At 38.9% G+C, this 53,019-nt stretch overlaps 3 protein-coding genes across 4 annotated transcripts; 2 read left to right on the top strand and 1 right to left on the bottom strand.

The window, feature by feature from the left end:
- Positions 1–12,009: 12,009 nt before the first annotated feature.
- cxcl13 (chemokine (C-X-C motif) ligand 13) lies at positions 12,010–14,979 on the top strand. Of its 2 annotated transcripts, XR_003832774.1 has the most exons (5): positions 12,010–12,125; positions 12,791–12,908; positions 13,681–13,761; positions 14,373–14,433; positions 14,552–14,979. XR_003832774.1 is itself a non-coding variant. In XM_029439289.1 (4 exons), exons 1-4 carry the CDS (start codon positions 12,059–12,061, stop codon positions 14,571–14,573), a joined length of 288 nt encoding a protein of 95 aa, XP_029295149.1. In that variant the 5' UTR covers positions 12,010–12,058; the 3' UTR covers positions 14,574–14,979. The 2 variants fall into 2 exon arrangements, 1 of the variants encoding a protein (XP_029295149.1); XM_029439289.1 differs by lacking the exon at positions 14,373–14,433.
- Positions 14,980–17,508: 2,529 nt separating this feature from the next.
- On the bottom strand, positions 17,509–35,377 carry cnot6l (CCR4-NOT transcription complex, subunit 6-like). Its single transcript, XM_029439288.1, has 12 exons — positions 35,234–35,377; positions 32,007–32,128; positions 31,120–31,306; positions 29,818–29,903; positions 29,541–29,630; positions 29,305–29,373; positions 27,814–27,971; positions 26,668–26,822; positions 25,616–25,767; positions 24,172–24,399; positions 22,991–23,193; positions 17,509–20,950 (listed from the first exon to the last, which is right to left on the bottom strand). The coding sequence occupies exons 2-12, from the start codon at positions 32,116–32,118 to the stop codon at positions 20,729–20,731; spliced, it is 1,662 nt and encodes a 553-aa protein (XP_029295148.1). The 5' UTR covers positions 32,119–32,128; positions 35,234–35,377; the 3' UTR covers positions 17,509–20,728.
- A 485-nt stretch (positions 35,378–35,862) lies between these two features.
- On the top strand, positions 35,863–46,773 carry mrpl1 (mitochondrial ribosomal protein L1). The gene is made up of 9 exons (XM_029440863.1): positions 35,863–35,969; positions 36,933–37,041; positions 37,208–37,475; positions 38,801–38,884; positions 39,222–39,293; positions 40,384–40,495; positions 40,676–40,776; positions 41,385–41,466; positions 46,602–46,773. Exons 1-9 carry the CDS (start codon positions 35,939–35,941, stop codon positions 46,703–46,705), a joined length of 963 nt encoding a protein of 320 aa, XP_029296723.1. The 5' UTR covers positions 35,863–35,938; the 3' UTR covers positions 46,706–46,773.
- Positions 46,774–53,019: the final 6,246 nt, after the last annotated feature.

Genomic DNA, 53,019 nt, shown 5'->3' with positions numbered 1-53,019 from the left:
CAAGTACTTGTGGTTGTGCCTGTCTTAGGTTGACCCGAGGTTTAGCAGGGGGATCTTACCCGTCATAGGTTAATCAGTCTCAATCACTTGGAACATATCAATACCAATCCAGCTTAAAGGAGAATCTGCCTGACCTGATCTGTGCAGAATCAATAATCATGGGACTCAGGATTCTCCCCAGCAGCCTCATTTACTCTCCTCAAGGCAAATATGGATCAAAAACAAGATTCTGACCATTTCCTGTCATGCTATGACACACACTGGGTCGTTAAGTTCCTTACAGGACCATATATGTGTGTGTCATGCTAAAACATAACATTAGGTTCAGGGTCTTGCCCAGCGACACATTAATGTGTGGGCAGGGATCAAACTACTGACCCTGAACCACAGCCGCCCCTAAACACTGACACACTGACACACTGTACGTTGGAATCAAGCCTGAAATTTTAAAGAGATGTGAGACTTACACTTATCAAAAATAAAATACAAGGAGTTGCAGCTCTGTTGGTGAACTTCCATGTAAGCATTATCAGATGACATATAATTATAAGATAGATTGTTTGATACAAAGTTATTGATTTGAATATATGATATACACAGATAGACACAATGTAAGAATCTGGTACCTGCAAATGTTTGGCATTTTTGCTTGAAGTGTAAAATGTAATCTTTTATCAGAATAGTTGCCGATTAATGTTCTGTTGATGGAATAGTTTCAGCTGTAACTCCAAAAGGCTCCTTTACATCTTCAAACACAAGATCTCTCCCCTCACAAAGCCCTGATGCATGGTGCATCTCCTGCCAATGACACTGAACTCTTCCCTTTCTCTTCTTCTCTTGCAGTTAAACCTCCTGCTGGATGCTAACTGTGACCAGACTGTGTTGATCTTTGTGTCTATTCTTTCACATGACACCACACGAGTCTCTTATTAAAGCTGCTACAATTCCTTCTGGACTAAGCCTCCTCAGATACTATTGTCACATCTTTTACCCCATTTTTTCCCCAATCTGCTCAACTTCTTCCATGTTAACCCTTTGTTTTCTATTTCTTCACCAGCATTATTAATTAATTCAACAGTTAAATACATAAATACATGTAACGTTTAGCATTTATTTTATTTTTTGTCTGTATATAGGCAAACATTTCTTGGGGGGGATTCACAACCTCAGTTATCTAAAGACCCTCTGTCCCCTCATCTTCCATGAGCTTCTGTGTTAAAGGTTTACAGTATTAGATAACCAGGTATGTAGAGCAGGGCCGATGAAAAAAGCAAAAAACGTTTCAAAAGAAAGTCGAGACAGATAACTCTCCTCTTCTCAAAATATTTTGTCCTGTGGAATGCAAGTGATGAAGTAAAACACTTCTGTAAAAAGTTTGGTAAAAGTAAACCTGATTTAAAAAAAGAAAAAAACCTTTCTAAAAATACAAATGCAGGTGCAGGCTGTGGTTTTGCAACAACTATATGTTCATTATACTGAATTACTACTGTAACACTCTCAATTCATACATTTACTGCACAGGCTCTCGTTTGCTGAGAACTTAAATATTCATCAACATCCCAGCAACAGGAATAAAGATAGATGACACATTAAAAAAGAAATGAACATAAACTGTCTTAGTGAGGTGTTCGGCCACCTCCAGCCTCCAGAACAGCTTCAGTGGTATTTGGCATAGATTCTCCAAATCCACTGAAAAGATGACCTCCATTATTCATTCTTCTTCTTTGGTGTTAGTTACTCATCACATTATTCAGTACCCCTCGTATCCTGTGTACATTAAGTTTCTCCACTAATTTCTTTTCTCTTTAATTTATGTCTGTCAAATTAGTTTGACACAGTTATGGAGAAACGAGTGAAATATAACTTACATGATAAACATTAATGCAATGTGCATATACATATAAATCAGTGCAATGAAACAGTAATTTTATTTTTGCTGTTATTTATTCATATCATCATTATCATGACACAGGATGCAGGATTCTTCATGGTATTCTGGATGTTGTAGTTCTTTCTCAGCACACATCAGCAGCAGCTTGTTTCTCTCTGCAGACCGTCTGGTTGTTGTGACTGATGAGGTCTTTCACTTCGGTGACATCTGTAAACTTGATAAAAACTTTGGAGTGCCTAATTTTCAGACGGTGAGCTCAATTTTGTATTTTCTTTTTTTCTACCTTTTTTTTCTTATATATATTTTTTAATGAATTTCCTTTTTTCTCTCTCTTTTCTTTTCTGTCCTATACTTTTTATTTTACTTCTCATGTTGTTTTGTAGAAAATGGGATGGCTTTGACAGCACCTTACACTGAGGGGACATAACACATTTGTGGGTGCAGTTAAGAGACAAACCAATATTATAAACTGTTGCTGTAGTAGGTGGAGTTTCAACTTCTTTATATACAGTTAGCTAATTTAGTCCAGGTTCACAACCTCGGGGCTGGAACCCTCCAAAGGGTCATAAGATAAATCTGAGTGGTCATAGTATGATTGAAATGAAGAGAAACAAACAAAAAAACAAAGTTTGCATTAATTTCTTGGATATCATTTTCACTTTGTTTGAAAATAATGGATAATTATAATTTTTAAGGGTTATTTAAATAAGACCATTTGTTAGGGGCTTGGAGATGTATTATGTCAATGAGGGTCCTTCTAAAAAGAACAAACGTGTGTCTGTGTGAAAACAGAATTATTAAAATGGGATGCAAATCTAACACGATTGTTACAACCGTGACAAAATGGTATCTGAGCTCAGGATGACACTTTAATTTATATTTAGTTAAAAACCGTGAGGCAGAATGTTTTGATAATTTCACTAAAATCCATCGCACATCATCACACTTATATATCTGTGATTTCTTCCTCTTGCAGAAGAGGGCGCTCTGCACAACATTATTACCTCAGTGCAGAGATGCTCTGTAGATGGCAGCATTCACAGCTCTACTGAGAGCTGAAGGAAACGTAGGAACATTTTGATCTTCAGTTTCTTGAAGACTTAATGCCACAAACATTTCTCTGAGGAAAATCTGCTCCGGGTGCAGAAGTGAAACTCTAAAACCAGGTGTTAAGAGTGTTTTTACAGGCCTGAGAAATGAGTCAGTGTCAGAAGTGAAAGTACAAAATCCTTAGCATCAAAATATAATAAAAACGTACCAAAAGTAAAAAGTACTCATTATGCAGAATTTCTGAATTATATATTATAATATTGGACTATATAATATATATGTAATGCATTAATGCGAACATCACTTTAATGTTTCAGATGGTAAAGCTGGAGTTCATTACTTTACATACTGTAGTTTTAACTTATAATATTATACCATCATTTAGTAGTTGATTTATATTTTATATTAATAATCTGAATCTGCAAAGTAACTAAAACTGTCAAATAAATGTAGTTTGGTGAAAAGTACAATATTCCATCCATCCATCGTCTACCGTTTATCCGAGGTCGGGTCGCGGAGGCAGCAGCTCCAGTAAGGAACCCCAATCTTCCCTTCTCAGGGCCACATCCTCCAGCTCCGACTGGGGGATCCAGAGGCGTTCCCAGGCCAGTGAGGAGATATAATCTCTCCACCGAGTCCTGGGTCTTCCCCGGGGTCTCCTCCCAGCTCGACGTGCCTGGAACACCTCCAGGCGCCCAGGTGGCATCCTTACTAGATGGCCAAACCACCTCAACTGGCTCCTTTCAATGTAAAGGAGCAGCGGCTCTACTCCGAATTGGTCCGTCTCTCACGGCTGACTGTTGAAGGTCACAGACCGATGATACCATAAGGACCACATCATCTGCAAAGAGCAGCGATGAGATCCTCAGGCCACCAAACTGAAACCCCTCTCCTCCACGACTACGCCTCGATATCCTGTCCATGAAAATCACGAACAGGATTGGTGACAAAGCGCAGCCCTCTCTATCATGAGGTCGTTTTTGAACCATTCTTAGTCTGGCCCCTCGCCTGAGACCAATTTGCCTTGGGAGACCCTACCAGGAGCAATAGGCTCCAGACAACACAGCTCTCAGGTTCATAGGGACACACAAACTTCTCCACCACGATAAGATGATGGTTCACAGAGAGTACAATATTACCTTCCAAAAATGTAGTGAATTATAAAATAGCATAAAATAGTAAAAAAGTAAAGAAAAATACCTCAATATTGAACTTAAGAAAAGTACTTAAGTAAATATACTTAGTTACATTCCACCGATTGAAAAAGGTCTGTTCAAAATGTTCAATCAAAACTCTGATGTATTATTGTTATGATTATTAAAAATATTAATAATCAGAATTTAAAGAAGCCACAAAGAAGCTTCTCTATAGAAGCCATACATACAATTATGTGTTTATTTAAATGTGTAAACTTTCAACATTAGATGTTACTTCGCCTTCAGAATGATTCACTACATCCATGGTTCACAGGTTCACAGGTGTTTTCACTTAATGTGACTGATTAGTGTTTCTTATTACAAACTGTGCAGACTGGCGTCATGTTGCCATTTAATCCTTACATTGATTCATCAGGTGGCAGAAGTCAGTGAATATGTGAATTTTATTTTTTATACTTGAGATATATTTGTGGTATCTTAACAAACATGCACAGGTGTTTTTTTGTAACGTTGATAACTGGATGTAACTTAATGTTATTCATGCTAGTAAGGCTAGCATTGATGAGAGATTATAGCTAATATATAGATGTATATACGCAGGCTATATACTGTATATACATTTAAATGTTGGCATTGATTGACAGTTTAGAGAAGCTATATTAGTTATGTGCGTTTTATTTTCAGACACTACGGTAGGCATCTTTACGGCGTCATTCTGCATAGGCTAATGAGTACTTTTACTTCTTGTACTTTAAGTGTACTTTGATTCTAACACTTTTGTACATTTACTTAATTACATTTTGAATGCAGGACTTTTACCTTAACAGCTTTACTTAGTAGTTCAGATTTTACAAACAAAACATATGATGAATTTAAAAAATATAATTCTGTGCTCTAGATTAAACTTCACACTGTACAGCTATTAAATATATATATATTTATATAAACAGATATTTTCCATAAAGTTCTGAATACATTTTTCACATTTGTTTTAATTGTAAATATTATTTGAAATGTATGATTCTTGACTTTTGCAGTTGTTTTTTTTTCTTTTTCTTTTCTCTTACTATGTTTATTGTTATCCATTTTGCAGCAATATACTGAGGATAACAGGTGAAAATGTCATGCCATGAAAACTTCCTTGAGCACATACATACAGTAACTTGTAGTCATTCCATACATCCTCCATATCGTGATTGTGATCTCTGTGCCTGTTTTCTTTGAAAACTTGTGGGCCTGTGAAGCCCTTAGAGATGACATCCTGTGATTTGAGGCTCGCTACAATATCGGTGAAGCCTTTTCAGAGATGTAGAGAAAATGTTGCTGTTTTTTAGCTGCTAACCGCCAAGCTGTCACTGCTGTGCTGCAGCAAAGATCTCACTGGGTCAGGGAATATCAGCTGAACATACTATGGACTGACAAATCACAATCAAAAAAGGTGCATGTTTTCTTTGCACAGACTGTTAGTATCAATAATAATGATCCAATAATATAATAGTTTAAAACTGGCAGTAGCCACTCTGCATTCTCTACTACATTGTGTTGCTAATACATCTGTACTTTTACCTAAGTATACTATTAATTGCAGCACTTTACTTGTAATGGAGTATTTCTATAACGTGCCTTTACTTGTTAACTAAATTATTTGAGTACTTCCTACACACTATGGTTTATTGCAGCAGTCTGCAAATAAAAAACTGCATTTCACACTGTTTGCCATTTTCTATTACTCAACAGACTTGTGGTTGGCACCTTACAATTATATCAACTGTCAATCTTTCCATCTTTGGTCTCTGTAGCATTAACATATGGGAACTTTCCTGTCATGACTCAAGAACACCCGTTACTGGTTAACACCAGCAGGCTTCATTTCACTGTAACTGACAGTTAAAGTAAAATAAGACGTGTGAAAACAACAGTGTGTGGTTGAAAGTTTACTCATAAAAAGACGCAAACTGAGGACATTTGCTTGTAAGATATCAAAAATTGAACATTTTACATGTAATGAAGCTCTCTGTCAACATAAAGATATAGATACAAAAACACTTAAAATACATTAATAGAACAATGAAAAGAGGCATGACCTCTAGTCTATTATTTCCATGGGAGCCACATTGGCAGGAAATACTGTAAAAAGTATTCAATCCTTTACTAACACTGTGAAAATAATGCAGGATAAAAGTCCTGCATTAAAAAGCGAGAAGAAGTACCTTTTGGCAAGATACTGAACCCCAAATTGCTCATCGGTGTGAGAGTGCGTGTGAATGTTTATCGCTCCTGATGCATTTTACTGCTGTAGATGTTCAAGGTTGTGCTAATTTTAACTCCTTTATATCCTGTCTGGTAGTTTAATCTACAGCAATGCATCATATTCTATAAGATCATCACGTTTGTAGCCTCGCTGTCCTGTGAGAAACACGCATCTCTAAAGCAGGGGTGAGGAACCTCCGGCTTCAGGGCCGTATACGGCCCGCGAGACCATTTGATCCGGCCCTCGAGGTAATTCATAAAACGCATGCAAAAGAAATCCACTAGCAAAAAAAACTAGATGGCAATATTTTAAACGGGCGACTGGCCAGGGTCAGGGTCCTTGAACACAACACGAGCGGCACGTGTGATCACGTGGTCAGGTCATGTCAAAAAACTTCACTATTGAACGAGACAGTCATTGACATCAGTGAACGCAGCGTGGCAAGTGTAAAACAGAGAAAACTGGATGCGGAATGTCAGCACTTTCCAGGAGAAATGGACGAACGATTATTTCTTTGTGAAAGTAAAAGGCCAATGTGCCTAGTTTGTGCGGACATACTTGCGGTGATGAAAAATAATCTTGAGCGTCATTACTGCATGAAACATGCCAAACTTGACGAGCTGAAAGGACGAGTGCGTTTGGATAAAGTTAACGCTCTTCGGCGGAGTTTGGCCCAACAAGCAGCTCTCTGCAGAGCGGAACATACAAACATGGAAAGATAGAGAGGTAGACCACCACACCAAGAACAGACTGTTCCACCACTGTGCAGTTATCACTGCCATTCACAATACTCACTTTATATAATTTGTGCAATTATCACTGCCATGTTCAATACTCACTTTATTTTCTATCAACCACTTGGTACTTATACTATTTTTTATTCTATTTAATTATTGTTTACTGCCTTTTTACTTCATATGTTCTTTTGCTGTGACAAGATACATTTCCCCGTTGTGGGACTAATAAAGGATTTCTGGTTTCTGATAAAACAGAAAGATACATGGATAAAAAAGTTGCTTTTTTGCACAGCATAAAAGAAAAGTGAAATGAATGGACTGCGTCTTAAAACTTTTTTCAGAGGTTATGAGTTCAATAATTAATATGGCCCTCGAAGGATGTTGTAAAAAGAAAATGGCCCTTGATAGGAAAAATGTTCCCCACCCCTGTTCTAAAGAGTCAACTTTTCATAAGCTCAGCTTTGTGATGATGCATTTTGGTTTAACAAAAAGTTTATTTAGTTTAAGAAGGAGGAGAATTTACTCATCCCATAAAGGAACTCACCCTTCAGTTTATCACAAACACTCAACATCAACACATCTCAAGATACATGGTTTTCAGTGGACAGGAAGGGGATGAATAATTAATCTGAAGTAACTAAAGCTGTCAGACAAACGTAGTGGATGGTGGAGTAGAAGTATAAAGCTGCATAAAATGGAAAAACTCATATAAAGTACAGTACTTGAGTAAATGTTTTTTATTATCCTACACCAGCCCAGAATTTAATTATCCGTCCAACAGCCCAGGTGTCTGACCACTGGACCACCACCACATTATGTTAGTAACTACGGTTTGTACAAAACAATAACAGAGCATCTTTCCTTACACAACAGAAACCATATGAGCAATTAAGTCGAATTATCTCTCTTGTATGTCTCGTCAAAACTGGTTTTGTGAACTTCCAGAAATGATCGAATAGCTCTGTAATGTATTGTGTTACAATATTCATATTCACATATCAATTCCCATATGATTGCACTGTTGAACCAGGATTGAAAGTACCTGCACTTCTTGTAATTATTGCTGCCTGAAGTGTAATATTTGTGTTTTATCCTGGTTTCTTACTTTCAGCACCATTGAGCCACAGCATTACACATTTCTGGAGATCTTTGTTCACGCTTCAAGTAAAATTACATCATCAGCATAAAGTAGTATAATAAAAATGAAATCATCTACTTTAACCACCAGCTTTCAAGAACCATAGTATTTCAACTGCTGATGAATTATGTACTGCAAGGAGCAAAAACTAAACAGACTAAAATAAATAAATTGCAGAAGATTGTTGCACAATCCTAACTCTGATTAAATCTGACTGAGCTAAGCAGTCGGGTCTCCAGTACACTCTTACTTAGGGCTATTTCTGACCTTTCTATTCTGATGTAAAAAATCAGGAAATGATTTGCTGACAGTATGTTTCTCCGGAAGAAGCTGGTATAGTACCCTCAATATCCTAATAGAGTTTTTTATTTGGCAAGTCATGAGGAAGCAGTTGAGGGAGTTTTGTTTCTTTTTCTCTGCAGGGTCTTGTAGTTTTGCTTCTGCAGCAACACAAAGTTTCGTCTTATCTTGAAAATGAGAAGAAAACAAAACAAAGTCTGCAAGTTTCTTTTTACAAGATTTGTCTTAAAGTGAAAATTAAATAAGTCATGGTGTCAGTTATACAAAAATAAGATAATTGTGTCTTGATTTGCTCCCAGATTACTCTAATGCAAAAGTTGACGTAACTAATTCACAAAAAATAAAGAAATGTTAGCGACCCTACCTCCAAGTTAACTTGCAGCCATGTTTCTGTGGTAGCAATCAATGACAGCTGCTGACCGGTGGCACATAAATACAAAAAAAGTACGAAAACATAGCTCATAATTTGTGGTCCTCTAACAATGTGGAGCAAGAAATGAGGAAGCACAGATTTTATAGAAAGTTTAGAGATTTTAAGAGTTACTCACAACAGTGAGGACTACTGAGTCCTGCTTCATTAAGGCCCTGTCACACATATCCGTATGACAGAAATGTATGCTGGCGCATACAAAATATCGGCAATAGGTTGATATAAATTAAGGGTAAGTTGTGATCGTTTGAAGGACGCAGACGTTACGCCGAACACGCCAGACATACGGCCCTGTCACACAGTCCCGTATGGCAGAAACATGCAGGCGTAAAATGCTGAACGCTAGCTGTACTGTAGAAACACGTTTAATAAGTTACCCCGTCGTCAGGCATAATCTTAACATAGGGTAGGAATAGGGTATCCACTCATTATCAATAAATTGGCTGTAGTGTTCATCGTCAGCCGACATAGCCTATATCTAACGTTCCTCTAACGTAATCACGTAGGTATTTACGTACTATATTTACGTAGGTAAATATTACTACGTATATAATACTACGTATTCCGTATTCACGTATGTCTAACGTCACGTAACGTCTGCATATTTTATGAAGCACACGTCGGGTACGTCCGGTAATTTTGAACATGCTCAAAACATCAGCGTTCAACAACGCAGCCCAGCGTAACACAGTGAGCTCTTAACGAATACTACTTATACCTTACCTTATATCAACGTACACCAGCGTGTTGCCGATATTTTGTATACGCTATATTTTTGTATACGTTATGCATTCGTCTGATACATTTTGTATAAGTAAGTGATACTCTATCAATAGGTTAGACATGCGTATCTGTATATGTTCACTTTTCCGATCCAATCCGATGAAAAGTTGGACGTATTTGGACTCTGACAAATTTTCGTATGCGCCGGCATACGTTTCTGTCCTACGGATATGTGTGACAGGGCCTTTAAGAAGCCACAGCAACTCAGCTCTGCAAGTCTGCACTGTGTTTAGCTTATACCTACCTGAAATGCTTGCATTGTATCAGGCCCTACTGAATTTCCCCACTAAAATATCCTTGTAACTGAAGAGGCAAACATGTTCTGCTGGAGTGAGAAGAGCTAAGCAGTTTGATGTGGTTGTTGATGTTTTTTCGATTTGGAAAATAGTCTTAATTTACTTGTAATTGAATGTATTCAATTTATTTCTACTTAGTTTAGTCCTACTTAACAAGAACAAGGCAGTTTTGTGCAAGTGATGAATTTAGATGACTGTGATTTTTTTTTGGAAAGTGAGTCTTTTGTAAAAATGTACATATTTTGTTGACTTAAGAGAGTTAATGTTCCATGAAATGACTCGACTGAGTTGGTGTGAAGTATCGTTTCTGTGCAAATGTATATATGTGTGAATGACTCTGGGAAATAATTATTTCTTTCTTGCTTGCTTTTTTTCTTTTCTTTTCAGCTACTGTCAGCTCACTGTGTCCACCTGTTAATCGGTCGCACAGAATTGTTGTATGAGGACTTTATATTGTGATCTTCTCTTAAAAGTGATTTTGTTTCAGTCAAAAGTCAGATCTTTTTTTAATAATTTAAATAATTTAATTAAAAGAAAGTAAAAATCAATCGTCATGTCTGTGTACTAATTTTAATCTTTAATCATGGCGCTGATATTTTTTGCTGCTTCATCAGTGCTTTGAATGCGTCAGCTAAGCCAATCAGAAATAGTGTAACACCAGTTTAACCAATCAGAATCAATGTAATAAAACAACACAGCACCTGAACACCCCTTTGATATCTATTTGTAAGCCTGATCAACTTGAACAACTGGAAATCAAACTATTGATTATGCTTATGTATGTAAAATTCAACCTTAAACTAATGTTGTCTTTTGACCCACTAGCGCCGCCTCATGATTGTTCGGGAGTCCCCAACTTGATTACCACAGTATTTACCTTTGATTGAAAATCAAATTTAATCTTAGAATATACATCTTATTTTCATAAACGGGAACTAATTTTGTAAATAAATAAATAATTTACGAGAAAAGGATGTGGTTATCAGTCTGGGACCTCAGAGGCGAATACAGAAGTACCTGTCTGTTCGAGTTTGGTTCCTGGTACTCTCCATTCTTCAGTAACATGTGTTCTCTGTTCCTGATTCTGGGATAATCACAAACTGGTGTAATTAAACATGGCCTGTCCTGGGCCAAACTTCCATTAATCTGCTTTGGACTTGTCTACAATAGTTGCAGATTTGAGAGTTCTCCTATAATATGCTAACACTGTGTTTGGACATAATAGAAAATATCATCTATTTTAAAGTTTGTCTAACGTTTTAAGTGAACAGCTAGAAGTAAAATGCAGGAGCAGTTCAGATCATGTGTGAGCTCTGTGAGCAATTCTAAGATTCAGTCAGAGGGACTAGTTGTTGTAAATCAGGTTGGAGAGTAGGATACTTAGAATATTCTTAAAGACAATCAGACCCTTAAACCCATTTCAGTCTTGTATTAAAATGTAAAACCACCTGCAGATGCAATGCACCCTCTTGTTGCTAAATTGCATTCTGGTTTGTGTATTTGGTTTATTGCATCTGTATAGTGTTCTTGACAAACTGGACAGGATCTAGCATCTTTGTTTGCAAATGTTGCTCTCATCGAGATGTTGCATTAAAATCCATACCTTATTTACATTTCAGTGCTTTTTAAAAAAAAAAAACCTATCTAGGCGTCCTATCTTGACTTGGATGGCAATTAGGCCATCCAAAAATGCATGTCTATTGGAAACTTGGCCTTTTACCTAAACTTCTAGCCACAGGGAATGAAAAATAATTCAATACCTGACTTTATTTCACGGTGATGCATTGTGTAGCTGTAGTGTGGCTGTTAGATCAGTAAAAATAGACCCTCAGAAGGAAACTCAAAGCTCATTCAGCAGAAACCCCACAAGCACAATTTTCACAAGACAGGAAAAGTGCAGGGTGCTACTATGCACACTTCCTTATTTGCTGCTTTATAAAGATAGACTCCAGTCCATTCACCCTCACAGACTCTCACTTCACTCTCACATCCTCATTGGTGCTGAAACATCAAACAACTGCCAAGATGATGACTAAACCACTGCTCCTCCTGGCTGCTCTGATGCTCTGCTGCTGCATCGCCTCTCTGCAAGGTAAGAGATTTTTCTTTCATATTCAAACAATTAATGACATAGTTAGATAGTTTTCTTCTTCGTAACTCTGTAATCCAGTCTATTGGATTGCTTTCTTTCTTTTAACCTTTAATTCCTTTATCTTGTTTTATTTTACCAGATTAGATACTTTTCATTATTTTCACTTATTAGTCAAGTTAATAGATTGATAGATTGAAGTGTTAAAGTCGTTTGACACAGCAACAGAAATATCTTAAATCAAGGTTCACTTTTTCTGGAGCTTTCAACTGCACCTTACGGTTTATCTAAGCCAATGGAGTTTGCTCATGTAAGACCACCTGTTATCACATAAACTGTGTAATTGAGCAAACTCTGTCCTATCAGTGAGATGCAGTTGAAAGCTCCAGAAAGAGCTGCTCGCAAGACAGACCTTGAGTTAAGCTTTTTTGTCAAACAAGACAAGTTTCCAAGCTCAAGAATGAACTTTGACACTCAACATAATTTTGTGTCTTTATTGACATACACATAGCAGCGTTTTTAGTTCGTTGTGATTTTCAGGGGTTTGTCGGGGGGAACATTTGTGTTTAAAATGTCATTTTGAGGCAAAGTCCGACTGTTGTTTACCAACAGACTGAGATTATAATTAAACTTGATAATTAAGCTTTATAAGTGTTACATTTTCACAGCTCTTCCTAAGGAGAGGTGTCTCTGCATACGGAGGACCGATACTCCCATGCCTGGTCGAGTCATTAGGAGAATTGAGGTGATTCCTATTTCAGGATACTGTCGTCGGGCTGAAATCATGTGAGTAGTCAAGATTGATTCAAAGACTGAAGGACTTTTTTGTTACAGCTGCCGTCAGTATTTATGGTTTTATGATTAATAAGTAAAACACACTCCATTATAAGCTTAACATTGACATTTAACTTCTCAAAAAGTACTGTACAAAAGCCAAATATACCAGTGGTGGAAGAAGTACTCAAGAGGTAGCAATAACACAATGTAAACACACTAAGTCCACATTCTACCCACCTAAAGCGAGTAATACCAGCAGAATATACAGTCCTTTAAGTAAGTGAAAGTATTCATCATGCAACATAAAACATACAATATTTCTCTCTGAAATGTATTGAAGCAAAAATATAACATAGCACAAATTTTTCTTTTTAATCTTTGGAGCGTGTCAGGCTCGCTGTTTATGCTGAGAAAAGCTAATCGCCTCTCGGCCTTCAGCTCCAACCTTATCATCTCTTGGGAGGAAAGCATAAAAGCATATTTCGTATTATTGTGCTATTGATATAATTTCCATCTCTGCTCTGGTTTGACATTAGAGCTTGGATTAGCACACAGATATATGCTTGTTAACTAAATGCACTCAGAGCAAAAGTGAAAGTACTGGTTAAAAAGTACAAAGTTACACAAAATGAAAAAAACTTAAGTTATCAACTAGTACTTCAAATTACACATCTACAGCACTGTACCACTTCAGTAAACGTCCTTTATGTTCCACTTCTGTTCTAACTCTGAATCTCTGAGAATGTTTACTTTGAAATGTAACCCCTCTCTTTCTCCGCAGAGTCACCAGGAGGGACGGCTCTAAAGTTTGTGTCAACCCCAAGGCGGACTGGATCAACGTCCTGCTCAGTAATTTGAGAAAGTAATGATTTGCTTTTATTTATTCTTTATCAGTGATTGCATTCTTAACATCAACATAATTATATGCAAAAATAAATAAAAAAGTTGAGTAGATGAGAAAGAAATCTCTCCTTAAGTGTGAGGATTTGTTATCATTGTAAACGAAATATCTTTGCATTTTGGTCTTTGAAGTTTCTCACATTTCATTGACTAAAACAATTAGGCTAATCATTGAAAATAAGCTTACGTTGCAGCCCTAAACTAAATAAGTCATGGTGGTGGTCACGGAGATGTGTCATTACCTTCTAATTTAAAAACAAATCAACTAATTCAGTCTTTTGTCAGCAACTTATGAAAAAAAATTAAACAATACAAGCTACACATCCCCAAATTTCCCTCCAACTCACTGTTGATGTTTTGAAAACTCCAGTATATTTGTTGTTGTTGTGTTGAGCTTTGAAATATCAACAGAGAAATGAAATGATCTTTTATCTCTAAGTCTTTTTTGACATGGAAAGGTTTCTGTTGTCTCGTTCTCTGTCCCTGAAAACAAATACAAACAAAAAAAGTAATTATTTTCGCTGCCCTCTTCCATGGCAATGTGCATTTACTGATATTTCATTGTGTCTAAAGGAAGCGGTAACAAAGGAAGGGCTTCCTCTTGTGTTGGTCATCAGTTATCAATAGGATAATGGTAATAAAAAACTTCACCACAATCGTAAAATACTGTATATATTCTCCACCGGTTAAGTCAGCCATGACACTGTTATTGTTATTCACTCCTGTCTTTTCTTGTCTTGTTTTAATTACAGCAAAGACGTGAACGACGTCTAGACCACTACGTCACCCACCTATTAATCAACTGACTTCTGATTTTTGAAATGGCTTCATTTTAATGTATCAAGCTGTGAGTAGGAGGGCTGAGCTTTAAAAACTAACTTTGTAATTCAAATTTGATATATTGAACACCTTAAGTAGACAGTTTTCTTCTTCTTCCTTTCTGGTGTTTCCCTTTTGGAAAAATGTTATTGTCAAAAGCCACAAGTCTGTTCTGTGAAGTGTTTATTACAAAATAAATACGGAATGCTTTCCTGTAAATGTGACATAATGTGAAACAATGTGAAACAAATGCATCGATGAAATTTGCGATGGTGCTGTAACCTTTGACATGTTTGTGTTTTGTGTTGTATCCATCATCACTTGTTTTCTCATAATAAATAAAATACGCTGACAAGACTCTTCAAAAAAAAAGGATGTTTATTGCCTCAGGAGGTGGAGAGAGCCGGGGCTTTGTGTGGAGAGATGATACAGAGGTGACTGAGGTGTAACGGCTCACATATCAAACACAGCTGTAGCCTTTGTAGAAGTCCGCCATTCCTTTGTGGAAATATCAGAGATTCAATAAGGCAAGACATTATTTCTACACATACTAGAGTGTAGAGACAAAATGAGTAGCTTCTTCGGGTCCACAGGAACCACTGGGGCGCACAAGAGTTCAAGACTAAAACACTCCTTTACCCTAAATATCAGCTTTTGGGACAACACATTTTATTTATCATCCCCACAAAAACTGTTTCAGTGTTTGTTATAATTTGCATTGGATTTTATTGTTTGTCTTTTTCTTTTCAAACACTTTAGAACTTTGGTGAACGTTGTACTCCAGTGATTTAGTATCTCAATTTCAGAAAAGTGTGGCATAAATTATAAGTGCATTATCATAAAAGAGGAAAATGTTATCTTTCAAATGATATGAAAGCAGGACAATTCCAAGTAGAACAGGAGGTCTTCATCCAACAATGATGAAGGGTCGTGTAGTCACTCGTATTTTAAAGTTTTATATATATAGGTCATCCTGTTTTTGATAAACTTGTCATTTCTCTCGTGAAAAGAAACAAAGTCATTTAGTTTCTTACACTGACTTTAAATCTTTTCATGTATCTGTTCATTATTATCTGCAGTGTTTGGGATTCACACTTCACTGGGCCTTCATGACTTTAGAGAACAAAACTTGATTCTTCGCCCACAATGTGCAACTCTAACTTTCACAACAAATGTAAAAAAGACTTCTACAAAGGATAAATCTGTTTCTCCGTCTCCAGCACTTCCACCTACGTTAGACACACTTCCACTTGTCCTCGCAGGCAAACAGTAACTTTCGTTTTTCTAGCAGTTTTGCACCTTCCTGACATTTCATTGTCAGACATGACGAACACTTTGGCTGCCACAATACCAAACCTTCAAAGTTCAGCAGCTCTCCACCACAAAGCTGCAAGTTTTCCTTCCAACCAAACAGTCACTGACTGCTTCCTCTCGTCTCCGGCGGTGGCTGCTTGGATTGAAAACCAATGTGGTGAAGAGCTGCTCGTCTGGAATCTGATAACTGAAACTTATAAGAGGTTTAAGTGTAGTTCTTTAAAATCCTCTTGAGAAATAAAGTAGCACCTTTGTTGGTGACTGCTGGTGGCTGAGGATCCTCACCCCGTTTCACTTCACATGAATAAAACAAATCTGCTGAAGGTTGCCGATAGGGAGCAACTTTAATATACTTTTCTAGGCATGCTCCAAAGAAATAGTTTCTAGAAATAACAGCTTTGCATTTCTTGTTCTCGTCACTCTTGGAATTGACAGAAGGCAATTGCAAGTTTGAGGGAAAGACGGTGAAACTGGTTTTTTTTGTATCTGTCAAATCAAGTGATGGGAGACTTTTACAGCGTTTTGACACTAAAGTTGCTGCCTTTTCTTTTTGTGGTCCAAATCTAATGGCCTCATTCCAGCAAATCCACCAGTGTATTAACCTGTGGTCAAAAAGGTACTGAAATATTCATGATACATCATGTATTTTAAAAGTTCAAATTGTGCATATTCTAATTTATTTAGCACATATTTGGCATTTATTATATTTTTTAATTCCTTTTCCACAATCGTTATTAATCATTATTTACAGATTAATACACAGGTGAGAAAAGATTCCAGCAGCAACTTTTTAAGTTCAGGTTTCCCAGTTCGGACGCAGCGTTGTGAACGTCAAATTCATCATGTAACAGCAGATTAAAGACAACAAACCCTTCGTTCAAACGCTAAATGCTTTGTAGATAATTCTCATGCATCTTATTGGCCACCAAGACTAAAAACCTCATGTTAACGATGGCGATGCTGTAAAATCAGCCCAAATGAACAGCGGAAAAACCATGGCCAACAACAGGATGTTTCCATTTAGAAATCGCATGCAATGATGGTCGAGATAATCCTGTGAAACACACAGCAACCTCTTAGTACAGAAAAACCATGGAAACCAAAAAACTAGTGAGAGATATGTGGTAGAAATGATTTTTCCTTGATGTCATGGATACAAAAAAAGCTGTTTGAATAAAAAACAAAGCCATTCTGAGGTGAGCAATGATTCCACAATTTCAATCCCTCATGCTCTCATCCCCAAGAGGGATTGGATGGATGATGGATGAATGGATGATGGCGCTGGGTTAATCTCTGAGCGTCTTGGTCTCATGGGCAGTGCTGCTGTTGGAGAGATTTGTACAAACTAGGCACGTTGTTTGTAGAAAAAGTATGCGAGTTGCGCTCTACAGAGACAAAATTAACAGGGAAAATGCATATATGTAATGATAGTTTGATATTATTGTGGAAAAAGTAAAGGAAGTGGCTGTGGATGATGTGTGTGAAGAGACATGTGAAAGAGGGGAAACCAAAATAAATCTCAGAATGTGAAAAGCTTTGAGGGGATACTGAAGAAATAAAAGCCATCAAGACAAACTGCTTTTAAACCTAGAACATTTATCTTTTTTTCTCAAAAACTTGGTAATACTGAATTGTACAAAGTACCAATTGAAAGACTGCATGTTTGTTGAAGACAGAAAATGCCCGTAGTTCAAAAACAAAGTTGGGCAGAGACCAGTTTCGTCTCTACAAGAGTATCAGAGACAGGTAGAGGTGGTATTCACATACAAGATCTTAGTGCACCGGGCAAAGAAAAAGAAAAATCTCACACCAGGTACATCTTTGATTTGTGAGAAGAAATGTGCCCCTTAATCAGAGAATGGTACATTCTCCTCACGGATGTGAAAGACGCCCCGTCATACAAGGCAATTTAATTTATGTACAGCTGTCGTACAAAATCAGAAAACCCTGTGAGGTGAGTTTAGGAGTGAAGTATAGGCCTCAAAATGCTCACAAAGATAGACTTCAACTCCACCAAAACTGGAGGTGTATCCGTTAGCGTTAGCGTCAAATCATGTGCAAATGAAGCAAAGCTGACACTGACTGCGGCTTAAAGCTGAGGTTACAGGCTGCTGTGTTGTGCTGACACCATTTATCCCAAAATGATGGCTTTCCTTTCAAATACGCAGAGAAAATGCTTCGACTAATTTACCTAATTGAATCTCAACACGTCAGGGTTTACTAGACACTACAGTGTGAAATGTGCCAGATATGTTAAACACTGAGTGCATGCTGCAGGCAGCTATTATAGAGTCCCTCTGCATAAGTAGGGCTGGGTATCAAACCTTAATATTTGCTTTTGTACCAGTCGATAGAGAAATGTCCCGGACTGAAAGCTGCCATCGAATTTTCAACAGATTCTTTAAACAGTGTTCCTGATTTTATGTAATGAAGTTGTACGGCTTTGTTCCAGTTTGTTCCCAACCTTTCCTGCTGGCGACAGCTTAATAAAATGCCACGTCGCCTTGCTGCCACTTGTTGCAGGTTGCATGTCTCAATCAGAGAGATTCTCTTTTTAGATTTTAACTGACACCAACTATGTAGGACGAATCCCAAAAATAAAGACTTCTCTTGTTTGTTACCTTGTCATTCATCTCATGACTCCAGGTCCGGGGCCACTGGTTTACACAACATTAAGCATTTGGAAGTTTCTTAAAATGTTGACATTATGAATCTCAGGTGCTGAGTCAGTATTGATACCCAGTCCTACCCCTGCATTCAGTGATCCTATCATCCCACATTGATACTTGAGCCTCTCTTATAAGCCTGACATCTAAACCAAATGACAATGTTTTATAAAAAATAAATAAAAGTGTTAACACCAAATTTATCTGAATGCTTTTTTGCACCTCAAAAATTTTGATTAATTTAAATTTCCCAAGTTATTATTTCTGGGATGGAGCAAAAGTGCAGCAGCAGTTTCATTAAAAGAAATGCACCATGGCGTGGGATCTCTACAACAACAACACACATGTATGTAAGTACGTACATTACCTGTGCTTTATAAAGGATTTTCAAACCAATAGCTTCCTGTTTGGTTTTGCTCTTATGACACGACTGAGAGGTACTGTTGGATGCATAGCATAGCCCTGAGTTACAACTTACATAAAGGGCTATTAGTTCTAATCATCTGACACAATTATACAAAGTCCACAGGAATCTGGCAACAACCAATCTCATAGTGAGCCTTTGGTAAATACATTCGGCTCCTGGTCTCCAATCACTGGCAGATTCTTCTCAGGAAGATTTTCTTTCTTTCTCTGGAACCAATAAATAAATATTATCTTATTGTGGACAGAGCACAAGTCCCTCATTCTGCGGACTCTTTGGCCAGTCAGCTGAGGGGAAACGGGACCATACTTTTTTAAGACCGTAGGTGTTTAAAAGCACGACTTCCAAAGCTAAAAGTATAAAGAGCATTTTTTGGTTGGGATTGTGTTTAAAATATTAAATTAGCCAAAGAGTAGGGGGATAATTTGATTGCATTGTTTATTAATATTTGGGATTTAATCTCTTATTTTGGCCTGAACTGATTTTATGACTGTGCTGAACGCTCACAAGCTGCATCTTTTAAACTACAGTGAGCATGAATCTGATGAGATTCACACTCTGCAAGTAAAATATTTAGCAATGATCAAAGAGAGGTTCAAGTCCCATTTTATGGAAGAAAAAAATTCATAGATGTGAATGTAGCACTTCAGTAACATTCACGTAGCACCATGAGGCGGCTTTCAGGTTGAGATTTGCTACCTGGTAAGAAGGACGAGTCAGGTGACATCCTTAAAACTGAACCAGGCTGCATAATCCCAAATTATGTGGAAATGGGATGCAGAAAAAGTTTGATTTGACAGACATGAGATACTTTCCATTATTAAGTATCAATCTGAAAGCCCCCAAAACATTCTGTCATTTATTTTATTATTAGTGCTGCTGTTCTGCGATCACAGGCAGCTGGGACATTCCCAAGTGAAACACACCCGTTTAGTGTTACATGACTTTTTAAATGCCAAATCAGTACTTGATAACCTTAAAAGCTGCAGTTATTTTCTCCACATTTGAATTACGTTTGTTTGGCGTTTCTCAGCTGATCAGAATTGAACATCTATGAACCTGTGTTTACAAAGAGGATGTAAACAAATCCTTCACATCCTTGTAAACATTCCTGACTTTCAGTTGTTTGTACTGTTTCTCCTTTCGTTAAAAAACCTGTCAGTTCATTTGGGAGTGATCGCAGGTTCCAGTTTTATAGACTGTGGCTTTAACACAACACACATGTTGTGGTGCAGCATTAATGTTGTTGTGTTTTTACTCTAAAAACATTCACAGATGTGTGAAATGTTGAAATAAACCTAAATTAAATTCAGCTAATCTGCTGACATTTGTTTACTTTATGTTTAAAAAGTTGAAAAAGTAGCATTAGTTAAAGGTTTGTGGTTGTGATCTAAGGCAAAAAAAACAATTGACATTGGGGGTTACCATAGCAACCTCATCCCAAGCCCAACATTTGGTATCAAGCCTTTTCAAGGGGAGAAAATGTAATAAAACAAACATTTACAGTGTGCAAAAACACAAAAAGGAGCAACAAACGGGCAAATACTTCACTCCTTTTGGGTAGGTGTGTCTCAGGGTCGGATGGTGTCTGAGTTTTAACATGATCTGTAATCTGTATAGGGTCCTGTTTACAGCTGGAGGGGGGGGGGGGGGGGACAGTGTTTTGAAGGTGAGGCAGGAAGGGTTGGCCGGGCTCTCAGGCTGCACTACCTGTGGACCGGCAGGTGCAGCCCGTTGAGGGGGTTGAGCGGGTGGGGCGGGGGAGGGTGCAGCTCCAGCTGGGCCAGCAGGGAGAAGTGGTCCGAGGGGATGTGGGGGTGGGGGCAGCCGGTGATGTTGTTGTCAATGAGCCACTGGCTGTCCAGCGGTCCCATCAGGCCCAGGACACTCATGTGGGTCTTTGAGAAGAAGATGTAGTCGATAACCCCCTGCAGACACAAACACAGGATGTGAGAACAACTTCAATATGTTCCTAGTGGGACTGGGACTGAACGCTTTGTCATATTCTGCATCAGATCAGGGATTTCCTTTTAAAAGAAGAAGGAAAAAATGAATTTAATGCCGAGATTTAGATGAGAATATTCACTCTGATGTACACTCAACACGAAGCTAAAGCCAGGAGACTGTTGGCTTAGCACACAGACTGGAAACAAGGGGAAACAGCTAGCCTTGCTCTGTCTGAAGGTAACAGAACCTCCATGTACAGACTGGTAGACAGATTGTGTTACCTTTGGAAAGAGGCTAGTTGTTACCCTCAGTTTCCAGAGGGGAAACAACTAGCTTCCTGTTTTGTGCAAAGCTGGTGGCAGACATGAGAATGGTTTCAATCTTCTCATCTAACTCGCGGAAAAATGTATTTCCCCAAATGTCACAAAGCAACTTTGCCAAAATAAGTGTGGGGTAATCCTGGCATCTGTATCAAAACCTAACTAACACATGACACTAGTAATGTCACTCCTGCAGGGAAACTGCAACTGGGGAAGAATATGTTGGATATAATTATGGTCTGGAGAACATTCCCTGAAACACATTGAGCCCAGCAGCTGGACTTTTCAGTCAAAAAAAAAAACTATTTAAATTTGCAAATGATTAATCATTCTGCAACTGCATATTTATCATCTAAAAGAGATGTGTTTTTAAGAAGTTTGACAACATTTTTTGCGTATAGGAAGGGTTCATGCTTCTCAAAGCTAAAGGCTCGTACACTTGTAATATGACGACGATGCATCTGTAGAACTAACGGCTGCAAAAGGAAAACGAACTACACAAAACAGGTTCGATTGTTCCTTAAGTCCCAAAGATTTGCCAAAAAACATCTTAAGGATCCGTTTGCTTCTTCTTTGTCTCTGTAAGAACCTCTGCGTGTTGCAGGTTTGTGGATGGGGAAGGCCATTGTTACTAATATAAAAACCAAGAGCAAAGAAAAACACGACTGTGTGTCACAACTGCCTGCAGGAGTCATCAGAAACCACAGCAGAGACCCCAAGACATATCAAAACAAATACAGGCATATAAAAAAACACATCTAAAGGAAAAGTGTAGTAAAGTTGTGCTGTGTTGTTTTGTAGCACTTTAAAGAACATTCCTCAGTTGATTGATCAGCACATCTGTCTTTACTGTAAACCAGGAACTGATATTTCCCTTCATCTTTGTCTATATATATATATATATATATATATATATATATATATATATATATATATATATATATATATATATATATATATATATATATATATATATATATATATATATATATATATATATATATATATATATATATATATATAGAGATTAAAACTATTATTTGATTTTGATCCTGACTTCGTGAGTTTCTTTAAGAACAGCTATTGTCAGATTTCACTGTTTATGCTCAACTAGTTTGAAAAAAAAGTTTGTAAATGTTTTCCAGTCAGTATTTAAAAGTGGAAAACAATCCGCCTCAGTGAAAGGGAGGATGAACGTGTTTGGTTGAGACATTTGGCCGGTGTTTCACAGGAGTCGCGGTGCATTTATTTCTGCATGCAGTGTACCCGAGCACTTCTGGAATTTGCAAATATCTCTTTCACATCATACATTTTCTAAATCCTTTGGCACAAAATGATGATGAGGAGGCAACAGTTTCTTCACAATCACATCGGGCCTCCAGACTTCACTTCAAGGCCGTAAATCAGCTTGAAAGAACGATACAAGTGGTTTTACATGTTCAGCACATTATCTTCATTATTGCTGACCATTTTCCCGTTTTACAAATGACTATTTTTTTTTAATTGTTCAAGGTAGGGTTCTGTTGTACTCTCGGCAGTTGTAACTTTCTCGCGTTGAGTGGTTCAATTAAGGTTGTCTGCTAAATAGAGACCCATGGCAGCGTGTGGCGGAACTTGTGCAGCCTGCTTTGGGAAATGATAATCAAATGTATTTAAAGCTTTTAAATGTTATAAAAACAGACAGTGCCAATCGGTTTTTACCTTGAAGTCATATGTGTAGTTGGTGTAAGGCATCAGATTGCTGTCGTAGGCGCTCTTTAGCTGGAAGCTGTGCATGATGCTTCCGTCTGAGTTGCCGTTCTTGCCGTTGCAGTTGAAGTTGGTCAGACAGTCACTGTAGCGTAGCTCCTTGAAGTCCTTGTGGTTCTCAGCCACTCCTCCATTGCTGAGGTACTCCACCACACCTGGATCATACAAAACGTGTCCCACATTAATAATCAATCAAATCAAATATTATTTTTAGAGCGCAATATCACAAACTACAAATTATCCTCAGGGGTCTTCTGTACAGCATACGACACCCTCAGTCCTTACACCAGTGTTCATCTTCAGATAAAAGGCGCCCGATGCAAAATGCACGACTGCGGCATCTACTGGCTGATAAGGGAATCTTAAATCAATGCACATTTATTTATATAGCCCAATATCACAAATGATACATTTGTCTCAGTGTGCTTTACAGACTGTACAGGATACGACACCCTCTGTCCGTAGACCCTCGCATCGCACAAGTGAAAACCTCCTAAAAGAAACCCCATAATTAAAGGGGGGAAAAATGGAAGAAACCTCAGGGAGAGCCACTGAGGAGGGATCCCTCTCCCAGGACGGACAGACTGCAATAGATGTCGTTTGTACAGGATAAACTTAAAAATCAATGCAAAGAAACTATATTATATTATAGTGCTGTACCGGATACAACTGCATTTCTATTGATTCAGTTTGAACCTAGTATTTCTGCAGATATAGATATAGATATATAGCTACACTATTAATAGTAGTACACTGTTAGTAGAATTAGATTCCAGTGGTGGCTGCGTAGGATTGTGTCTGACTCGTTTGATCCAAACATCTGCAATAAATCATGAGTCCTAACCCCGTCGCAAGAGTTCAGAATGAAACTTCTTCTTGACTTTGTGAGACAGAAATAAAAACCAGATCAGACACGGACCAATCTGAGCCTGTCAGCGGCAAAAACAAGCACTTTGAGTGGACGTACATTGACTGTGCACATCTGAAGGATTACATTGCAGCTTGTTCATCGGCTGCCGCGCTCTCACTCTCTACTGGACCAAATTCAGAAGTTGTTTTTCCAATAAGTCACAGACACATAATCATGGGAAAATACTAAAAAAGGAGGTTCCTGAAAAGTGAGAGAGTCCTACCGGAGTCGGGCAGCGAGTTGAGGTCAGCACACAGGACGATGGGGATGGAGGACGGGTCGGAGGTCGGCGAACCGGTCGCCATGGAGCCCGAGGCCCTCTCAGTGATGCTCTTCAGCTCCGACAGGAACATCATGGTTTGGATCAACTTGACGTCCGAGTACTCGGGGTCCCAGTGCATGTGGGCGTTGGCCACCAGGATCAGCTGCCTCTCCTGTGGTGGCTTCATGCCTGAAAACAGAGAAAAATAAAACAGCTGGATTATGCACCAGGTATGCAGTGAATGAAGGAGTGAAAACACATTGGCATTGCATCAGGTGAACTCTCTGCTTTAGGTGAGATGAAAGATCACTAAAGGGGATTATAGAAATGTAAAAACCTCATATATAAGAAAACAACTTTCCAAGTAAGGCTGGTTAAAACCCCAACAACCCCAAATAAAACCGTAACACGGTCTTATTTGGGTTGGTTTGGTTACAGTAAAGCACAAAGCGCTGATGCAACTTTAGAAACTCAGAACGTGCTGAAACGGTAAAAATAAAAGCATTAAAGGGAAGAGAAGGATTTACAGAACGTGAGTGAAAGAGAAACAAATCAAGCACAAACAGGGAAGTTATAATGTACATGTAAGACTATTAAACACACGGAGCAGTACTGTCCTGCAGTCACTCACTCAAAGTTTAATAAATGAACTGATAAATACTGATATATGTTCAACAGAGACATTCTGATCACTTACACATCTACATTCACATACAACTCTTTCATCCTCTATCCCTCCATTCAACGACATCTAATGGATTCTTTGGACTTCTAATCAAAGTCACTGGGGACTCCCCGTGCTATTTTTATTTATTTATAACATATTTTTAAATTGCAGCTTACTGCAATGCACAACCATGGATCCGTGTCCATATTATACAATAATAATAGCACGATGACGAGTCTCAACTGTTTATCTTTAAGCTACATACATGTACAGTAAATATTGACCAGATTGATCATTTACCTGTTCTAAAACTACTGTATTAGTTTATTAACTGTTGATAATTGATTAGTCATCTATCAGCTTCAGGATTTGCTGCTATTTTCTGTATAATATTATTATAAATTGAATATCTTTGGGACGTCACCTTTAGCTCTGTGAACTTGTGACAGGACTTTTCCACTTGCTTCTGACATGTTACATGCCAAACAATTAGATAAAGTCAATATTTGACGGGTTGATTGCTAAACTAAAAAGATAATAATAATACATTTAATTTGTAAAGCGCCTTTCTTAGCTAAAAGCAATCTCAAGGCGTTAAAATAGAAAAGATCATATTTCATTACTGCCGCAGTGGCAAAACCTTGGAGGCCTGAAAAGTGTGCACTTGGATTACAGCACAGCGAAGCAACAGTAACGTTACATCCTGTTTGTGGGTAATGCTCTGAAGATGGTTCCTACCATCGGAGAACATGTCCTTGTTGACCTCGAGCAGAACGGCCACCCCGATGTTGTCTTTGGTCATCACTCTGTTCAGCATGACCTCTGAGCCCTCAGAGTTGGCCATGGCCACCTGGTTGAACTCCACAGTGTGTTTCTGGACCAAAGTAAACCTACAGGAACATCCACAAAGCAGCATCAATATTCATAAATGTCAGATGTAAACATGTCCCTGCTTTATTACAACGCCATTCAAAAGCTTAAAATCAGCTGTTATATTGATGTTTTACTTCTTTCTTCAATAATGACTTTTTTGACGTCAAAACGCCAAATTTATTAATTCAATGTGAAATAGTTTTGGCTCCAAAAGAAGAATTCAATGATTAAAACTTGCACTTAGTCGATGTCCCCACAGTGTTGCGTGACAGAGGAGAATACAGTTCGGATTTGGAATTTGTTTTCCAGTCCAAAAAAGCGCAAGTGAGTCATTGATTACTGAACCACAACAGTGCAGTTGGGCTCTAAATATTTGGTTTGTCCCTCTGCAGTCTACTCAGTGGTTAGATTGAAGCGGTTTAAACTGTGTCAGTATGTGCAGCTGGTATTCTGATCCAGTCCAGCAGTGCTTATTTATATTGGGCCGTTTGAAGAAGAGCTTTGCTAAAGCAAGACGTTACCTGTTAAATGCAGCTTTTTAGAGGCGTTAGTGTGCACTTGACACAAACAGGAACCTGTTCTGGTTTAAATGTGCACACATTCTAATGCTAAGCTTCCAGTTTATTACACCAGTGACGGTGATTTCTTCTATTCTTATTAAACTGCTGCTCAGAGGTGTCTTTGTCTCTTTCTGCCCTTTCAATAGTGCGCCTGGTTGAACCATTGTACGGCGGTTTGTTCTCCATGTGAACGACCATGAAACATATAGAGGAGTCCCTCTCAGACTAACTGTACCCACGCTCTGCTGCAGGTGCACTCCTCTAAATATCACTCAATTAAAACAGAAAACATTCTTGGATATCAAACAACGCAAAAACCTACGAATATATTGAATGAAGTATATTGCGTAAACTCACTTCTCGGTCTTATAGAACACAGCGCAGCCGTCCACGTGTTTCCTCTCCTGTTCAGAAACCAGTTTGGCTCGAGACTTAGGGCAGAAGTAGCCTTCGTAGCCACGCTCCTTTAGCGTTTCAAGAAACATAGCGTAGTACTGCTGTGTCTCCACCTCCTGTAGACACACAGGGCAAGAAAAGTCACCTAACAGAGTCAATGGAACGTATGTGTAAAGTAATAAGCGTCAGCCAAATATAATGGCCCTGGTTACAGGAGGGGGGGGCCCAATTCCCCTGATCCAGATGAGGTGGGTTGGCCCTGAAGATGGATTTCCATAAAGGTGAACAAAGAAGAAGAAGAAGTCTTCTTTGTTGTGGGAAAGACTGACCAACATCAAGTGAGATTGTTTATTCCAAGACTGACAAGATTCATTTCCACTTGTCAGCTTTAAGCTTCAGCTCATGAATAATCCACACAAGGTTCCCGTCAATCATTTCGATGCACAAATCAATAACTTCTCTATAACTTTCCATTTCAAAGAAGGAGGTATACACAAGTATTAAGGATACTTTCCATTTCAATATTGTTTTTCTGAACAGCTAAATAATGTGGTCTTAAATAAATCCAAGCCCAGAAACACTAAGTAATATTGTGAAGTGAAGCAGTCATTCGTGGTCACGATACATCTTTATTATATTTATTATCGTGACACGACACCGGGAGGTGAAATGAGAATGGATTCTTAAAATACTGAGAGCAAAGATTACAGACTACAGATAAGATATGATTGTGGAAAATTACTCCACATAAAATGCAACTGAAGTGTCTGATGCCTCACTTTTCACCTGACTGTGTAGAAAAACCAGTAAACTGCATAAAAAGTAACACCGTTAATCCAGTTATTAATATTTTTTATTAAAAAAAAATTCAAATCCAAAAGTACAATGTTTGCAGCCCAGACCGGCTCTTTGTCAGGTACAGAGGGAATGCATAAACAGAAGTAAGAAATAATAACGGAAGCATTCAACGGCGTCTTTTGAGACGTATAGTTTTGCTGTGTGGGCGGGTCAACAAAGTAATCTGATTACTGTGTGATTTGTTTGGTTTTCTCTGGAAAAGAAAGTGAGCCTTAAATAAAAAGTGTAACCTGGAGGTCCCTCACTTACCTGCAGGCTGATGATGTCAGCGTCACAGCTGGTGATTTCCTCCATGATGCCTTTCTTCCGGTACTCCCAGTTGAGGGCCCAGGACGGACAGTAACCGTACAGCTGTCGCGTGGCGTACTTGTCGCACAGAACATTGTAGCACATGACCATGAACACGGCTGCAGAAAAATACAAAATGATTATTGTTGAGCTCCATGTAGTAGTTTGCTGCCCTACGTATCCGACAGCTGGACATTTTTATGCCTTTATGTTTTCGGGATGTCCGTCCGTCCCATTATCCGGAACGCGATATCACAGGAATGTCTTCAGGGAAGGTCAAAGGTCAAGGTCACTGTGACCTCACAAAACACGCTGTTGGCCATAACTGAAGAATTTATACGCTAATTAAGACAATTCCACACAAATGTCTAATAGGATGAAACGCTGATGATGACATTTTGGACAGACATGGATATAAACTGTAACGTCACTGGTTGACGGAGGAAAACAACCGCAAGGCGGCAATTCTAGTTTATTGTGCAAATGCTGCAGGTCATTACTTTAGGAAAGATATTCACTCATTAACACTTATTGCACTGTTTACTTTGGGTGTGAGTCTTATTCAACACACCTCCGCTTCTCATGACTTGATTCCATTATAAACTATGTAGCTACATTATATTATATTATATTAGGAAGGTATGACACGTTCCAAACGCCAAAGATTTAAGGTTTAATCAAGAAAAGAAGCCACTGCTGTATTTACGAAATCCCAGCTGTGCCTCTCCTTCATCATATCAGCACGTTTCTTGAGTTAAGTGTTCTTTATAAATAAAGAATGAGGTTGTGAGTGAGTTTCATCCTACTTGGCAACTCAAAGAAACTCTACACCCTCCGACACATCACAGCTCCAACAGGGATGTTTCTTTGTTGTGTCAGTGAACTAAACATCACAGCACATTCAGGTTTACTAACCTGACAGAGCAAACACTGTGGAACGAACTTAGTTTTCTGAGCTATTTGAGGGAGGGGTCCCTTATCTTTTAAACTGAAAAATAAGCCGTCGAAATTGCAGTTTAACTAAATTGTTTAACCTTCTCGGATTGTTTTATTTTCCATGACTTTCAAAGGTGTGAAGGCTGAAAACGATCCAGCACTTGAACTACAAGTAAAGGCCAAATGAAAATGTTCATGCACCACAAATGTTTTATGTCTCACTGTTTCTTTATCTTGCTGGTGTTAGTGACCCATTCTGAGATTTAATCAGGAGATTTTATCTGAACACATTGTCCTCGGCCGAAATGTCTTGAAACATAATTATTGGTGATTTTGATATTTATTTTGACAATCCAGCTGATACCGGTGTTCGATAAGTGCTTATTCTTCTTTTTCTTTTACAACTGATCTCATGAAGCCTGATGCAGCTTTAAATGAAAAGGAATATATGCGTCACCTAGACATATGGCATACAGCAGATGTGCATTGCAATGACTTTGACCTTGACGAACGTACCTGAGGGACTCATTTGGTCTCGATCTTTCAGAGTGATCCAAGGTCTTTGGGGGAGCTGCTCTGGGTGCACTGCAAACAGGGCACAAGGGAAATTAGGGATGAGTGCTCACATGACAAACACAAAGGTTATACCTGCTATGATGCACCTGTGTTGCTCAGGTTTATAATAAACTGCAGGTCAAGTATGCATGAGTTCCTATGAGCGGCCATGCGGTGAGGTGAAGCGGTTCATTTACCTGCTAGATTGTCGAGCATGTAGTTCAAAAGCTTTCTGGTTCCGTCCGGCTCCTGGTACAGATTGAGGATGTCTTGGGACAACGGGTTTCCTGCAAAACAATCACATCATAACTATAAACTATATATATAAAAAAGCAAAGCAGGGAGTGTTAAGTAAAGAAATAATGACCAGTGGCTGTCAGAATTCACTTGGTCATTTTAAACGGTCAGAATTTCATTTAGAATCTATAATTGAGTCCAAATAACAATAATGAATAATAAAAAGAAAAGCCTCACCTTTTAGCCCCAAGGTTTGTAACTGGAAAAGCCTGCCAAGTTCATAAGGCAGAACTCTTAAAAGATTGTTGTTTAAAAGCAATTCCCTGCAAGAAAAGGGGACAAACATATCAGTGTTTTGTGCCTCAGTGTTTTCTGTTGTCTAACAATGTGCTACTTCCTCGTCATTGATGTATTTTTACTGGGGTCAAAACATCTACCACGTTGTCATTTGTTGTCCTCCAGTCATAAAGTGTCTTTGCTTGTCATCTTCGTTCTTTTATTTGTTTGTCAGTTTTGGAGGAAGATGCTTTTTTCTGAGCAGAACTACTCCCACCCGCACAGTTCATAATCTTCCTCTTTCTTCTGAGTGTTTGATCGCTGTGTTTTTATCATCATGCTTTTGATCCCTTTTCTTCTATGCTTTGGGATTGTTTGGCACATAATCCCTTTAATGAATCCAAACAATGATTTATTTTGAGAGACAAAACACACACGGTTAAGTGAAGTGAAGGTTTTGCACAAAGATTTGATCCTTTGAGTAAAACTCAAACAAGTGGTCACAGATATTGCTTCGAGTTTCAAATAAAGATTAACGAAGCAGAGAGCCTCATTAATTAAGTCATGATATGTTATATTAGTTACACACATTACATCTGAAGTTCACATCTGGTCCAAACGTTATGATGATACTGTCAGTATTTACCGTTTGAATTGTCTCTTTATTAAAACCAAAACCAAAATGAATGGAGTAATTACAGAATATTGTTGTCTGTCCTAAAACATTAAGAGATCCTTTGCTAATGCACTTCTCATGTAGGTGATGGGGGAGGAACAGTCATTGTGCTGAAGCTGACACAAGGACAGACGAGCAGTCTGAGTTTATCACCTCCAATAACTACCTAATAACTCATTTCCTGCGGGAAACCCTGTTTGCACAGAGATGATAATAATTGACATGATTTCTGCATCAATGTGATGAAGAACTCTGGTTTGTAAAAAGGTATTTAAATCATAGTATTAGAAAAAAAAAACAGAAATCCCCATGTGGTTCATGCATCAAATTTTTTTTTCCTCAATTGAATTTCCAGAAATGTCACTTTTTAACATCATAAACCCAAACTGCAATGTACATTACATAATGTGTACACTGATTTTATCCACATCTTCCAGCCCCATCGCAGAATATTCAGCCATTCCCTACAGCTCTGCCACAAAGCATAATGGTACATTTAAAAAGCCTTTTTTTAATATCCGGGATATCATTTATCTCTTAACGGGGTCTGATGTCATGTCCCAGAAATCCCTAAAGGACCAACCCACCTGAGAGAGACCATGTTGCCCAGTTCGGCCGGCAGGCTGCGGAGCTTATTGGACGACAGGTTCAGGTAGACCAGGCAGGACAGGTTGGCGATGTCGGGCGGGATGCGGTTCAGGTTGTTGTCGTTGATGTGCAGCGCCGTCAGGTGGGTGAGCGTCCATAACGAGCTGCTCAGGCTCCTCACACGTCCTGCGTCAAGACAAACAACCGACTGTCTTTAAAAAATATATATATATTACTTCCAGGTCATAAGAAAACACAGATTTTATATCCGAGCTTTGTGATCAATCGAACAGGGAACAGACTGACGCTTCAAGACTTCTACTGGAAACTAACGATCTCTTTAGTTTCAAGCCCTTTAAATTCTAGACATTTTCATGCAAAAAACAATAACTACATTCAGTTTTTCATTATCTATACTATTATAAATCCCTTAAAGTTTCCTTTTATTTATCAAGATAGTTTTAAATAATTTTCTGTGTATTAATCTGCGACACAAGACATTTGAAATTACTGCTCAGCTTCAGTTTACACGCACATAAACTGTGAAAAACATACAAACATAAAGACACTGAACACGAGTGCGAGTGAGAGAAAAGATGTCAAGAAGCTTCTCACTAAGAGAAGTAACAAAAGCAAACACACAGGGAAAAACACTGGAAACTTATTATATATTCTGAATCATCTTAGTGATTAAAACAAAGATATTAATACATTTTTAACTCTTTGCTTTTCAAGCACTGAGAAAACTGGACTCAATAAGTAAGAGACCAGTATGAGGCGACTTTGTCTTAATGTTCCATATATAAAAAAGGTGTGGTGCAGTTCAGGTGCAGATTTACACCTGAGCATCGAGGCCTCAGGTGGGATATTTTAAAGTTAGACTGACCAGAAATTTCGAGCTCGGCCCAGTAAGACTTCTTCCCATTGGCCGCCTCCTCCGCTGGCATGATGGTGTAACATCTGCGGGGATCTGGAGGATCATATTTTTCCTTTGGCATACCTGTTAATCTGAAAAACAAAGCAAGACATACAGATATTATTAATTAAGAAACCAAGAAACACTCATTAGCTGCCACTGAGGTGCATCTTTCAATAAAGAAAAAGGATTAAATAAATAATGTTATTAATAAAGCTTAAGTAAGTAGGTTGAATTAAGATTTAAAACAATTATATGAAAAAATAAAATTATTTAGTAATAAGTTATATATATATATAAGTAATTGATAAAAGATACAGTAACAGATATTTTCTGGTTGTGTATTAATCTGTATTTTTGTTTTTATTGATTAATTTGCCAATCATTTCCTTGATTATTCTAGCGATTAATGATCGAGTCTGTAAAAAGTCATAACATGGTAATAAAAATGCCCATCACAGTTTCCTAGAACCCAAAGCAACTTCTCTGAATTGTCAGACAACAGTCCAAAAGCCAAAAATATTAAATTTACAGAAATATAAAATAGAATATCAGCAAATCCTCACATTGGAGAAACTGGGATCAGAGAAAGTTTTTGCCTGATAAATTATTCATACAATTAATCAACTCAAGAAATTGTTCAACTAATTGTTTTAGCTCTACAACAAACCAACAAAAAGGTCCTTGTTGCAACATGTTTTTAATATATACGTTATGCGCTGTGTCTCTAGCACTATGAAATAAAATTGTTGTTTGGAGTGTTTCCAGCGAGTGTGTCCTCTCATGCGGATCAGTATATATGTATATCCGACAACAACGAAAACCGATCTGTCGTGACAAAGATATCACGTTTTTTTCTCCACGTCTCAGTGAATACGGCCACCTGCAAAATATTTTCCCAGTCATTTAAATATTCAAAAAAAGTGGCTGGTGGATTCCGAACCTCACAGCAGCCTCAACCAGCGGTTACCGGCACACGGCTGCATGACAACGCCACAAAGCCTCGACTAAATCTGAGCCAAACCACAGAGGAAGCACCTGGACACAGTTATGACATGCTGCAGTGAAAAGTGGCTTCTACATAAATAGCTGAGACACTGATGTCATAGTAGTAGATATGCGTTTGATTATCAGGATGGTGTTCACCATGTGATTAAAGGAATTCATTTTGACTGTCCAAGCTGGTGGAGATCAAGTTCTGTGAGAAGATCAGGAAAATAAACTTCTGATCTACAAGCAAATAAAATAATGTGTCTTTTAGGAAAGCATCTTTTTCACAAATGTGCCGTGATCATAGGACAAAAAAAAGGAAAACATGCACGTAATCACTAAAAAGTGCTACATGACTTGATTCCCATCTGAATCGGCACTGTGGTCGACTTCTCAGACTTCTTCTTGGTTTTAAAGAACTCTAACACTGAAACATTGGTCATTTTACTACCAATTATGATTGATTTGTCTTTTTTGAATTATATCATGTGATGTTATTGTTTGACAAAATTCAGGCAGATAGATAGACCGCTACTTTATTACTCACAAAGGAAATTCAAGTGTCAATATGATACAACATGTTATGATGTTGCACTTCTGGACTAAACTAACACATACTAGGTATTACAGTTTAAGTTTTACATGTGGGAAGAGTTTTGGCTCATGCAATGTTTCAGTGGATTGAGCTTCACTTTGATTATTTCTCATGTGTATATACAGCAATGTTCTCCCAGCTCAACCAGACACAAAAACAATTCAAAGACTTTCAACCTCTATGTCAGAGTTGTTGAACTTTTTGAAGAGTACGGTACAGAAACACACATTTTGGCCTTCAATAGAACTTGAGTCGCTTATATTTGAAAAACGCATGTATATTATAGCCTTTGGAAGGCATGTTTGTATGCTACCTCTCAGCATGTTTACGACAATATAATTTAACATGCATTGCTGTTAATAACACACCTGGTGTCACGGAAGGTAAACCAGAATGTGTGTTTTCCCAAAGCAGGTAAACATAATAAATGTATTAAATCAAAAGAATATATGTTACTAAAACAGGGTATATTTTTTATAATAACTATGTCATGACAGGAGACAAGGTAGCGCCTCAAAGTTTGATCAATGCAATAAATGAAATGGCTTAAAAGTTACATAATTGCATAAATAACAAGGTTTTCGGAAATAAATACCTCGATCTGATTTGTTATCTTATTAACTTCAAAAACCTTTTTCAAACAAAGTTACTCAGTAAAAGATACAGGAATGTCGTCCTTATGCCTTATGTATCACATCTGCTCTATTAACAGAAACCAGCCAGCTTGCAGTAGGAGCTTAAAAGTCATTTAAACTCCGTTGCCGTCAGTCTGCTGCCCGCATGGCTAAGGGGCACATATAATATTGCATTACTTGTTATTTATTATCCACTGACTTCTGTGCAGCATGCATATGAGCAGAAAAAGCTTGCAAAGGGGGAAAAGGGTGCATGATATTATCCACTATGAGGTTATTCTGGGGGTGAACAAGTTTGGAGAAGACTTACATAACTTGTTTACACACTTCTGGGTCACACGTGAGCGGCTACAGGAAGATATACGGCCTGCTGGCAATGGTTTATATCACAATCATACAGAGACAAGTTGCAACGGCAACTTTCCTCACATGCCCGGGTTGATAACAACAGACTCCGAGGGGCTTGTGACAGAAAACCAGATGAATCTATTGCTTTGACAACTGTTATTTATTTTAACAAGTCAGGAGCTTTTGCAAATGGCAAATATGCAGCGATGGCAACTGCACCAACAGCTGAGTATCCAAACATAGCTGTAATGTCAAAAGTGACAAGCACGTAACATGGATGGGGGCCCGTCCACGTGAAGTTCGGCCAACCGCTCACCAGCTGTCACACCTGGCAACGAGGAAAACATGCCCTCTGGTTATTTATAATTAAACATTTCGAAAATGTTAAAACTATTGAAATATCGTCTAAAGAGAGCACGAATAGGTTAACCGTCCCGGTGAGCTCAAAGCACGGCGTTGGATTTGTTTGGCTAGCGGCAGCAGGGCGCACGCCGCCCTGGCTCACGGAGGCGGACTGCGGGGGTAGACGGAGTTGGTACAAAGGGAAGCGGATTTAACTGTGACATTTAATCCAGGACAACCTGTACAAAGTGTCCACAGCATAAACACAAAGTCAGAATTGGTATTACCTTCATTCGGGAGCGGTAGAAGACGATTTATAGAGGGAATTGGTAGAGACATGCAGACACGGCTGTTGAACCCGTTTAGACCCCGAACGTCTCGGAAACAGAAGGAAGAACAACAAACGCGGCTTCCGCTCGTACTCGTCCGCACACGACTTGCACCCCTAATACATCTATGATGCACCACCGGATTTTCTCCCTTGAACAATGTCAAGTTATTAAAAATTGTTTATAAATACATTTTTAACATTAAGAATAAAATTAAACACAATATGCTTTTCATGGTATTGCCAAACTCCATTTAAATTAGTCACATTATATAGAGATACATTTATTGCAGATGATCAATTCATATTTGTTTTTTAAAATATCTAAAAGCCAGTGGAAAATTCGGCATACATTTAATCCAACAATAACATTTTCTTGTTTATTTTCTAAATGTTTCCATAGATTCTGGAAATGGCGAAATGTTCCTATAACTCAAACATTTACTAAAATATGAACATATTGGAACATCAAACATGCCGAATATGAAAGTTGACCCTCGTAATTCTATATAGTAATTTAGCATGTTATGGTAGTTTCTAGTATTAACTAATAGTTAAGGAAACTAGTTTGACAGTTTGTTGAATGAAGTATGGTTTTACTTCCGAAGGTGGAACTGTTCAGTACGTATCGTTGTTTTCACACGGACCAGTGTAATTCCCAGACATGGCATCCTGCACGCGGACAGTGTGGAAAGGTCAGCTGTTTTTGTGTAATTTACTTTATTCTCGCCGACGGTAAACATTCATGTAGTGTATTTCTTAAAATGAGTGTATGCTTATTTTTTTCAGGTTAATTTCTCTGTTTCTCGTTTTGGTTAAAGGGAAAAACACTCATTATAGCCTGTTAGCCTGCTTGCTAACGAGTATAGATCAGTACAAATCGAAGATTTGTAATACAATTTCCTATCACGTATTGAAAAATTCCACACATGATCCAACATTACTTAAGATTGTATCTGAATTATTTAGAGTCATGGTTTAATTCGACATCAATCTAATTAACAAGGCAGCTTTTAAATATTTTAAATTAACCGTTTTTTCAGTGTCCTTGAACCAAAACACATCTTGGTGTGCGGTGACGAGAAAAGTTAGAAAAGATGATATTAGGTCATATTAAAGTGTTGCTTGGTGGATCAAATGTATGCCTAATAAAAAAGTTAACAGGAGTGGTTGAATCAAAGTTTTTCTGAACGCTGTTTCGGTGGAATAACCGAAAACAACCGATGTTATATATGGGCTGTATAACAACAGAGCGAAAAAACAAGGAGTAGTAATAGAGAATCTTTATCTTCCCTATTAGTTGAACTCTAACTTTGCACATACATATTTATTAACATTTATTTTCATCTTTTGAATCGTATCCAAAACACCAACTGATTTAATTGTATGACGCTTACATCTCTTTATTAATGCTTTCCATCAGGTTTGCAAGGCATCCTCTGGTGGATTTAAAAAGAGACTTCCTGATGCACTTGGTTTATGCAGAATTAATAGTATGGTTTATAATATCACAGAAAACATCTCAAACTCTGGTATGCAGTTTCATGTTGTGTGTGACAGAAAGGAAGAACAGCATCTACGTGTGTTAAATCAAGGTCGTCATCTGTATGCCGTATCTGTTAGTTTTCAATCCGTAGCAACTTTTTTCTCTCTTCCAGTTTTAGCAGGATGTCAGAGGCAGCTGCTGAGAGCCGGCGGTCCTGTCTACACAGGCGTTTCTCGGACTGCACCGAGGAATCTACCCGTCAGGACTTTTGCAGCTGTCAAGTAAGTTGACAAACCTTTAGTTTAGTAAAATCAGCTTTCAATATCTTCATCCAGAGAGAATTTTCTATCCACTAGAACCAGTTTGTTGTTCACTGAAGAGATAACAAATGTTTTGCCATGTGTGACCCAAATTTCTCAGTATAACATCTCCCTCTTTGTTTATCAGGCCACAAATGAAAAACAAAAAACAGGAAAAAGAGAAGAAGGTGACGAAAGAAAAGATATTAATCGATGACAAAGACAGACATAAGCCCTTCGGCAAGACGGCGTGGGCGCCTGTGGATGACGTGTACGTTATGAGGTTCTACCCGCGGACGCTCTATGACGCAGCAGACGCCATCGACATGCTGAAGAACTTTCAGACGTTGGACTTCACTCCCCACAAGCAGCCAGTTTACATTGATTTGAAGTTAGACATGAAACTGGGGAAAAAGGTAATGGTTGCACTCTGTTGTTCACATGAATGAGTGAGTGACAGAAAAAAGAGAACTAGAGGGAGATGTTCAAACTCTCTCTTTCACCGCCGCACCGCTTACCAATCACAGTGTGATGTGTGCATGTATGTTGGATAGTCGATTACAGAAAGTTACAAAAAGTGTTGGATGCAGTTCCCCCAACTTTGACTTCAGAAAGGTGACAGGGTTTCTGAAGCTATTCAACCATCCAACAAGCAGCTCTGATGAAGCATAAATCCTCAGACCTCATCTCCATGGATTTGAAAATAGTGACCCTGTCGTCTATCTCGTACTATTTCCCCGAACAGTTCAGATTGGTGTTCACATGCGTAATTCTTTCAAGGTAGAGAGCTTTAGATTGTATTATTGTGCACATGTATGTATTACATGTATTAGTGCTGAGTAAAGACTTTTAATAGCTCACCAGAAAGGAGGATCCTTTCACACTTGCAGGTAGTCAAGTTTTCTTCATAGTAGGTGCAACTTGTGAACATTTTCCTGACTGTAGATTAAAACCAGAGCGTGACTGATGAGGCTAATATCACTCAGTTGGCAGTTTATTAGGTAGACCGAGCTAAAACTAAGGCAGTCCAATGCAACAGTCCTGTTTGTTTTTGTTCCTGACGAAGACCTACAGCGGTCTACACTTGTTGGCTTCTCAATGATTTAACCACAACAATAAAGGCTTTAATATTTCCTTCCTCGTAGATACGTGTTGATTTTGGAGTCGCCGTCCAGACACTCCGTCTGTCCTGCAGTAAATCCTCCCTTTTCTTTTTTTTTAGTGGTGATTCATTGATCATTTTGGAGGATGTAGTTTGTGCTGCTGTTGAGCTGTATTGCATCATACAGTGAGGAGTTTCTCTTATTTAGCATCATAGATATATTTTAACCATCTAGTTTGATCCTCAGAATTGAGCCGGACGTCCCAACAAAGGTTGCTCACCAGACAAGTGTCTGCGAGAGACTCATTCTAGCAGTCAGACTTCCACAAATCTGCATCAGTCTTATGAGTCATCAGCAGTTTTGGTTAATCAGCAACCGTGCGGAACAGAGAAATAAAAAGCTCATGAGTTAGTTTCCACACCGCAGGACTGCAGAGGTGCTGTGCTCCTGACAGTTTACGAGACATATTTACTTTCAGCCTCGCTCTCATCTGTCCGTCTCTGCAGAACTATGCAGAACTAGTGATCCTATGCATGTATGTGGTGGTGGAATAGATTTAATATGTCATTGTCTGAGCTCTATGATTGACATTTAACTTTTAAAATGGTAATAATGAATCTTTCTTTTTCTCCTCACAGAAAACAGTCGACGCCTTCGTCAGCAGGGTGCAATTACCGCACCCCTTCAAGACGGACCTCAACAAAGTTTTAGTTTTTACTTCGGTAAACATTTAATTTTCTTCCCCTTCAGCCTCACCGAATCTTAATTTCATAGCCAGTTGATCGCCTGCTGTTGATGAGTTCCTTTAATGCTGTCTGATCATGATTCCGATGTACAGCAGCACCTTTTTATTTGTCGCCCTGCTTGTCGGGTGTTTTGATCACAGAAACCTACAAGCAGGGTTTGATTAATATTCCTGTCGAGCAGCACAGGTTGTGGGTTGTAGGTTAGATGTTGCATGTTAGCGACCATAATAAATAACACTGGTGGGTTCTGAGAGACTTTGACACACCCAAATCAGATTTGAATGGATAACGCTGGACCTGTGTTCCTCTGCAGGATGCGAATGAAACTAAAGTCGCCCTGGAGAACGGAGCTGTGCTGGCTGGAGGAGTAGAGCTTATACAGCAGGTGAGTTTAACTAAGTAAGAGTAAATAAGTAAGTTTAGTTCAGATCAAATGTATTTTTGATCATCTTTCTTTGGAATTGTATTGTAACGGTGTGTCAAGTTAAAAACAAAGAAAATGAGGGAAGTTATTGTTTTAGACATTTAGGTATTTAATCTGATGCAATGCAGAACAGTGGAGCACAGAACATTAGTTTCATTATTTTAATTTTGTGATGTGTATCGATATTGGAATTTTCTTTTGTGGGGAACAAGTTCTGCAGAGAGTTCACACAAAACTCAGCACATAAACACATCATATGGATACCAAATAGTAAAAGGGTACACAACGATAAACGGTTAAAACGATATTAATATTTCCCTGAGCCGTTTCCAGCGATATGATTTTATTTTATTTTTTACAATGTAGCCCATAACTTGCTGAGTAACCAAGCAACACTTTAACAAAAATGATATCACTAGCAAGCGACAACATAGGTAGAGAAACGTGAGCATAATGGGCTCCAATTTAAAAACATGCAAGCTGGCTACAGTTACAGCGTTACTTCAGATCAAACAGACGTAGGCACAGAAAGATATTTACCAGCAAAGGAGCTGTTTAACAATATGGTGCAATTTTTTAAATACAACACATACGACACAAATAAATGAATAAGGAAACAGTTCACATGGCACATTAAAGTATTAATATTTCACGTGCCAACGAGGCAACAGGACACACTGGGGTCCCCGGCTGTTCATTCCCCTCGTTACGTTACTAATTGGGGAACTAATTCTGATGTATGCATGGTATTGTTTTTTACTTGTATCCGTTATGCCAATATTTTCCAACTCGTTTTTACCGATACAGACGTGTACTCTTATTTCTTCGACCTCATTGCAGAGAACATCAAATTGATGGTAAAGTTCTTCTAAAATGATTAACGTGATCTTTGGTCAGAAAGTCTTAACGGGATGCACATCTTAACTCGCAGGCTGCACGTCAGCTTCAACCTGTGGATCTGAAAAACAACTCTTCGCTTCCTCCATTGTGTGCTGTTCATTTGTCCCTTAAGGATTAAGGTGTGATCTAATCAAATTGAAATTATTTCCAGATCTTAGATGACGAGATTTCGGCAGAGTTCTACATAGCGGTGCCAAAAATACTGCAGCAGCTTTTACCGCTGAAAAGCAAACTGAGGAAGAAGTTTCCAAAGAGCAACAGAGGTAAACTGAGGGTCGGAGCTGCACGGCACCCCGGGGTGTCTCTGCAGATTGAAGCTTAACATGCAGGATGATTGAACTCATGTGTTCAGGATTCTAAACCTGATTTCAAGATAACGACGACAAACTAAATGTCTAAAGTATAAATATGTTCACGGCTTCTCTCTTTCTGCTGTCCCTCAGGCTCAGTCGGCATCCACATTCCCAAGATGTTGGAGTTGTTTAAAACGAGTCATGAGTTCGTGGTGGAGAGCAACTGCTACATCAGGACGCAGATAGCAACAGTAGGTGTCAACAATCTGCTGCAGAGCGTGGCACTGAGTGATTAACTGAGGCTGTGCATCTTTCTGTCAACAGCAGATAAGAGGACGCTCGGTGTCCAGCGAAGAGGCAGTTTACATTTTAAATCTGGCATGTTAACTTTGAGAAAGAGCTCCTGATTAAAGTATAAGTTTGTATTCCGAACAGGAAACTGGAACATAAAATCTTTGCCCCCCGAGCAAGACTGGGGGAAATGTTTGGGTGTATTTAGGCGGGAAATACAATTTTAAATGAGCTGTTTTTGTCCCTGTGTATGTGTGCGTATCTGCATTTAGGCTTCCAACAGGCTACATTTTGAATTGCCAAAGATTATATGACAATTTTGAATTGCATTTAAATTGCATAAATCAGTAAGGGAAATTTATTCATTTTATTCGCTGTGACATTGAAATGCAGAAAACTCATCATTCACCATTTGTGAAAAGGAACATGGCAAGGTCCATTTAGTTGTAAGTAATAGAAAATATAGAGATGAGACGAATAAACATTCCTGCAAAAGGAAGACGAGGAAAAACTCAAATGCATTTTGTCTAGTTTCCATAGTAATATTATTTTCTCTCCTCCTGCACAGCTCGACATGACCAAAGAACAAATCTTAGCTAACCTGCAAACTGTTCTGGTTGAAGTTTGTTCCCGACGACCAGCTAGTGCGGGTATGTTCAACACAACCAACCAATAAATCACAACAGCTTCAACCACTGACATAAAAGGAGTCTCCCTCTCTCTAATGGTTATCACAATGAAGAAGCTTATTGCTGATCGATTTCTTTATTCGGCTGGTTTTTATTCCCCTCCCGGGTTCAGATTATGTTCTCCATCAGAAACATCACAAATGTAACACTGGCAAAACTAATGCAAACTTAATGTTCACTGTAGTGGATCACACAACTCAAGCAAGTTTCAGGAGTCTGCTAATTGACTTTCATAATGTTCAGGATTGAATGGAAACTAACTGCTGTATGTTATTCCACCAGGGTCAGCAACATTGTAAAATGTAAATGATTTGTAGTCATGGGAGACTGAGGGTGCTTTCACACCTGTAGTTCGGTTTGTTTGGTCCCGACCAAAGGAAAAGGAAAAGAATCACACAATCCTGTAGATTCGTTTGCGTTCCACCACATATGAACTGTGCCAGAGTCTGAAGCAGACTAAGAACTCATTTTTCTGCTGTCTCGGTTGTTTGTTCCGCACCAGGGTTTGATTGAGTTTTAGTTTAATAGAACCAAACAGGTCAGGTGTGAGAGCACCCTAAAGCTTGGGGGGGGGGAAACATTGTTATGGTCCTTTAAACACTGAATGGAAATGACCCCAGATTGCCCCGATGATTCCGTCCGTGCTCTTCAGGGCCGGTATAACCTCACTGTATGCATTGGAGTTAATTCATTTGTGATCTTATGCACATTCGCTCTACGTTCTGTTCGATAATAAGATGCAAAGTGTAATCACCCGCTAATGGTCCCTCATTAGAATGAAAGGCTTAAATGATCCACAATATAATGGATTCTGAGCTCGCTGAATAAAATGTCATTAACAGCGTTAGTAAACTGCAGAGCTTTTAGAGTCGCTGATTGAGGACGCTTTAAAACCGGTGGCCCTTTGTGACCTGGAATTTCACATATCAAGGACTCTTTACTTTCCCATTTATCCTGAATCTCTCTCTTGAGGACTCTATAGCCATTCAAGCGTTCGTCTCGTCAGCGGGCCACTGAATAATGGCTTTTTTGCTCAAATCTTCGTCCTGTAGGGGTCCAGATTGTGTTCTGATCACACACGAAATGTACCTGATTTTGTATAAAATGACATTAATAAAACATAAATAGTCCATAGCGGTAATCACAACCATATGTAATCTTCTGTCCAATTAAAGAGCTGCTTGGAAAATCTTATTTCTGTTCCGTTTCGTGCTCTAGGTCACTTTTAATTCACTTTTAAGAACTTCAATACAAACCAAAATACAAAAACCTAGAAAGAACTCCGAGTGCCAAACTCCACCAAGGCTGAACATCTGCCCATTATTTTAAATCTGTATCCACATCTGCCACAAAATACACAGTAAACACATTCAGGAGACACAAAAGCCAGATCTTTTTATAAGTACGTGCAGCAGTTGATGAGTTGGAAAATCTCCCAATGTTAAGAAATCCTTCAGACCTTTCTGGATCCATACCAAAAACAAATCACTAGTTTCTTGTCTCATGACCTAACTCTTTACAAATACTTCCTTTAAGAGAAATGTCGCGTATTTGAGATGTGCTGACTCACCACACAAACAAATCAAAGGTGACCACCAAAAAGTAAAACTTCCTCTGCAGAAGTCATTCAACTTTTCACTTGAGAGCAAAGAAAGCCATCAGCAGCAGGTCTGCGACAGCACAGCTTGTGTTTGAAGTGCTCGAGTGTGCACCGTTACATACTCCTCACCGCTCACCCTGGAAATGTTAATGCTCTGCTGAACCCACCGGGCTGCAGAGAGTGTCCTCTGTGCTACAATAGAGTGGAACGTCTCATTGCATGCGGTGTGTCGAGCAGAGTCACCGGGCTCAGTCAGCGGAGAGTCCTCTTTCAGTTTGTGCCAGAATATACTATGTAGCCGTTCAACTCCCCGACAAGTGTCGCACGAGAACTTTGGACATAATTTAATTTCCTCTGCACCCAGTAGTCGAGGATCAGAAGATGTGTATACTTACTGTTACTTACTGTAGCTGAGGGTTTTTTACATGGGGTTTATGACCATTAATGTATTTTAAAGAGTCATTTGATCAGAAGCTAATGGCTGCAGCTTGTGCATTAACATAAAAGAGCAAACTTCACAGAGAAATGCTGAAAACAAGCACAAAACAGAAAGGGTCGCTGAAATGCTACGTGTGGGTGAGGATGGGGAGGGGGAACCCCAAGGGGATGTTGGGAATTATTCATGACAAAAAGCACAACCATATGCGGATAAATAAAAACCTGAACACAGGAAGTATGAGACAAGAAGGGAAACGATGCTGAAATCAATATTCATAATGTCAATAAAGTAAATACATGGGAGAAATAGTGCAGGGAATTTGTGCATTTTGTTTTGAACTAAAAGAGAGACGGGATGTGTGAGTGAGAGAGAGACGGGACGTGTGAGTGAGAGAGAGAGACGGGACGTGTGAGTGAGTGAGAGAGAGACGGGACGTGTGAGTGAGAGAGAGACTGGACGTGTGAGTGAGAGAGACGGGACGTGTGAGTGAGAGAGAGACTGGACGTGTGAGTGAGAGAGACGGGACGTGTGAGTGGAGAGAGAGAGAGAGACTGGACGTATGAGAGAGAGAGACAGGACGTGTGAGTGAGAGAGACAGGACGTGTGAGAGAGAGAGAGACGGGACGTGTGAGTGAGAGAGACAGGACGTGTGAGTGAGAGAGAGACGGGACGTGTGAGTGAGAGAGAAACGGGACGTGTGAGTGAGAGAGAGACTGGACGTGTGAGAGAGAGAGACGGGACGTGTGAGTGAGAGAGACGGAACGTGTGAGTGAGAGAGACGGGACGTGTGAGTGAGAGAGACGGGACGTGTGAGTGAGTGAGAGACGGGACGTGTGAGTGAGTGAGAGAGAGACGGGACGTGTGAGAGAGAGAGAGACGGGACGTTTGAGTGAGAGAGAGAGATGGGACGTGTGAGTGAGTGAGAGAGAGAGATGGGATGTGTGAGTGAGAGAGAGAGAGAGAGTGAGAGACGGGATGTGTGAGAGAGAGAGAGAGAGACACGGAACATTTGAGTGAGAGAGATTTAAGACTGCTGCAAACTGATGCTCAGCCTGATGTGCAGTAAAAGTCTTCAATTTCCTTATTTCTTTATTTTCAGCTGTGTTATCGAGGGAGACTCTGGCTCTAGATAACGTCTCACATATCTAGTCATGTTGGGAATTATTCATGACAAAAAGCACAACCATATGCGGATAAATAAAAACCTGAACACAGGAAGTATGAGACAAGAAGGGAAACGATGCTGAAATCAATATTCATAATGTCAATAAAGTAAATACATGGGAGAAATAGTGCAGGGAATTTGTGCATTTTGTTTTGAACTAAAAGAGAGACGGGATGTGTGAGTGAGAGAGAGACGGGACGTGTGAGTGAGAGAGAGAGACGGGACGTGTGAGTGAGTGAGAGAGAGAGACGGGACGTGTGAGTGAGAGAGAGACTGGACGTGTGAGTGAGTGAGAGAGACGGGACGTGTGAGTGAGAGAGAGACTGGACGTGTGAGTGAGAGAGACAGGACGTGTGAGAGAGAGAGAGAGACGGGACGTGTGAGTGAGAGAGACAGGACGTGTGAGTGAGAGAGAGACGGGACGTGTGAGTGAGAGAGAAACGGGACGTGTGAGTGAGAGAGAGACTGGACGTGTGAGAGAGAGAGACAGGACGTGTGAGTGAGAGAGACAGGACGTGTGAGAGAGAGAGAGACAGGACGTGTGAGAGAGAGAGAGATGGGACGTGTGAGTGAGAGAGAGAGAGATGGGACGTGTGAGTGAGAGAGAGACAGGACGTGTGAGTGAGAGACGGGACGTGTGAGTGAGAGACGGGACGTGTGAGTGAGAGAGACGGAACGTGTGAGTGAGAGAGACGGGACGTGTGAGTGAGAGAGACGGGACGTGTGAGTGAGTGAGAGACGGGACGTGTGAGTGAGTGAGAGAGAGACGGGACGTGTGAGAGAGAGAGAGACGGGACGTTTGAGTGAGAGAGAGAGAGATGGGACGTGTGAGTGAGTGAGAGAGAGAGAGATGGGATGTGTGAGTGAGAGAGAGAGAGAGAGAGAGACGGGATGTGTGAGAGAGAGAGAGAGAGACACGGAACATTTGAGTGAGAGAGATTTAAGACTGCTGCAAACTGATGCTCAGCCTGATGTGCAATAAAAGTCTTCAATTTCCTTATTTCTTTATTTTCAGCTGTGTTATCGAGGGAGACTCTGGCTCTAGATAACGTCTCACATATCTAGTCTTGCCTCTATAGAACTGCTGCAGATGGGTTTACTAAGACCTAATATTAGAGGTCAGATATTGTTCAGTCTTTTTTATTAATGTAAGAAATCCCCTGCACATATGTTTTGAGTATATAACAATAATTTTCAAATAATATTAATATATTTATTATATTATACATATATTAAACATATATTAATATATCACATTTAGTTTTTCCACAAAGTTCAATTATTTATTGAAAGATCCTGAAAAATCCAGAATCTGCCAAAAAAAGTATTTTCCGAAACGTAACAGCTCGTTAATCACAGCATTCTGCGGGCTGTTGCATCTTTACAGCTCACCACTGCTGTGGACGCAGTTCTTTAGCAGAAGCAGTAAAATCATTTGTTAATAACGTAATTTTAAAATCAATCCGATACATTTTAATCAATAAAATATTGGTTTGATTGGTTTCTCTAGTATATATAGTTGTGTAATAAGCGGGATAATGTTCAGCAAAGAGGGATCCTGCATCTGGGGTAATTTCGCTCACTGTACATTATACCAGACACGTGCACTTGAGGCTTCAAGTTTCCACATCGCAGATTCAAAGTGAGCCCAGAATCATGATTATTATTATTGTTGGCTTTGCAGAACCCAACATCCCTGAATCATAAGTTTTGTACATTTGTGTTTTAATTTCAGTCTCATTCATGTGATTCTAATTGTACAGTTGCTGTATCTTGCACATTATTTTAATTTAGTTTTAGAACTGTGCTTTTTTTCATTACCTCCCTTTCCCCCCACATTAAAACTCTTAATGATGACACAGTTCTTCCTCTCCTCCTCTTCCTCCCCTCAGTACCTTTCATCGAGCGGGCGATCATCGCCAGTCACACCAGTGAATCTCTGTGGTTCAAGAGCGAAGACGTTTTACCAAACCCAGTCAAGGTGTCGGAGGGATGATCTGTTCTCAGAATATATATGTGTGTATATATATTCACTGTATTGAATAAAGTATGTGTTCCATGTGGCTCCTGAGTTCTAATGTGTGAAAGTAAAAGGAGGGGAGAAGGAGAGAAAAGTGACTTTTAATAATAATAATAATAATAATAATCACCCACAGGGATCTGAAGCAGCATAAATCAGTTGATGCTGGTGTTGTTCGAAGGTTTTTAAATCTTTGTGTGCTACCTGGATGCCTAACTTTCCCTCTGGATTAATAAAGTATCTGAATGAATACTTGGAAAAATGTTAAAGGCCCTGTCACACATATCCATATGGCAGAAACGTATGCTGCCGTATATGAAAATTTGTCAAGAGTCCAAATACGTCCAACTTTTCATCGGATCGGATTGGAAAAGTGAACATATACAGATACGCATGTCTAACCTATTGATAGAGTATCACTTACTAATACAAAATGTATCAGACGAATGCCCAACGAATGCATAACTTATACACAAATATTGCGTATACAAAATATCGGCAACACGCTGGTTTACGTTGATATAAGGTAAGGTATAAGTAGTATTCGTTAAGAGCTCACTGTGTTACGCTGGGCTGCGTTGTTGAACGCTGATGTTTTGAGCATTTTCAAAATTACCGGACGTACCCGACGTGTGCTTCATAAGATATGCAGACGTTACGTGACGTTAGACATACGTGAATACGGAATACGTACGTGAATATTTACCTATGTAAATATAGTAGTGATTACCTACGTGACTACGTTAGATGAACGTTAGATATAGGCTACGTCGGCTGACGATGAACACTACAGCCAATGTATTGATAACGAGTGGATACCCTATTCCTACCCTATGTTAACATTATGCCTGACGACGGAGTAACTTATTAAACGTGTTTCTACAGTACAGCTAGCGTTCAGCATGTTAGCCGTTCTCCAGCATCAGCATGACGTGAACCAGATGGCACTTTTCCAGCTCCGTTGGCCAGACGCTCTGATACGTTTTAAATAAGTAAGTGATACGCTATCAATGTTTGACATACGTATAATAATTTGTTATGTATTCGTTATGTATGCGTCAGCTACAACACCGCTGTGGAAAAGTTAAACGTATTTGGACTCTGACACATTTTGAGCTACTTTTCATATACGCAGGCATGTTTCTGCCATACGGGACTGTGTGGATAAAGGGCCTTTACTCATCCAGGACAAGTTTAGTAGCCGTTTGACATCATCATCTCCTTTCTTCTTTTTCAATTCTTTCCATATGCATTTCAATTACACCTTGTTCAGTCAGAAATATCAATAAATATGAACCATTTTTATGTTTTTAAACTAAATCTATCAAAAATATTAACGTGTTTCATTTCACTTGCTAAAAACCTGCTAGTACCTTGTAAATGATTATATGTATACTATGATTCTAAAATGTCCTTGAATATGATGAAGTACAGTCTTTTGGTTTCATGTTATTGTCATAAGCACAACAATTAAGAAAAGCAGTCTTGGCAATGAAAATCTTAGACCTCAGGCTCCCTTCAGTTATTGGAAACATTCAGTGATCTGGAAAGAGATCTAAAAAGAAAAGAAGCTCCATGGTGTAAAATCATGAAGACACTATCATGGGGAGTTTATGCTAAAGTTATTGTTCTTTGGAAAATGAAATCCTAGTGCAGCATAATACAATAATATTTTACTTACTTTACTTTTGATATGAACTGGTGCTTAGACTTAAAGTAACATCTGATTTTCCAACATCAATGTTGCTTCATAATGCTGTTACGGCTGAAATGAAGTAAATACCTGCAGCCTGTTCCAAAGTGATGCACGCACAGCATCAGATGTAGTTCTGTCATCTGAACACCAGGAGGCAGTATCCACACAGCCTGTGCTGCTGACCCATGTAGAAACTTTCTATTTCTTTTTTTTTTTTCCAACACAACATAATTTCTGTCAAATGTTGTATTTGTACTATGTTGTTTATCCTGTACACACGACATCTATTGCACGTCTGTCCGTCCTGGGAGAGGGATCCCTCCTCAGTTGCTCTCCCTGAGGTTTCTTCCATTTTTTCCCCTTTAATTTTGGGGTTTCTTTTAGGAAGTTTTTCCTTGTGCGATGCGAGGGTCTAAGGACAGAGGGTGTCGTAACCTGTACAGTCTGTAAAGCACACTGAGACAAATGTATAATTTGTGATATTGGGCTATACAAATAAATTTGATTTGATTTGATTTGATGCCTGCAACCTGTTGTAGCTAAAATCATCAGAAATATTATGTTACTAAATGTGAAGTTTGATTATCTCTTCTTTGTATATTTTACTCAACAATTCATGAAGGTGTGTAGAAAATGACAATCATCCCATAAAAGTAAACATGGTCTTATAAGCCGGTATTGTAAGCCGCTTTGTCAGCTAAATGAACTGTAATGTAATTTATCATTTATAAACTATATGTGTGCACAGTGGCTCCTGCTGGCCTTTGAAAAATCTTTGACGTTTTTTGGGATTTGAGGAAGACAAACAAAATGACCGAATGACCCTGAAAAGTTCATCGGTGTACCGCGGCCGTCTGAGTCAACACTCACATCTTGACTGAAAACCCAGTGATGGAGATTCATGTTGATATAACAGCAGGTGCAGATAGTGTAATAGCATTTGGCAGATGAAAGAGAGACGAGAGGACGAGGAAATTAAAACTGTGGCAATGTGTTGTTTCCTGTTGACAAGCAGCAGCTTCACAAAGGTTGTTGATGTCAGTTTTAATCTTACAGGCTCGTATTATTTATATACGTTTGCAATCTATCTAAGTTGTCCGTCTGATTTTCCATAGTGTCGTTTTATTCTTGTTATTTCGGACGTCTATTGAATGTCTGTCCGCCCTGAAAGATGTTTACGTCCTCAGTTGCTCTTGCTGAGGTTTCTTACTTTCTACTCTGTTTCCTTAGCCACATAAAAGATTCAAAGATGGAGGCTGTGTGTATTCTAAAGCCCTTTGAGGACAATTTGTGATTGTGGTCTTAATAAATAAAACTGACTTGACTTGATTTGTATTGTGTTTCCAAACTGGCAGCCTGAGACCCAGAAGGGGTCTTAAGAGATTTTGCAGAATTTGACCAATAATGAATCACTTAATTTCCCAAACACTCTCACAGCCAGGGCTCATTAGGGGCCCCGATGCTGTGACCCGCCCCCATCACACTAATTAAATAGCACAGTGAATGATGACAATAGGAAAGGAAAGGTCAACAGTACAGAAGAAGTTTCTTCCCTCTCTGAATATGGATTGACCCCAGCCTTTGCAGCTATTTATCTCTTTGTTATTATTATATGTGTGAAAGTGTCTCTGTGGTCATAACCAGAGAGATATGAGGGGGAACTTACCTCAGTTTGCCCTCCTTATGAAATTTGACCTGAATGTGAGAATAAAGTTAAATCATCAGCGGACTCCACATGAAGTATCAAACAGAGAAAACTGACTGATTTCTGGACACGTTGGCTCGTCAGGATCCCGGACTGGAGGTCAAGGTTTACCCAGACCCGGGTCCTGGTTATAAATAGTTCCAAGGTTGCAGACGACTGCAGCATTAAAGCAGCAGAAAGAAAGAAAACTTTGTTCAAAGGCTAAACTGATTCTGATCCCTGTTTTTGGCAGAGGACAAAAGGGCTGAGTGGAGATCAGATTACTGCCATGTGACACTGAGGAATCTCAGCCCTGCACTCCCTCTGATTAAACATTACACTCTCAAACAGACATCCCATAATACTCTACACTTATTATACAGACTGAATTAAACACCCTGCAGCTACTATGGATATAAAATAAGTCCACCAGAAATCATATTGTAATACTTTATGAATGCAATATGCTATTAATGTTCACTGAAAGCGCTCTGCAAAGTCCTGATAGGATTACTATCGCACACACCTGTGAGTTACATAAGAATACGTGAACTCACCGTTACACAGTATATTGTTTAATGACAACATATGTCTATGGGGATAAAGTATGTTTATAAGTAAATATAGTTTATATTTAAGCATCTTTAATATTTAAAGTGACTTAAAAGAAAATAGAGAATAGAATAAAGAGGAAATTAACCACATCAGACACATCACACAAAGTTAACTTTTTTAATGACTCAACAAGTAAAAGAAAGTTCACATAACACCATAAGTACCACATAATGTCATTGCTCTAATGACATAATATAAATATTATGATGAAACAATAAGTGATAAAATATGTTGAATGTTAAAAAATGTTTAGTCATAATTTGCATTTCCCCATCTGCAAAAATGAGATTTCGGTAAATTAAAAAAGATCCTCATCACCAATTTCCCCCAAACTGCTGAGTAATGTTAGGAAACAGGTCACTACAAAAAGTCTCGATGGTAATTTAAAGTGACTAAAAGTTGCATAATGTCTATAGAGCTATGAGGATGTTCACCTCTCAGATTATTTTAAATTGAATATTTTTTCAGAGGCCTGGAGAAACGACCATATGAGAAGAAAGAATGATTACAAAATAATCCAAATGTTTGTGAAGAATTGAGTTTTCACACGCTGGTAATTATCTTGCGAGCCCTTGAAATGGTCCCCACCACCCCTGCCTTATAATGTGACACCTAAACTGACATAAAGTGCAAAATCATCACCCAAAACCCACAAGGCATTTCAAATCATGTCTATTTGTCACATACACAATCAGTGCAGCGTGCAGTGAAATGCTTTTGTCCCTTTATCTCCACAGAGCAACTAACATAGCAATAGAAAGAAATAGAAAAGAATACCGTAGGAAAACAAATATTTTACAAAAATAAAAAGTAAAACAGTATATCAGTAAGTTATGTAGGAATAGGATAATAATATAATGAGCATCATTATAGGAGATAAAATGCATTTAGGTGAGATAAAGTCACAACACAAGAGACTACTAATAATATAACGGGGGATACAAACACCAAACACTAGGCTGAAGTCACTAAATCATCATTTAGAAAGTGAGTACCACAGACAAGCTACCGGTCCCTAACAGGAATATTATTTAAAATAAAAAACGATGTTAGGGAGTTAAAGAGAGAGAAAACTCCACAGAGACACTGTGGGGAAACATCAGACATTCATTATATTTGTGAACCTCAGATTTGCAGGTGTTATTGGGATTAAAATGATGAATTCTTCAGATCATTTTACATTCATGCCCTCCAATACAAACAACAACAATCTTCCCTTAGTGTTTTAATCCCCAAGGATCAGAGTCCCCCATCATGTGAGATCATGTTATCTGCGAGGTGGGTGGTGGAGGTGGAGGTGGAGGGAGGTGCAGCAGAGGAGAGGTGGGACGTCCTCCTGGAGAGACGAGCGGAGGACGAACAAGAAAATAAGAAGAAGAAGAAAAAGAAGAAGAAGAAGAAGAAGAAGAAGAAGAAGAAGAAGAAGAAACACTAGAAGAAGAAAACACTAGAAGAAAGAAGAAGAAGAAGAAGAGGAAGAAGAAGAAGAAGAAGAAGAGAAGAGAAGAGTGAGAAGACTTCTGCAACCGCAAGAAGTGACTTCAAAACACCGCGCAACCCTCTCTGTCCGACCGCCTCTCCGTCTCTCGTCGTCATGCGTATCGGCTTTTAAAAGCGTCCCGGCTGCTGCTTCTGCTGCCGCTGCTGGGAAGAGGACGGAGCACCTTGCATCTGGTGATTTCTTTTTTTTTTGGCTGAGTTTTGTGCCATCACTTAATTTCCCAAACACTCTCACGCCAGGGCTCATAGGGGCCCCGATGCTGTGACCCGCCCCCATCACACTAATTAAATATCACAGTGAATATGTTTTGAGCATTTTCAAAATTACCGGACGTACCCGACGTGTGCTTCATAAGATATGCAGACGTTACGTGACGTTAGACATACGTGAATACGGAATACGTACGTGAATATTTACCTATGTAAATATAGTAGTGATTACCTACGTGACTACGTTAGATGAACGTTAGATATAGGCTACGTCGGCTGACGATGAACACTACAGCCAATGTATTGATAACGAGTGGATACCCTATTCCTACCCTATGTTAACATTATGCCTGACGACGGAGTACTTTATTAAACGTGTTTCTACAGTACAGCTAGCGTTCAGCATGTTAGCCGTTCTCCAGCATCAGCATGACGTGAACCAGATGGCACTTTTCCAGCTCCGTTGGCCAGACGCTCTGATACGTTTTAAATAAGTAAGTGGTACGCTATCAATGTTTGACATACGTATAATAATTTGTTATGTATTCGTTATGTATGCGTCAGCTACAACACCGCTGTGGAAAA

This window comes from Cottoperca gobio, chromosome 9 (genome assembly GCF_900634415.1).
Source record: "Cottoperca gobio chromosome 9, fCotGob3.1, whole genome shotgun sequence".
Lineage (NCBI taxonomy): Eukaryota > Metazoa > Chordata > Actinopteri > Perciformes > Bovichtidae > Cottoperca > Cottoperca gobio.
The sequence above is the reverse complement of the archived record's forward strand: the minus strand, read 5'-3'. Positions and strand labels throughout refer to the sequence as shown.

What these genes read in the sequence shown, in the direction of transcription:
- cxcl13 (XM_029439289.1), top strand. Translation starts at nt 12,059, where the DNA reads ATGATGACTAAACCACTGCTCCTCCTGGCTGCTCTGATGCTCTGCTGC. An exon ending in TGTCGTCGGGCTGAAATCAT is followed by an intron (nt 12,909 to 13,680) that starts GTGAGTAGTCAA and finishes CTTTCTCCGCAG; the next exon opens with AGTCACCAGGAGGGACGGCT. An exon ending in CTGCTCAGTAATTTGAGAAA is followed by an intron (nt 13,762 to 14,551) that starts GTAATGATTTGC and finishes TTTTAATTACAG; the next exon opens with CAAAGACGTGAACGACGTCT.
- cnot6l (XM_029439288.1), bottom strand. Translation starts at nt 32,118, where the DNA reads ATGCCAAAGGAAAAATATGATCCTCCAGATCCCCGCAGATGTTACACC. An exon ending in GGCAACATGGTCTCTCTCAG is followed by an intron (nt 29,904 to 31,119) that starts GTGGGTTGGTCC and finishes CTTTTCTTGCAG; the next exon opens with GGAATTGCTTTTAAACAACA. An exon ending in CTGACATCATCAGCCTGCAG is followed by an intron (nt 26,823 to 27,813) that starts GTAAGTGAGGGA and finishes GTGTGTCTACAG; the next exon opens with GAGGTGGAGACACAGCAGTA.
- mrpl1 (XM_029440863.1), top strand. Translation starts at nt 35,939, where the DNA reads ATGGCATCCTGCACGCGGACAGTGTGGAAAG. An exon ending in TCAGGACGCAGATAGCAACA is followed by an intron (nt 40,777 to 41,384) that starts GTAGGTGTCAAC and finishes CCTCCTGCACAG; the next exon opens with CTCGACATGACCAAAGAACA. An exon ending in CCGACGACCAGCTAGTGCGG is followed by an intron (nt 41,467 to 46,601) that starts GTATGTTCAACA and finishes TCCTCCCCTCAG; the next exon opens with TACCTTTCATCGAGCGGGCG.